The sequence below is a fragment of the Vigna umbellata genome, chromosome 4 (assembly GCF_029865625.1).
Source record: "Vigna umbellata cultivar VRB3 chromosome 4, Vumbellata_1.0, whole genome shotgun sequence".
Classification (NCBI taxonomy): Eukaryota; Viridiplantae; Streptophyta; class Magnoliopsida; order Fabales; family Fabaceae; genus Vigna; species Vigna umbellata.
Genome location: NC_142168.1, coordinates 72,258,835 through 72,330,923, shown reverse-complemented (window position 1 = coordinate 72,330,923; position 72,089 = coordinate 72,258,835). Strand labels below are relative to the sequence as shown.

The window sequence follows — 72,089 nt, the reverse complement described above, 5'->3', positions numbered from 1 at the left end:
CAGAGGTGTATGCAGGCAATTTTTGCAAATCTCTTAGAAAAATGGATTGAAGTATTCATGGATGATTTCTCAGTTTTTGGAGATTCTTTCCAAGGATGTTTGGCTAATTTGAACACTGTCCTCAAAAGATGTGTTCAGACAAATCTTGTTCTTAATTGGGAGAAATGTCATTTCATGGTAACTGAAGGAATTGTATTGGGGCATAAAATTTCTGCTAAAGGAATTGAGGTAGACAAAGCTAAAGTAGAAGTCATTGAGAAACTACCTCCACCAACAAATGTAAAGGGGATTAGAAGTTTTCTTGGTCATGTTGGGTTTTATAGAAGATTCATCAAAGATTTCTCAAAAATTGCTAAACCATTGAGTAATCTTTTGATGAAGGATGCGCCTTTTGTAATGAATGAAGAATGTCTGTAAGCTTTTGATATATTGAAGAAGAAGTTAGTGTCAGCTCTAGTAATTGTAGCGCCAGATTGGAATCAAAATTTTGAATTAATGTGTGATGCAAGTGATTATGCAATAGGAGTTGTCCTTGGCCAGCGGAAAGAACAAAAGTTTCATCCAATTTATTATGCTAGCAAGCTTCTGAATGATGCTCAATTGAATTATGCTACCACAGAGAAAGAATTTCTTGCTATTGTGTATGCTCTAGAGAAATTTAGACCTTATCTTATTGGGTCCAAGGTGACTGTCTATACAGATCATGCAGCTATCAAATATTTGTTGACAAAACCAGATTCTAAGCCACGTCTGATTAGATGGGTATTACTATTGCAAGAATTTGATGTAGACATCCGTGATAAGAAAGGAAGTGAAAACTTAATTGCTGATCATTTGTCACGGTTAGTCAACAATGAGGTAACTAGCAAGGAGTCTGAAATCTGGGAATCTTTTTCAGATGAATCACTCATGTATATTCAGCAGAGACCCTGGTTTGCTGATATGGCTAATTTCAAAGCAACAAGGGTCATGTCGGAAGACTTAACTTGGCAACAAAGAAAGAAATTTTTGCATGATGCCAAGCAGTTTGTTTGGGATGATCCTTATTTGTTCAAAATTGGAGCAGATAATCTTCTAAGGAGATGTGTTACAAATGAAGAAGCAGAAGGAATTCTCTGGCATTGTCATGATTCACCTTATGGAGGACATTTTAATGGAGAAAGAACAACAGCAAAAGTTCTCCAATCAGGATTTTATTGGCCAACTTTGTTTAAAGATGCCCATAATCATGCTAGAAATTGTGATAAATGTCAAAGAGCAGGGACAATCACTAAACGTCATGAGATGCCTTTACAAGGTATTTTAGAGGTTGAGGTTTTTGATTGTTGGGGTATTGATTTTGTTGGACCCTTCCCTCCATCTTTCAACAATGAATATATTCTGGTAGCAGTAGATTATGTGAGTAAATGGGTGGAAGCATTAGCTTGTCCTTAAAATGATGCTAGCACGGTAATTAAATTCTTGAAGAGGCAGATATTCTCACGTTTCGGCACTCCAAGAGTGTTGATCAGTGATGGAGGATCTCATTTTTGCAATTATCAGCTAGAGAAAGTACTCAAACACTATGGTGTAAAACATAAGGTAGCTGCACCTTATCATCCACAAACCAATGGACAAGCTGAGGTGTCTAACAGGGAGATAAAAAGGATCCTGGAAAAAACAGTGACTTCATCAAGAAAGGATTGGTCTCTCAAATTGGATGATGCTCTTTGGGCTTATAGGACAGCAATGAAGACGTCTATGGGATTATCACCATTTCAATTAGTCTATGGGAAAGCATGCCATTTGCTAGTAGAATTGGAGCATAGAGCATTATGGGCTTTGAAATTCTTGAATTTTGATCCTTATGAAACTCAATGCACACACAGACGGCAGATTTTGGAGCTTGAAGAAATGCGATTACATGCATATGATTCATCCAAGGCTTACAAAGACAAAATTAAATTTTATCATGACAGGAAGTTGGTGAATAGAGTTTTCAATCCAGGACAACAGGTACTATTGTTCAATTCAAGATTGAAGATATTTCCTGGGAAGCTGAAGTCAAAATGGTCAGGACCATTTGTGATAAAAGAAGTGCATCCGCATGGAGCAATTGAAATATTTAATCCAGCTGCTGATGATCCACAGAGAAGTTGGGTGGTGAATGGTCAACGTCTCAAACCCTATCTAGGGGGAGAGGTGCAACAATTTTCCACAATGATGTTGTTGGTTGATCCTTGAAAGTTTGGGTCAGGCTCGTGACGTTAAACAAGCGCTTATTGGGAGGCAACCCAGTATTCCGTAAGTATTTTATGTTTTTAGATTAGAGTTTGATGTACTCTATTGAACACCTGGTTTGTTATGATGGTTTGCTATTAACTGTGATTGTTGGATAAGTAATGCTGAATGATGCTTATTGATTGATTGATGTTGAGATGATGTGCACATTAAAATGCTTATACAGGTGATTCACAAGCTTTGTAAACAAATGCATGATATTATGATTGTGATTGTGAGATTAAGCAGGATGTGTATGTCAAATGTGGATGAGCTTATATGTGAGGTTTTGAGCTCCAGAGTTTTTGGTATGATTGAATGTTATTACTCTGGAAACATGAATGACTTTGCCCAGGTTTTCTATGATTGAATCAATTGCTTGTTTTGCATCATATGATCAAGGCCGTTTGTTGGAACCCTTTTTATTGGCCAAATTCATAAAGTTAGCCCACTAAAAGAGAACACTTTGTGTTCTATCCTTTGAACCCTTAGCCTTGAACATACACTGAAACCCTTGATTGAAAATCTTTACCTTGAGTTAAGTAGAATATCTTGTGTGGTATTGTTAAATGTTCAAGTTTGGGGTTGTTAGGAAAACATGAAAAAGGAAAAGCATTGAGCTAAGAGCTAAAAAGTAAGAATATGCAAAGAAAAAAAAAAGAAAAGAAAAACAAGCAAAGCTCAATGCAAATGCAAAGGCAAGTTGGAATGAATAAGAATAATTGTGTTGTTATGATTTTCTTAACTCAAGGATTTTGTGATCCAGAAAAACCAATTTTCTTGTTAGCCCATTCACATTTGACATACACATCCTGCTTAATCTCACAATCACAATCATAATATCCTGCATTTGCTCACAAAGCTTGTGAATCACCTGTTTAAGCATTTAATGTGCACATCTATCTCAACATCAATCAATCAATAATCATCATCAAGCATTACTTATCACACAATCACAGTCAATAGCAAACCATCATAACAAACCAGGTTTCCAATAGAGTACATCAACCCTAGTCTAAAAACAAAAATAAATAAGTGCAGAACACTGGGTTGCCTCCCACTAAGCGCTTGTTTAACGTCACGAGCCTGACCCAAACTTTCAAGGATCAACCAACAGCATCATTGTGGACAATTGTTGTACCTCTCCCCCTAAATAGGGCTTGAGACGTTGACCATTCACCACCCAACTTTTTTGTGGATCATCAGCAGCTGGATTAAATATTTCAATTGCTCCATGCGGATGCACTTCTTTTATCACAAATGGTCCTGACCATTTTGACTTCAGCTTCCCAGGAAATATCTTCAATCTTGAATTGAACAATAGTACCTGTTGTCCTGGATTCAAAACTCTATTCACCAACTTCCTATCATGATAAAATTTGATCTTGTCTTTGTAAGCCTTGGATGAATCATATGCATGTAATCGCATTTCTTCAAGCTCCAAAATCTGCCTTCTGCGTGTGCATTGAGTTTCATAAGGATCAAAATTCAAGAATTTCAAAGCCCATAACGCTCTATGCTCCAATTCTACTGGCAAATGACATGCTTTCCCATAGACTAATTGAAATGGTGATAATCCCATAGACGTCTTCATTGCCGTCCTATAAGCCCAAAGAGCATCATCCAATTTGAGAGACCAATCCTTTCTTGATGAAGTCACTGTTTTTTCCAGGATCCTTTTTATCTCTCTGTTAGACACTGATGAGAGGGTCGCGCCTCCCACAAAAGTTGTGCATAAAAGAATGCAGTATAGTACTAGGAAGTGACTCCTAGGTCGTCTCTCAAGGACCAAATTTGGTTCAGTCTCGGATCAACACGTAGTAGGGGGGTTTGAAAAATGTTTTTGGTTGCGGATAAATTAAAAATTGGAATTCAAGCATAATCGACTAAACATGAAAACATTAATTTGAACACTGTAACATATAACTATCCAAACGTAAATTACCAGCAAAAAGAAGAATTTCAATACATAAAAAAAAAAGAATTACTTCTGAAAGTCCTCTGCCGTGGCTCTTCAAGCTTCCCACACGTAACCCTACATACTACTTCACCTACATACATCCAACCAATTACCTCCAAGGTATTCTTCCCAATCAAACCAAAATGAATATTCTATCCTAATGCAAAAAGTTGATGTCACATCTACACGGCTTTTTCTTCCAGCCACCATCCTCCCATCACCTCTTGTTTTTGTTTATTTTGTTATGGAAAGCAAATAGAAATTTCTATCCACCTAAACCATCAACGTAGCTTAACACTCATGGGAGCCGTGCTTTCTTCATACTTCTCATTCTCAACCGAAAATAATAAAACTTGAAGCATTACATTCAATAAAAACGTGAAAACCAATCCTAATCCCTGTAAGAAAACCGAAAAGAAGAAACTAGTCTTCCTTCAATTACCCATCAAGTTGCAGCTGGTCTTCCACTAAGAAAGAATAAAAAAAAAAACAATTTAATATCTACCCCAAAACCAAAACCGTGACACCTACTCTAATTTGGTTTCCACCTTCATCACTTTTTAAATCCATCACGGCATGTGTCACACTTCTAGAGAAACTTTTTCTGAATTTTCAATACAATGATTTACTCTTCAATGACCACTCACTGCCACCGTTCAACACTTCATCATTTTAGCAAAACCGAACAAACTTATCCCTCCTAAAAGCAATTAAATAAATATACTACTCTTTCCATCACAACAAACATCGAGTACAGCCGTGTAAAAGTAACAAAGCTTATGGAATAAAATAAGATGCAACAAGTAAAATAAGCAATCAAATGCAATTCAATTTGGAAATGACACTACATAAACACATTAACAGCAAAGAGGGGAGGGTACGTTTACTTTCACATATTTAGAACAATAAATTCACTCTTTGTTCAAGCATTAAGAGTAAGACAATCAGAAGCTATTGAAGCTAAACTCCATTCTCTGCTGCGTGCCGTGCTCATCAAAACTCAACCAGAACTCTTCTCTTCCAACAGCCCACGACAGCTCCCCTTTTTCCTAATTGAAGTGTGCTTCCAGCTTGCAAAGAATAAATGTATCACTTTTCTGCTGCTACCCATATCCCTCCATGCTTGCTTTCTTTCTCCAGATCCACTCTCCTCTCGGTGGCGGCTCTCACTGCTATCCCGTAACAACCTCCCCTTTTTTTTTTCTTTTCTCCAACTTACCTCCCTCTAAAACCTCTCTCTGTAACCAAGCCAAGACGTAGACATGTGCTGGATGTCTCGGGCCGTAGACGTGCTGCTGGAAGCGTGAATCTGGATAGCTGGCCTGCTGCTCCTTCTTCGTGCACCCCTCCAAGCTCAAGACCGTGAGCTGCTTGGACGTTCAAAAGTTGCTGGAACGTGGTGAAGGCCTCTTCGTGCACCTCCTTTGCTGCCAGCGTGTGAATGAAGATGTTGGACTGCCCTCTGCTGGACCGTGGATCCAAGTGTTGATTGTTGGATGCCACCCGTCACGTGTTGCTTTTGTTGGAACACTTCTTTGCTGGACGCTGCTGGAAAAAATGAAGAAACGTGTTGGGCCGTGGCTTCTTTTAAAGCTGCTGCAGGACCGTGTGCTACCAATTGCTGGAGATTAAGTTGTCCGTGGGCCCCTATTTCGCTGGATGCACCTCCTAAAGCAAGCCAACATTCTCTCTTCACGTCTCATCCTATGTGCACCCCCAAAAAATGAAATCCACACCTCCTCTCATTTATTTTAAAACATAATTGATGTGGTATTTCTTTTCACCTCCAAATGTCCCAAATATTATCCAACAATTTTCCTACAATTAATAATGCAAATAGTTAGCTCAAATAATTCAAATTAATTAAAATAAGAATTTTTGGTCAAATTAAGTATAATTATCAAAAACGGGAAAATACCGGATAATTAAGCACAATTCCCCGATTAAATTCGGTACAATAAACTAAGTGAAGTGAATAAAATATTGACTCATCAGACACCTCAGCTTGTCCATTGGTTTGTGGATGATAAGGTGCAGCTACCTTATGTTTCACTCCATAGTGTTTGAGTACTTTTTCTAGTTGATAATTGCAAAAATGAGATCCTCCATCACTAATCAACACTCTTGGAGTGCCAAAACGTGAGAATATCTGCTTCTTCAAGAATTTAATTACCGTGCTAGCATCATTTTTAGGAAAAGCTAATGCTTCCACCCATTTACTCACATAATCCACTGCTACCAACATATATTCATTGTTGAAAGATGGAGGAAAGGGTCCAACAAAGTCAATACCCCATCAATCAAAAACCTCAACCTCTAAAATGCCTTGTAATGTCATCTCATGACGTTTAGTGATCGTCCCTGCTCTTTGACATTTATCACAATTTCTGGCATGATTATGGGCATCTCTAAATAAAGTTGGCCAATAAAATCTTGACTGAAGGACTTTTGCTGCTGTTCTTTCTCCATTAAAATGTCCTCCATAAGGTGAATCATGACAATGCCAGAGAATTCCTTCTGCTTCTTCATTTGTCACACATCTCCTCAAAAGATTATCTGCTCCAATCTTGAACAAATAAGGATCATCCCAAACAAACTGCTTGGCATCATGCAAAAATTTTTTTCTTTGTTGCCAAGTTAAGTCTTCTGGCATGACCCTTGCAGCTTTGAAATTAGCCATATCAGCAAACCAGGGCCTCTGCTGAATATACATGAGTGTTTCATCTGAAAAAGATTCCCAGATTTCGGATTCCTTGCTAGTGACCACATTGTTAACTAACCGTGACAAATGATCAGCAATCAAGTTCTCACTTCCTTTCTTATCACGAATTTCTACATCAAATTCTTGGAACAGTAGTACCCATCTAATCAAACGTGGCTTAGAATCTGGCTTTGTCAACAAATATTTGATAGCTGCATGATCTGTATAGACAGTCACCTTAGATCCAATAAGATAAGGTCGAAATTTTTCTAAAGCATACACAATAGCCAGGAATTCTTTTTCTGTGGTAGCATAATTCAGTTGAGCATCATTCAGAACCTTGCTAGCATAATAAATTGGATGAAACTTTTGTTCTTTTCGCTGGCCAAGAACAATTCCTATTGCATAATCACTTGCATCACACATTAATTCAAAATTTTGATTCCAATCTGGCTCTACAATTACTGGAGCTGACACTAATTTATTCTTCAATGTGTCAAAAGCTTTCAAACAGTCTTCATTCATCACAAAAGGAGCATCCTTCATCAAAAGATTACTCAATGGTTTAGCAATTTTTGAGAAATCTTTGATGAATCTTCTATAACACCCAGCATGACCGAGAAAACTCCTAATCCCCCTTACATTTGTTGGTGGAGGCAGTTTCTCAATGACTTCTACTTTAGCTTTATCTACCTCAATTCCTTTAGCAGAGATTTTATGCCCCAGCACAATTCCTTCAGTTACCATGAAATGACATTTCTCCCAATTAAGAACAAGATTTGTCTGAACACATCTTTTGAGAACAGTGTTCAAATTAGCCAAACATCTTTGGAAAGAATTTCCAAAAACTGAGAAATCATCCATGAACACTTCAATACATTTTTCTAAGAGATCTGCAAAAATTGCCTGCATACACCTTTGAAATGTGGCTGGAGCATTACATAATCCAAATGGCATCTTTCTATATGCAAAGATACCAATAGGACAAGTAAAAGTCGTCTTCTCTTGGTCTTTTGGATCTACCACAATTTGATTGTATCCAGAATATCCATCTAGAAAACAATAGAAAGCTTGACCTGATAATCTTTCTAACATCTGGTCCATGAAAGGAAGAGGAAAATGATCCTTTCTAGCAGCTTTATTCAGCTTCCTGTAATCAATGCACATACGCCAGCCAGTAACTGTACGAGTAGGAATAAGTTCATTTTTATCATTATGAATTACTGTCATCCCACCTTTCTTTGGAACCACCTGTACTGGACTCACCCATTCACTATCAGAGATTGGATAAATGATACCAGCTTCTAGCAGTTTCAACACTTCTTTTCTAACCACGTCCTTCATAACAGGATTTAACCTTCTCTGTGGTTGAGCACTTGGTTTATAATCTTCTTCCATAAAAATCTTGTGCATGCAATAATTTGGGCTAATACCTTTAAGATCTGATATTGACCACCCAATTGCTTCTTTGTTGGCTTTCAAAATTTCTATCAACTGCTCTTCTGCTTGTAGATATAAAGAGTTATTGATGATGACTGGCTTTGTTCCATCTTCTTCTAGAAAAACATATTTCAGATGTGATGGCAATCTTTTTAATTCTGGCGTCTTTGCTTTGACTTCTTCTTCCTTATCAATTATTTCAAAGATTGGATCTTCCACTGGACTCTTTTTCAATGTTTCCAAGTCCATAAGACATTCATCAATTAGTTTCTCTTCTTCTTCATCTAAATCTTCACAAGCATCAATGAGAGTTTTCTCTAATGGAGAAATATTTCGCACCATCCTTTCTTGCACCATACAAACTTCATCAAGTTCATCAAATTGAAAACATGCTTTGTCATCATTTGGATATGTCATGGCCTTGGATACGTCAAAAGTGACTTCTTCATCATCAATTCTCAATTTAAGCTTACCATTTTCTACATCAATTAAAACTCTAGCAGTCTTCATAAAAGGTTTCCCAAGAATAAGAGGAACATCACTATTTCCTTCCATCTCCATCACAATAAAATCCACTGGGAATACAAATTTATCAACCTTCACTAGAACATCTTCAACCACTCCATATGGATATTTAAGAGACCTGTCCGCCAGTTGAAGAGCCATTCTGGTCGGTTTGATTTCCAAACCCTGAATTGTTCTGCACATGGATATCGGCATTAAATTAATGCTAGCTCCTGAATCAATCAATGCTTTTCCAACTTTCAAATCTCCTATGGTGCATGGAATAGTGAAGCTTCCTGGATCTTTAAGTTTAGGAGGTAGTTTCTGTATGATTGCACTGCAATTACCCTGTACATTGATAGTTTCCTTTTCAATGTACTTGTTTTTCTTTGTAAGAAGTTCCTTCAAAAACTTTGCATATGCTGGCATCTGTTGCAATGCTTCAGAGAATGGTATAGTGATCTCTAGCTTCTTAAACAACTTCATGAATCTTTCCAACTGCTTTTCTTTCTCCTTCCTTGAATAACTCTTTGGATAAGGAAATGGCTTTTCACCCTCTTTTTCTTTTTGTCTCTCCTCTCTCTCTTCTCTCTCTTTTTTTTCTCTCCTCTCATCTTCTTCTTTTTTCTTTTTCTCTCTCTCAACCCTTTCTTTCCACTCACATGTTTCTTTTTCACTCTTACTCCCATTTTCTTTCTCCTCTTTTTCTTTTTTTCTCTCCTCTAACACTTTACCACTTCTGGTCACAACAGTTTTACACTCCTTTCTGAGATTATCATGTTTCATCTTGTCGACTATTCGCTCAACATAGATCTCCATATTTTTAAATGCAGCATCCACATTCTGACAATAAGATGTATTCGTCTTCAAGAATCTTTGGAAAGTCTCGTCAAGTTTTGTTGTCTTCTTAGATGGAATAGATTGCATTTGCCATTTTTGCTGTTGCCCTTGAACCATTGAGACCTGTTGTATTTCTTGTGGTATTTGAGAAAGCTTCATAATTACTTCTTCCAACTGTTGAGAGATAATTCTATTTTGAATAAGCAAAGCATCATTTGATTGTAACAACTCCTTCTGACTAAGATATCCTCTTTCAATATTAAGTTCGTTGTCACTAGTAGCCATATTTTCAATAATTTCTGTTGCTTCCTCTGGAGTTTTCCATTTAATGTTTCCTCCTGCTGAGGCATCAAGCATCATCTTGGTTTGTGAACCAAGACCTCCAAGGAAGGTAAGGACTACTTCCAATTCATCGAATCCATGCGTGGGTGTTTTTCGTAGCAAGCTTTTGTATCTATCCCATGCATGACCCAGTGATTCTTCCATGCCCTGCCTGAATGTAGAAATCTCTTGCTTGCCTTTGTTCACCTTTGATTGTGGGAAGTATTTATTTAGAAACTTAGTTACCACTGCTTCCCACTCTGTGAAACTTCCCTCTGGAAAAGAATTTAACCAAAGCTTAGCATTGCCTCCTAATGAGAAAGGAAACAAGCTAAGTTTGATCGCTTCATCTGGCACCCCATTGATTTTCACTGTGTTACAGATCTCATTAAATGTAGTGAGGTGCTCATATGGGCTTTCATGAGATAACCCATTGAATTGATTGCTCTTCACTAGTTGGATTAATGCTGGTTTGACCTCCATGTTAGCTGCATTGACTCTAGGTCTAGCTATACTGTTAAAGTGCTGAGGTCCAGCTGTATTGGTGTAATCAGCAAGAGTTCTTCTGATATTATTGTTCTCCATATTTTTTGTGCTATGATCAGAACCTTGTGGTGATGGTTGCAACAGAGTTTCCGGAGGAGGGAAAAGTTCTCTAGATGTTCGGATTCTTCTCCTCCGTCTACTCTCGTCTAAACCTTCAAGAAGAGGTTCTGCAGTTATCTTGCTCCTAGTTCGAATTGCCTTCTGCATACACAAGAACACAAAACCCTAGAATATTTGGTTAGCACAAAAAGATATAGGAGAATATATAAGATTCAGAGAATAAAATAAAACAAAAACAGAAAAAATAAAAACAGAAAAATAAAAACAGAAATTCAAAATTAAAGTCAAAGATAATCAATAATCACACAAATTAACCAGTTAAACCACGAGTCCCCGGCAACGACGCCAAAAACTTGATGACAAATTTCTCTTTGCACACACACTCCTATATACTTTTTCAAAGGTTCTCCACAACTTTTCCCTCATCCTTCTTGAGAAAATCTCTCTTTCACTCATTTTATCACTAATTCCATCTAAGTTTGGGGTAGGAAGAGAGAGCATCATAGCTTGGAAGCATTCTCAGTTCATCTAGTATCTCCACCCAAGTAAGTCAAGCATTTTTCATTCTAGGGTTCTTTTTCAAAGGTTCTCCACAACTTTTCCCTCATCCTTCTTGAGAAAATCTCTCTTTATCTCATTTTATCACTAATTCCATCTAAGTTTGGGGTAGGAAGAGAGAGCATCATAGCTTGAAAGCATTCTAAGTTCATCTAGTATCTCCACCCAAGTAAGTCAAGCATTTTTCATTCTAGGGTTCTTGAGTTTGAATTCAAGTAATAAACTCGGTAAGACCAAGTATCGTTCTCCCAAAGGACTCACGGCCTAGTTTAGTTATGTGATTCGTTGATTATTTAAGACTTAAGAACAAAATAAGTGGAGTTTAATATGCAAAACAGAAAATAAACATGTATGCATGAATGTGATCAATGGCTAAAACAAAATACAAACACTTCAATGGAATATATGGATGAGTATGTTGTTGGGGTTGTCAATTTCATCTTATCCACTCTCATATACTTTAAGAATTCAACATTCTTTTCATCATTGTTAATGCCACTCTCTAAATTACCTTGCAAGAAGGCATATCCCTAATTACGAGTTCATACGATTCCTAGCATTCCTAATAATTAGTTCTTTTAGTGCAGGAGCTTAACGGCAACCAATATACTATTGGGAGAAATTCCCTGGATCTAGACTTTCCCGTACGTTCCCGTATCAACAAAATCAATAATCATGCATTGAATGAGTTAAACAAAGCAAGCATTGAGCAAAGAGGAAAAACCCTAACTAATGATCAAAGAAAGCATGTATCTCAAATAAGATGTTTAAACACAAATTCCATATATCAGAGTTTCACAAGACTACATTGATTCCCCAACAACAATACAAGGTTTAGTTCACCATATTCATGGTGAAACTAGATGAATAATAATGAAAGAATGAAAGATAAAACCCTAGAAAGGTGAAGAGGTAGCCTGAGCATCCAAGATCCTCCTTCAAAGGGGTGGAAGAGAGAGTGTTTGCTTCGTTTCTGCCAAAGATACAAACCCTAGGACGTCCTAAAGCTTATATACTATTCTAAAATTACAGAAAATGTAGGCCCAAGCCCATAAGTGTGCCGCTCAGTGGTAAAGTACCGCTCAGTGGTAAGTGCGTGAGTTGGTTTCTTCCCCTCAGTGGCCATTTTGCCCCTCAGCGGATCCCTCGTGGGCTTCTGAGTGCCGCTTAGCGGTAAACTGCCGCTGAGCGGCAGTTGCGGCTTCTCCTTTTGCACTTTTTGATGTCTTTTCTGATTTCATCTCTTTCCTTCTTCACTTCTTTCACCAAATTCACCTTAAAACCTGCACAAAAACACTGAAATCAAGCATAAACCTGTCCAGCTCTCTTATTTCTGAAAATATGAATAAAAGCATGATTTCAAGCTAGTTTCTAAGTGTTAAAGATTGCTTTTAGTATCAATTTCAAGCATGAAAATAACAGTTTTTCAACTGTTATCAAGAGCATCATAGCTTGAAAGCATTCTTAGTTCATCTAGTATCTCCACCCAAGTAAGTCAAGCATTTTTCATTCTAGGGTTCTTGAGTTTGAATTCAATTGTCAAAGCATGAATCTTTAGGGGTTTTGATTTCTATGCATGATTTGATGATTTAATTGAAGTTTGAACCGATTAACTTGAATGATTTTGATTTGAAAGACTGAGAACTGCATAAGGGAGGAGTTAGGGCAAATAAAAATGAATTTTTCAAAAATCTGCAGAGTTACCGCTCAGCGGTAAACTGCCGCTGAGCGGCACTCTGACAGACAGGTTGTTTTTGCTGAGTTGTGATCTGGATTGTTGCACTGGTGGCGCTGAGGGGAAGAAAACAACTCACGCACTCACCGCTGATCGGTAGTTTACCGCTGAGCGGCACTATTTTGGGCATGGGCCTAATTTTCTGTAATTTTAGAATAGTATATAAGCTTTAGGACGTCCTAGGGTTTGTATCTTTGACAGAGACGAAGCAAACACTCTCTTTTCCACCCCTTTGAAGGAGGATTTTGGATGCTCAGGCTACCTCTTCACCTTTCTAGGGTTTTATCTTTCATTCTTTCATTCTTTCATTATTGTTCATCTAGTTTCACCATGAATATGGTGAACTAAACCTTGTATTGTTGTTGGGGAATCAATGTAGTCTTGTGAAACTCTCATATATGGAATTTGATTTAATGTCTTATATTAAGATATATGCTTTCTTTCATCTTTAGCTAGGGTTTTTCTTCTTTGCTTAATGCTTGCTTTGTTTAACTCATTCATTGCTATGATTATTGATTTTGTCGATATGGGAGCGTACGGGGAAGTCTAGATCCGGGGAATTTCTCCCAATAGCATATTGGTTGCCTTTAAGCTCCTGCACTTTAAGAACTAATTACTAGGAATGCGAGGAATTGTATGAACTCGTAATTAGGGATAGGCCTTCTTGCAAGGTAATTTAGAGAGTGGCATTAGCATTGATGATAAGAATGATGAATTCCTGAAAATATATGAGAGTGGATAAGATGAAATTGATAACCCCAACAACATACTCATCCATATAATTCATTGAAGTGTTTGTTTTGTTCTTTTCCATTGATCAAATTCATGCATACATGTTTAGTTATTGTCTTTTGCATTAAAACCTATAATCAATTTGTTCTTAAGTCTTAAATAATCAACAAATCACATAGCTAAACTAGGCCGTGAGTCCTTTGGGAAAACGATACTTAATCTTACCTTGTTTTATTGCTTGATACAATTCGGTCACACTTGCCGATTGTTAAACAAGTTTGTGGCGCCATTTTTCAGTGTTCATTAATTTGTCATCACATATCAATCAAGAATCATCAAAAAGAGTCAAGCCAAGACATATGTACAGGCAATCAAGAGACATATCACACACAAGAAAGAATATAAAGTGGCTCAAATCTCACACAGGGTATTTGTCACAATCAAATCAAGCTCTCAAACATCATAATCATCTTCCCAAGCAAAGAAAAGCAAAGATTCCAAGCCAAGTATCAATGAAGTGAAGGGAAAGACGAGTCTACAACTTAAATAAAGTCCAGAAAGCAAGAGAAACATGCAAACTATACACAAGACACGACAAAAATTCCCTAGAAAAGAAAAAATTTAACACGGAAAACAAAAACTAACAAAGAAAAATAAAAATCTCCCCCAATAGACCACACTTAAACTACACAGTGTCCTCAATGTGTCATAAGTATAAGATCAGAAATCAGAACAGTGAACAGATAATGGATAAGTGCAATAAAAGTAGGGAAAGGGGGAGAAGGGAAAAAGAAAACTCCCCTGGTCATGGTGGCAGTTGCCAATCTTGGACTTGTAGGGAGATGTCTTCCACCATTGGATGCAGCAAGGAAGTTTTGAGGAAGAATTGCTTCATCCTCCATATTTGATCAAGCAGGGAAATGTCTTCCATAGCTGGATTTAAGAAGAAGTGATTATTGATGAGTGGGTTCAGCAGGTGTGTACTGATGTTGAAGCTTTTGTGAGTGTTAGCACCTTTGTTTTCCACTGTGGGTGCATGTTGGTCAAATTCTTGTGTACCTCCTGCAATAGGGTTAGTGCAATGTGGCTCCAAAGAAATGACATGCAGAGGTATAACACCCAATCCTAATTTATCAAACTGAACCTCAAATATACTCTCAGAACATGAATCACTTTCAAATTTAGAAACAATATCAACAACATGCTCATATTCATGTTCAATGCATGGATAAGAAGTATTCAGATAGGATGACAAAAGTTGTTTCTCATCATGCAAAGAGTGGAAATGAAAAGCATGCTCATCAACAATATAATCATCAACATACCCCTCAACAACATAATCATCAACATAATCACATTGAGGTATGTTTACCTCCACTTACCTGAAGATTGGAAGAGTGGTGGAAGATGATGACGGTCTACCTTTCTAAAAAATGTTGCTCATATCTGCCTGTTCCTTAAAATCTTCATCAGTCTCCTCAAATGAAAGAGTAGGTTCATAGGGCGGTAGGAAAGTAGGTGGCACAGTAGTAAGCTCATAACTCTGCTCCCCATCTTCTATGTGGATGACACTAACATCATCAAGAATCAGAACAGTCTGAAATGGTGATTCCTCTAAATCTTGAGACTGTTCCTGATTGAGTTGAGTGGTCATCTGCCCTATCTGATTGCTCAAACATTGAAGGTGTGCTCTGTTCTCTTGCTGAAACTGAAGGTTCTGCATGGTCATCTGCTTCAACAACTCCTGCAATGTAAGCTCAGAAGTAGAAGGTTGAGGAGCTATCTGGGCAGACTCATAAAGTTGCAGCTGTTGTTGTTATTGACTAGCGGAGGCATACAAGCATTCTGAGATGGTGCTTCCTGATATTGCTGTGGAGCATCATACCATCCCAAACTAGGGTCATTCCATCTAGGATCGTTGCTGTAACCATACTGAGCAGGGAAGAATTCATTCAAGAACATATGCTCAAGATTTTCCCAAGAAGTGATGGATCCTAGAGGAAGACAATACAGCCAATCTCTAGCTGCTCCTTGTAATGAATGCGGAAATGCCCTAAGAAAATGTGATCATCAGGGACATGTGAAGGTTTCACTGAAGAGCACATGATGTGGAACTCCTCCAAATGTCTATGTGGGCATTCTTCTGCAAAACCATGAAACTTAGGGAGCAAATATATCAGTCCAGAGGTGAGAACGCAATGAACATCATCCTCAGTAGGTGGAACCGGTTCCCAAAGAGAACTCTCAAAAGTTGGAGGATGAGCCATATTGTTCTCAGCATAAAAATCAGCATAATATGAATTACAATCAGAGTAACATGCAGAAGGAGAATCATAATCAGAGGCACTGTTAGAATAAGCAGTATTCACAAAATCAAAATGGGTAGACATGGAAAGAGAAAAAAGGAAGGTAGAAAGGAAATCCTAAAAATTACGAAACAAAAAAAATACAACACAAATAAAAATGCGACACGTATACACAATAACGCATACACAAAATAGAACATCACACTCACACTCATAACACAAGACAAAACACAACACACACTAGCACAACAAAAGACCTAAGACCGAACCGTTGGTCCCCGGCAACGACACCAAAATTTGATGCGGGCTATCGTAGCCCATCATTGATGTGCAAATAAAGAATGCAGTATAGTGCTAGGAAGTGACTCCTAGGTCGTCTCTCAAGGACCAAATGTGGTTCGAGAATCAGGTCAAACACATAGTGGGGGGTTTGGTGAAAGTGTTTTGTGAATGCAATTAAACTAAATTGACACCGGAAATTAAACAAAATCGAATATAATTGAAAGCATTAAAGTGCATGAAAATAGTGAACCGAACAGTCCTAAACCGAACATTGCACACTAGTGAGATAATTAAAATTGGCTTGAAAACTAAATGCGTGACCCACTTGAAATTGCTAAATCATAAATCGCATAAGTTGGACATGAAATTGCTAAATGGAAATGAAATTGCTAAGTTTGAAAAATTATCATTGCAGCGGGAATAAAAAGAAAAATGCAACAGTCAAGATAATAATTGGAATACAATGTGTTAGCAATTTAATCACGATGCAGTGGGATAACAAAATGCAACTCTTTAGCTAATGAATAAAATGCAATGTGGCTGGAAAGCACCATGTGTACCCTTTAGACGTGACACCCATGTGCCCTCCTCCAAAAATAAATCATCATGCTTTTTCCTAAAAATGAATTAGTGCCTCCCATGTGCCATGAATCACCGCTTCTCATTCTGCTTTCGCGCTTCTTTCTTCTCTAAAGTTAATCACTGTATCCTATTCTCTAAAAGAAAGAAATGAAAATCGAGAGCTCCTTCATTGATAGACTAAAAACCTCAATAAAAAAAATGCATGAACCAAATGAAATCGGCAACGTGTAAAATCAGCAACATAAAATTAAAGTAGATGCTTTTCATTCAACCGTAACAACGTTCACATTTTCTTTTGCTCAAAATCCCAACGTTCCCAGCCAAAGAAAAACTAAGTAAATGTGGCAGCTGGAGCACATCTTCTACTTGCCCCCATCCCCTGGACCTCTCTACTGTGTGCTTTTACTTAAAATGAAAGATAAAAACCACCTCAAATCCCACGTGTTGCTGCCCTAATGAACCAGCCCCCTTTTCTCCTTGGAGGTGTGCTGGACGCTGCTGTCCGTGTGTAGCCACTTCTGCTGAACTCTGCAGGCCGGACACTGGACCGCTTCTTCTATGGCTTCTTCGTGCACCTCCATCTCTGTGGCTGTGTGTAGGCTGGATGTTGGACCAGGCCCGAGAACTTTCTTCAAAGTTGCTGGGTGCACCCTGCCTTCTTGGTCATCAAACCTGCTGGACTTCACGTTGCTGGATCTACAACCAAGCTACCGAATGCGTCTTAATGTGGGTGTTGGACTGCCGCAACTGCTTCTGCTGCTAAGCCGTGGAGCTTGCTGGATGCGTGAATGAAGCCCCATGTTGCTGGACATACTTCCTTCTCATCCTCCATGGGTCTCTAAGCTGCTGGATTGTGACCAAGTGTTGATTGTTGGATGTCACCCGTGTCTCAAGTGTGGACGTGGAAGCTGTTCTCCAAGGATGCTCTCCTCCTTTGCTCATGCGTGCTCGAAGGCTTCTTGGACGCGTGAATTGTACTGGAAAAATGAAGATGTGGGCTGCGTGTGCTGCTGGAACCGTTGCTGGACCGTGAATTGTGTGCTGCACCTCCTTCAAAAATGTTGGGCCATGGAATGTTTCTAATTGAAGCCAACTTGATGCTACCTTCCTCCACGCCAGGTGGACCTTCTTGCTGGACGCGTGACGGACTCTTGGATGCTGCTGCCCGTGCACTCTTTCATCCAAGCTGGACAGCGTGGAGTCATTTCCGTGTGCACCCCTCCACTTTGCTGGATGCTGAAGCTGCTTATTGGACCAATGCTGGACGTGTTGCTGGAAGCGTGAATGAAGATAGTTGGGCCTGCTCCCCCTTCTTTGTGCACCTCCTTCTTCTCCCAAGCACCACGTCTTCATCCCAACGTTCCAGCTCATCTGTTTGCACTACCTTAATTGAAATTCACACCTCCTCAATCATTTTAACTTAAATTATAATTGATGTGGCATTTTCTTTTCACTTCCAAATGTTCCAAATGTTCCAAAATTTTCCCTGCAATTAATAATGCAATTAACAATGCAAATAATTTGCTCAGATAATGCAAATTAATTAAAATAAGAATTTCTGATGAAATTAAGCATAATAAGCAAAAACGGAAAAATACCAAACATTTAAGCACAATTCCCTGATTAAATTCGGTACAATAAGCTAAGTGAAGTCAAGAAAATATTGACTCATCCGCGGTTGATCCTGATATTCCATGATTACTCGTTCTCACGTAGAGAAGGGTAAGTCATGAGTGGGAATGGCAGGAGGTCCCAGTTACTACATCACCCGGGTGGCAGCTGTTGAGGGTATCCCAGTTACTACATCACCCGGGTGCACGAACGTCGTAGCTACACAAAATTCATACAGTTCGGACAGTCAAAGTAGTATTAGGCTTTGCATGTAAAAGTGAATGAAATTATCTTGTTTAATTGCATTGTGTGAAGTACATGTTGATGATTGAATTGAATTACATAAGCTTACCCTATGTTTCCTGTCTTGTCTGTTTTGTACATTCGTTTGTCTTTCTGTTGCAATGATCATCCATGCGGATGTGAGCAGAAGGAGACGAGCTGCTGGAAGAAGCACTGGAAGAAGAAAATTTAGTTGAGGTAGAAGTTAAGACCGAAGAGTAGAACCGTTTGGTCAGTATATTAGTTTAGTTGTAAGATGATCGTTCGATCATCTTTTCCCTTTTCTTTTGTATGATCGTCCGGTATAGACCTTTTGTAAACTGTTCGGTCGGAGTTTGCTTATTTTGTACAGTTTTAACTTTCTTATCATTCTGTAAGTCCGTTCGGCCACAAGTGTAGGTTCTTTATTTTGTAAGACTGGTCTGTGATATTATTCGATGTGATTATTCTATTATATAGTTTTGCACTGTATTTTTGGGATGTTACATTAGTGGTATCAGAGTAGTTTTGTTCCTAACGAACACTGTAGGTTATGGGTATACTATGCTTTTGCTGTGTGTGATGAGAGGGTCGCACCTCCCACAAAAATTGTGCATAAAAGAATGCAGTATAGACTAGGAAGTGACTCCTAGGTCGTCTCTCAAGGACCAAATAGGTTCAGTCTAAGATCAACACGTAGTGGGGGGGGTTTGATTGTTGTTTTGAAACGCAAAATAAATTAAAACTGAAAATTAAATGAAATAGAATTAAAAACTTTGAAGTAAAAACGTTGAAATGAATTTTAAGGAAAGTAAAACCACACGGTAAAAGACATTAGACAATAAAAACAAAAACACTTAATTGAAAATGAAATTCATGAAGGATTCAACAATTGAAATAAAATTCTTGAACAGTAAGGGTAAAAATAAAACGTACAAGAAATTAAATTTGAAATTAAAATTTCCTTTAAAACTTTTCATATGCGTCGTGACATGTTTCATTGAAAACAAAAACTGGAATAGGTTCCTTCATCCAACACCGTGCCTTCCTACATCCATACCACTTGATTTTACAAAGAAAACATTACTTCCACTTCAATTAATATTTCTTAATGAAAAGCAAATTAATTTGTATGCACACCATTCTACCCACGGCAATCTTCTTCCAAAAATACTAAAAGAGACAAATTCAAATGTAAGAAAAGGTCCTACATGTTGACTAAATGCTAATAGATTTTTAGGAAAAAGATGTTTGATTTTTACAAGGAGAAGAAAGCTTTTACGTAACACACACCTAATCTACTTCTTCATTCTCAAACAAAATAAATTTACTGCAGTATTCCAGCCGTGACACATGTCCATAAATCACCGTGAGTTTCTCAAAGAAAAGAAAAAAAAAAGATAAGTCCTGGATAAAATCAGCAACTACAACTATCTAAAAGCAAATTTGGATTTGACATGGTTGCCTTGTGCATATACCAATTGCAAAGTAAATCTGCATTTTCAACAAGAAAAATGAATTGTCTGTATGTGTGTGCACCGCTTCCCGCTAACAATGCATCTCTGCTACCGAATTTCTAAAGGCAAGTTAAATGATAAATGAAAAAAAAATTCTTCCTGGACCGTGTGCAGCTTGCAGGACTTGACAGCACCTACTCCAACCTTCCCAAGCTCACGGCCTCCACCTAATAAAATGAACTCCTCTGGCAGCTGGACCACCCACCTCTAGCATCGTTGCACCATGACACTACTACTTTCTCTCTCAATCCGCTACATACTTCAGCCCAAAAAGAAAATCTCCCTTCCTCCCCCAAAAGTGGCGGCTGGATGCCACCTCTTTTTACTACCAAATCTGGACGTGGTTTTTTTTTTCTTCCTGCACCCCTCCTTTCTTAAACAATGTTCCAATTAATCCCCCGTGGCAGCTAGAAATCTCTGGGCCGCTTCTCTCCTGCCACCACGTGCTTACCACTCCAAACTCTTACCACTTCTTGTCTTTTTCCCAAAAAGCAATTGGCATTTACTTCTCCAGCAAACCCCTTCCAATTGAACATATAATAAAATATTCCAAAGTTGATCTATCATTCCCGTAACTCATGCAGAAAATGAATTTGGAATTTCTTCTACCATGTAAACCGTGTCTCCTTCTTTTAGGTGTCTAATCCAAAGAAAAATGGGTAGCTTTCTACGTGGCCTTCCCTTTGTCAATCAATACACCTCCTTTCCTTACTTCACTAAAACAAATCCACCTTCTCCACTTTTTTTTATTCCAGTCGTGGCTTCTCTATGGTGCTGGATGTGCATGTGGCTGCTTTTTTTTTTTTTCTTTGCTATCCAATAAAGCCAAGCTGTTGTATGCCTTGTTTAAGAGTGTTGGGAGGTTTTAGCACTGTCCAATTATCAATTCCTAGCCACCACAAGTACCCAACAGCGAGCAAATGCAAACAGATTAGAAATCACTCAAACAGTAAGCATTGGACTGACATAGGGGAGTAAAAAAAATACTGGGAACAGAACAGAACGAATTTGAACAAAATAAAAACTATACGTGAAAATAGACATCCATACGAAACTATGAAAAAAAATTGCATGGAAAACGGATAAGAATTGAACTCAAACGAGGACACACAAGTTGACACAACTTTCACGCAGCACTGTGCGAAAATTGAAATAACTGAGATGCATTGGGCTCAATTGTCATTTCTCATTTAACCTTCAAATGTCCCAAATTGTATCTCCAAATTTTCCTTGTAAAATAATTAGCTCAGATAATTCAAATTAGTTAAAATAAGAGATTCCGATCAAATTTAGCACAATTAGGAAAAATAGGATAATACCGGACGTTTTAGCACAATTCCCTGATTAAATTCGGTACAATAAGCTAAGTGAAATTGAGAAAATATTGATTCATCAAAATAGACCACACTTAGTCTTTTGCACTCCTAGGCAAAACCAAGACGAAAACCAGGGAACTACTCAAATATCAGGGAGCTAACACAGACTCGACAGACAGACAACAAAAACTCAACAAGGACAGAAACAAAATTACACAGTTCTCCAGGAATCTGGACCAAGAAAAGAAGTAGACAATATCCAACACAGAATCAATCAGAGAAAGCAGATACTCATGAAATCATCCAAGCAATTCAATACATGGCAAAATGATCAATCAGCTCAAGAGGTGAATCAAAAGCAACAGAACCTCACAGATGCACTATCACTGTATCTCTCAAGTGTCTCGGGTAAAGAATTTCAACTCAATGCACTCAAGAAAGCAAGCAACAATAGACTTGGCAAGCCTCTAATATCAACACTCAAAACATATGCATGTTCAAATCAAAAGGTCTTTTATGGATGTAATGGGGCCAAGGACATGGGAGGATAACATATGGATGAGAAGCTATAAACCAAAAGAAATAGAGGAGCAATGGGGAACAAGTGTAAACACAATCAAATCACACCCAAAACCTCTAATTCAATCCTCTTCTTGACTCCATTATTCACACAATTTTTTTTTAACCTCTAATTCAATCCTCTTCTTGACTCCATTATTCACACAATTTTTTTTTTCATTTTTTTCATATTTTTTTTTCATCCTGTCTCTTTTCTTTTCTCTCTTTTCAAAACAAAACTGTAAAAGACAAGATTTACAAAAACAAAACAGTAAGAGGAACCAACTAGCCAACTCATAAGAATCCCTAAGGAGACCACACTTGTTTCCAAAACACTTCCAAAGCTCCAAAATTCCCTAAGGTTAAGGTAATCATAGTTTTTCACTTAGGGCTAGTGTATGAGCTTCAAAACAAAGAAATGAGGAAAGTATAGGCTCAAAAGGGGTTATCAAAGGAAAGGTAAGCTTATTTGGCTAGAGAGGCTCAAGAACAAAACTGCCTTTATCACTTCCAAACATGCATATCAATCAAGAATTATCAACAAGAGTCAAGCCAAGGCATATGTGCAAGCAATCAAGAGACATATCACACACAAGAAAGAACATAAAGTGGCTCAAATCTCACACAGGGTAATTATGTCGCAATCAATTCAACTCTCAAAAATCATAATCATCTTCCAAGCAGAGAAAAGCAAGGATTTCAAACATATAAGTATCAATCAAGTGAAGGAAATGATAAGTCTATAACCCAAACAAAGTCTAAAAATCAAGAGAAACATGTAAAACTGTACACAAAACAAAACCAAAAACTACCTAGAAAAGAAAAAATTTAACACGGAAAACAAAAACTAACAAAGAAAAATCAGAATCTCCCCCAATAGACCACACTTAAACTACACGGTGTCCTCAATGTGTCATAAGCATAAGACCAGAAATCAAAACAGTCAACAGATCATGGACAAGTGCAATAAAAGTAGGGAAAGGGGGAGAAGAGAGAAAGAAAACTCCCCTGGTCATGGTGACAGTTGCCAATTTTGGACTTTCAGGGAGATGTTTTCCGCCATAGTATCCAGCAAGGAGGTTTTGAGGGCGAACTGCTTCATCCTCCAAATCTGATCTAGCAGTGAAATGTTTTCCACAGCTGGATCTATGCAGTGATTGTTGATGAGCAGGTTCAACAGGTGCCTGCTGATCTTCAAACTATTGTGTATGTAAGCACCCTTGTCTTCCACTGGGGGTGCATGTTGGTCAAATTCATATGTACCTCCTGCAGCATGGTTAGTACATTGTGGTTCCAAAGAATTGACACACAGGGGAATAACACCCAATCCCAGTGTAACAGGCTGAACAACAGATAAACTCACAGAACACGAATCAATTTCAAATTCAGAAACAATATCAACCACAGATTCAGATTCATGTTCAGTGCATGGAGAATAAACATACGAATTTGATATCAAAAATTGATTCTCATCGTGCAGAGAGGAAGAATTAAAAATAGACTCATCAACAATACAATCACCAACATACCTATCAACAGCATAATCATCGACAACATAGTCAAAATTAGGTATGTTTTCCTCCACTTCCCTAAAGATTGGAAAAGTGGTGGAAGATGAAAATTGTCTACCTGATTCAAAATTACTGCTTATACCTGCCTGGTCCTCAAGATCTTCAGCAGTCTCCTTAGGTGCAAGAGTAGGGCCATAGGGCGATGGGAAAGTAGGTGGCGCAACAATAAGCTCATGACTCTTCTCCCCATCTTCTATGTTGATGCCACTATCATCATCAGGAATTAGAACAGTCTGAAATGGTGATTCCTCTAAATCTTGAGACTGTTCCTGATTGAGTTGAGTGGTCATCTGCCCTATCTGATTGCTCAAACATTGAAGGTGTGCTCTGTTCTCTTGCTGAAACTGAAGGTTCTGCATGGTCATCTGCTCCAACAATTCCTGCAATGTAAGCTCAGAAGTAGAAGGTTGAGGAGCTATCTGGGCAGACTCATAAAGTTGCAGCTGTTGTTGTTGCTGGACTAGCGGAGGCATACAAGCATTCTGAGATGGTGCTTCCTGATATTGCTGTGGAGAATCATACCATCCCAAACTAGGGTCATTCCATCCAAGATCGTTGCTGTAACCATACTGAGCGGGAAGAATTCATCCAAGAACATATGCTTAAGATCTTCCCAAGAAGTGATAGATCCTGGAGGAAGACAATACAGCCAATCCATTGCTGCTTCTTGTAATGAATGTGGGAATGCCCTTACGAACATGTGATCAACCGGTACATGTGGAGGCTTCATTGAAGAGCAAATGTTGTGGAATTCCTCCAAATGTCTGAGTGGGCATTCACCTGCAAAACCATGAAACTTAGGCAGCAAATGTATCAGTCCAGTCTTGAGAACGCAATGAACATCATACTCAGAAGGTGGAACCGGTTCCCAAAGAGAACTCTCAGAAGTCGGAGGATGAGCCATATTGCTCTCAACATACAAATCAGCAGAATATGAATCACAATCAAAGTAACATGCAGAAGGAGAATCATAATCAGAGGCACTGGCAGAATAAGCAGTATTCACAAAATCAAAATAGGTAGACATGAAAAGAGAAGGGGAAAGGTAGAAAGGGAATGCTAAAAATTACGAAACAAACAAAACACAACACAATTGAACATGCGACACGTACACACAAAACAAAACATCACATCACAAGACAAGACAAAACACAACACACATTAACACAACAAAAGACCTAAGACCGAACCGTTGGTCCCCGGCAACGACACCATTTTGATGAGAGGGTCGCACCTCCCACAAAAATTGTGCATAAAAGAATGCAGTATAGACTAGGAAGTGACTCCTAGGTCGTCTCTCAAGGACCAAATGGGTTCAGTCTAAGATCAACACGTAGTGGGGGGGTTTGATTGTTGTTTTGAAACGCAAAATAAATTAAAACTGAAAATTAAATGAAATAGAATTAAAAACTTTGAAGTAAAAACGTTGAAATGAATTTTAAGGAAAGTAAAACCACACGGTAAAAGACATTAGACAATACAAACAAAAACACTTAATTGAAAATGAAATTCATGAAGGATTCAACAATTGAAATAAAATTCTTGAACAGTAAGGGTAAAAATAAAACGTACAAGAAATTAAATTTGAAATTAAAATTTCCTTTAAAACTTTTCATATGCGTCGTGACATGTTTCATTGAAAACAAAAACTGGAATAGGTTCCTTCATCCAACACCATGCCTTCCTACATCCATACCACTTGATTTTACAAAGAAAACATTACTTCCACTTCAATTAATATTTCTTAATGAAAAGCAAATTAATTTGTATGCACACCATTCTACCCACGGCAATCTTCTTCCAAAAATACTAAAAGAGACAAATTCAAATGTAAGAAAAGGTCCTACATGTTGACTAAATGCTAATAGATTTTTAGGAAAAAGATGTTTGATTTTTACAAGGAGAAGAAAGCTTTTACGTAACACACACCTAATCTACTTCTTCATTCTCAAACAAAATAAATTTACTGCAGTATTCCAGCCGTGACACATGTCCATAAATCACCGTGAGTTTCTCAAAGAAAAGAAAAAAAAAAAGATAAGTCCTGGATGAAATCAGCAACTACAACTATCTAAAAGCAAATTTGGATTTGACATGGTTGCCTTGTGCATATACCAATTGCAAAGTAAATCTGCATTTTCAACAAGAAAAATGAATTGTCTGTATGTGTGTGCACCACTTCCCGCTAACAATGCATCTCTGCTACCGAATTTCTAAAGGCAAGTTAAATGATAAATGAAAAAAAAATTCTTCCTGGACCGTGTGCAGCTTGCAGGACTTGACAGCACCTACTCCAACCTTCCCAAGCTCACGGCCTCCACCTAATAAAATGAACTCCTCTGGCAGCTGGACCACCCACCTCTAGCACCGTTGCACCATGACACTACTACTTTCTCTCTCAATCCGCTACATACTTCAGCCCAAAAAGAAAATCTCCCTTCCTCCCCCAAAAGTGGCGGCTGGATGCCACCTCTTTTTACTACCAAATCTGGACGTGGTTTTTTTTTTCTTCCTGCACCCCTCCTTTCTTAAACAATGTTCCAATTAATCCCCCGTGGCAGCTAGAAATCTCTGGGCCGCTTCTCTCCTGCCACCACGTGCTTACCACTCCAAACTCTTACCACTTCTTGTCTTTTTCCCAAAAAGCAATTGGCATTTACTTCTCCTGCAAACCCCTTCCAATTGAACATATAATAAAATATTCCAAAGTTGATCTATCATTCCCGTATCTCATGCAGAAAATGAATTTGGAATTTCTTCTACCATGTAAACTGTGTCTCCTTCTTTTAGGTGTCTAATCCAAAGAAAAATGGGTAGCTTTCTACGTGGCCTTCCCTTTGTCAATCAATACACCTCCTTTCCTTACTTCACTAAAACAAATCCACCTTCTCCACTTTTTTTTATTCCAGCCGTGGCTTCTCTATGGTGCTGGATGTGCATGTGGCTGCTTTTTTTTTTTCTTTGCTATCCAATAAAGCTGATAACAGTTGAAAAACTGTTATTTTCATGATTAAAATTGACACTAAAAGCAGCCTTTACACTTAGAAACTAGCTTGAAATCATGCTTTTCTTTATATTTTTGGAAATAAGAGAGCTGGACAGGTTTATGCTTGATTTAAGTGTTTTTGTGCAGGTTTTAAGGTGAATTTGGTAAAAGAAGTGAAGAAGGAGAGAGATGAAATCAGAAAAGACAACAAAAAGTGCAAAAGGAGAAGCCGAAGTCACCGCTTAGCGGCAGTTTACCGCTGAGCGGCACTCAGGAGTTTGCGGGAGGTCCGCTGAGGGGCAAAATGGCCGCTGAGGGGAGAAAACAAGTCACGCACTCACCGCTGAGCGGCAGTTTACCGCTGAGCGGTACTCTGGAAGTCACGGGAGATCCGCTGAGGGGCAAAATGGTCGCTGAGGGGAGAAAACAAGTCACGCAATCACCGTTGAGCGGCAGTTTACCGCTGAGCGGCACTTTAATGGGCTTGGACTTGACTTTTTTGTAATTTACGAATGATACATAAGTTTTAGGGTTTCCTAGGGTTAGGTATCTTTTGCTGGAAGGAAGTAGAAACACACTTTTCCACCCCTTGGGGTAGATTGGGAGATGGTGACAGCTCTCCTCTTCTCTTTCACGGGTTTTTCTATCTCTTTCATTCTTTCATTATAATTCATCTAGGTTCACCATGAATATGGTGAACTAACCTCTTTATGTTTGTTGGGGAATCAATGTAGTCTTGTGAAACTCTCATATATGGAATCTGTTTTTACATCTTTTAATTAAGACTTATGCTTTCTTTCATCATTAGTTAGGGTTTTTCCTCTTTGTTTAATGCTTGCATGGTTTAACTCATTCGATGCATGATTATTGGTTTTGTCGATACGGGAACGTACGGGGAAGTCTAGATCCGGGGAATTTCTCCCAATTTTATATTGGTTGTCGTTAAGCTCCTGTACTTATGAACTAATCATTAGGAATGCTAGGAATTGTATGAACTCGTGATTAGGGAGAAGCCTTCTGGAAAGGTACATTAGAGAGTGGCATTAACAATGGTGATTTGATCGTTGAATTCCTAAAATATATGAGAGTGGATAAGATGAAATTGAACCCCAACAACATATCCATACATAAATTTCATTGAAAGTGTTTATCTTTTGCTTTTTGCCATTGATCTCAATTCATGCATACATGTTTATTTTCTGTCTTGCATTTTAAACCCCAATTAATTCGTTTGTAAGTCTTAGTTAATTAAGAAATCACATAACTAAACTAGGCCGTGAGTCCTTTGGGAAGAACGATACTTGGTCTTACCAAGTTTTATTACTTGAACGATTCGGTCATACTTGCCGATTGAAAACAAGTTTGTGACATCATAATTTGGTGTTCATAAATTTGTCCATCAAGTTTTTGGCGCCGTTGCCGGGGACTCGTGGTTTAACTGGTTAATTGGTGTGATTATTAATTATTTTTGACTTATTTTTTTTATTTTATTTTTAAATTTCGAATTTTTATTTTATTTTATTTCTTTTTGTGCTAACCAAATCTTCTAGGGTTTTGTGTTCTTGTGTATGCAGGAGGCAATTCGAACTAGGAGCAAGAAAACAACAGAACCGTTGCTTGAAGGATTAGAAGACAGTAGACGGAGGAGAAGAATCAGAACATCTAGAGAACTTTTCCCTCCTCCGGAAACTCTGTTGCAACCATCACCACAAGGTTCTGACAATAGCACAGAAAATATGGAGAATAATCATATCAGAAGAACTCTTGCTGATTACACTAATGTAGCTGGACCTCAACATTTTAACAGCATAGCTAGACCTAGAGTCAATGCAGCCAATATGGAGGTCAAACCAGCATTGATCCAACTGGTGAAGAGTAATCAATTCAATGGGTTATCTCATGAAAGCCCATATGAGCACCTGACTACATTTAATGAAATTTGCAACACAGTGAAAATCAATGGGGTGCCAGACGAAGCAATCAAACTTAGTTTGTTTCCTTTTTCATTGGGAGGCAATGCTAAGCTTTGGTTGAACTCTTTTCCAGAAGGAAGTTTCACAGAGTGGGAAGCAGTGGTAACAAAGTTTTTGAACAAGTACTTTCCACAATCAAAGGTGACAAAAGGCAAGCAAGAGATATCTTCATTTAAGCAGGGCATGGAAGAATCACTAGGGCATGCATGGGATAGATACAAAAGTCTGCTAAGAAAAACACCCACGCATGGCTTTGAAGAACAGGAAGTAGTCTTAACTTTCCTTGGAGGGCTTGGTTCACAAACCAAGATGATGCTTGATGCCTCAGCAGGAGGCAATATTAAATGGAAAACTCCAGAGGAAGCTATAGAAATTATTGACAACATGGCTACTAGTGATAATGAGCTTAACAGCGAAAGAGGAGTTTCTATGCAACAAAAAGGGGTTCTCCAATTACAGACACATGATGCCTTGCTAGCTCAAAATAAAATTCTAACTCAACAGCTGGAGACTCTGACTAAAACTCTTGCACAATTACCTAAAGAGTTGAAAACTGCTGCACAGGTGCAAACTCAGTTGTGCGAATTATGTGGAGGTGATCATATCAATGGTCAATGTGCTTTTCCAGTGGAGGCCTTGGAGGATGTTAATTTCATGGCTAATCAATTTCCATACCGTCAAGGGAATTACAATCAAGGGTGGAAACCACATCCAAGCATTGGTCAAGGACAAACTGGGCAGGCAAATCAATATAATAAGCAGCAACAACCAACCTTTTGGCAACAGTTATCTATGCTTAATGAAAAATCAACAAGGTTGGAAGAAACTCTTCAGCAATTCATACAGAAAACCGAATCTTCTCAAAAGAGCACTGAAGCTGCTATAAAGAATTTGGAGATTCAAATGGGTCAGATTACCAAGCAATTGGAAGAAAGGCCAAATAGAAATTTTGGGGCTAATACTGAGGTTAACCCTAGAGAAGAGTGCAAAGTGGTAAAGAGTTTGAATGAAGAGATAATTGAGTTAGAAGAAGGAGAAACAGAAGAAAGAAGAGAAATAGAGAGCAAAAATAATTTTCCTTTTCCAATAAATCAAGAGAAACAAATGGATTTCACAGAATTATTCAGAATGGTGGATAATAAAGCACCTTGGGAACAGATTTTACAGAAAATTGCAGTTTACACAAAATCTGATGAAGAAATTTCTACAAAGAAGAGACGTAGAGATGATGAGGCAAAAGAGTGTATAACTGTTAAGAAAGAGTCATTCCCTCCTAAAGCGTCAGATCCAGGTAGTTTTTCTATCCCTTGTACTATAGGGAAGAAAAAGGTAAAGAAAGCTCTCCTTGATTTAGGTTCAAGTGTTAACTTGATACCTTATTCTTTACTGGAGCAAATCGGCAAAGTTAAAATGAAACATGCAAAGATTAAAATAGTAATGGCCGATGGATCTTCAAAGGAGCCATGTGGGATTGTAGAGGACATTATAGTTTGTGTTGGCAAACTTCAGTTCTTGGCAGACTTTGTGGTGATGAAGATGGAGACTGAGAAGATACCTATCATACTTGGAAGACCGTTTATGAAAACGGCCAGGGCTATCATAGATGTAAATGAAGGTATAGTGGTGCTCCAGGATAGAGAGGAGAGAGTGGTGGTAGATGTTTTCAAAGATGAGATGCAAGCAAAGGAGGAAGAAGCTAGTTATAAAGCTGCATTTCGAGATGCACCCATGACTAGCCGTAAAGATGAAAATCTTGAGGTGTCAGGTAACCATTGTTTGTTGTTTCAGGTACCCAAGGTAGAAGAGATTGGAAGAGGAGAAGAAATTTCTAGAGACTGGAAGAAAAGAAGACTCCAACTTGGCACACCTGTTAGAATCAAGAACAAGTTGTGGGTTGTGAAGGGCTTTAAAGAGAAGGAGATGATAGAGATAAAGTCTCCATGTTCTAGAAGAACCAAAACAGTTCAAAGGAAACAGCTGAGGAGTTGGTGGAATAACAACATCAATTACAAAGAAGAAGGAACTTGAGCTTTATTGGGTCAAGCTAATGACGTTAAAAGAGCGCTTGCTGGGAGGCAACCCAGTGAATTTAAAAACTTTTGATTTGGTTTTGTAATTTGTAATTTGTGAACATTATTTCTGTATTTATTTTGTTGGATATAGCATCTACTGAAGGATGCTAGGTGGTTAAGTATCTACTGAAGGATACAATGGCTGTAACACCTACTGATGGGTGTTGGTGGATTTTGGGTCAGGCTCGTGACGTTAAACAAGCGCTACCTGGGAGGCAACCCAGTTGATTGAATATTTCTGTTTGTTTGTTTTAGTTAGGGTTTGCATAAGCATTTTGAACATTGAATTGCAGGGAGCCAGTGAGGGGCATGTCTAGGAGGCACGTAGGTTAAGAAAAGAAGGAGAAGAGCACTTCACGAAAGTGCCGCTGAGCGGTACTTTACCGCTGAGCGGTACTCTCGCAGAATAGGGTTTTTGTTCCCCTTAGCGGGACCCGAGCCCATTAGGGTATTTTTAAACCCTAAGCTGCGCATTCTCTCACACTTTCAGACTTTTCTTTGCACAAACACTCCCACATACCTTCTCCAAGGTTTTCCACATCTTTTCACTCTTCCCTCTTAAGAAAATTTCTCTTCCACTCACTTTTTCACTAGTGTGCCATCAAAGTTTGGGGTTGGGAGAGAGCATTCTAGCTTAGAAGCATTCTCATTGCATCTAGTATCTCCACCCAAGTAAGTAAAATGCATTTTGTTCATTCTAGGGTTTTGATTTTGAATACGATGGTCAAAGCATGAATATTTAGGGGTTTTGATTTCTTGGCATGATTTGATGATATATTTGATGTTTGAACCGATTAAACTGCATGATTATGAACTGGAAAACTGAAAATTGCATTTGGGTGGAGTTAGGAAAGCTTTAAAACAGGTTTTTCAAAAATCTGCAGAGTTACCGCTGAGGGGTAAACTGCCGCTGAGCGGCACTCTGCCAGATTTGATTTTTCTGGTTTTGTGTGATTTGGAATGTGGTACTGGTGGCGCTGAGGGGAAATTCTGGCCCTCAGCGGTGGTTTAGCTTCGAAAGGAGTTGTGTTCTGTGTTTTACTAATGATTAACATCATGTTCTGTGGTTTGGTTTTGTGTTTTGAATGTAGGAATGGCATCCTCATCCGGAAAAAGATTGAAAACCATGGCAAACAAGAGAAAGGAAAAGGAACCAGAGCAACCCCACTCTAGTAGGTTCCTCTCTAGGAAACATGAGAAGCACTTTAAAGTGGTTCAGGACAGGAGACTTCTGATGGAGAGAAAGGTTGGAATGATACCTAACCTTGCTCCTCAATTTGGAGAGCAAGTTTTAGGGAATGACTGGGGAAAGCTAGCCACTTATCCTGCACCTGCCAACATAGCTGTGGTTAAGGAATTTTACACCAATGCAAAGAAGATTGGTGATTATCCAGCTGAGAATTATTTGGGCTATGTTAGAGGCCATGCTATCAGGTATGATCCTGATTCAATTAATAATTTTCTGGACACTGTATGGGCTGGTGAGCAGTGCCAGTTTGCTCTTTGCATGGAGGAAGGTGCTGATTATGAGGATGTGGAGAGAGTACTGTGTATACCTGGAGGACACTTCCAAAGGAATAGATCTGGCTCAGTGGTTAACATTAGGAGGACGGATTTGACTCCTCTTGCAAAGTATTGGATGGCGTTTTCTCATGCCAACATTCAACCATGTTCACATGTGTCAGATATTACTCTCAGCAGGGCATTCTTCATCTACTATGCTATCAGAAACTTGAATGTTAATATTGGGCAGGTGATAGCTGATGAGATTAGTGTGTGCGCCAATACTTCAAACAACAAAGCACCACTAGGACATCCTTCTTTGATCACGCACCTTTGCAAGATAGCTGGGGTGGACACTTCTGCTCCACCTTTTGAGAGGCCAAGAAAAGCTATTGATGAGGCCTACTATAGACAGTACTGTGGAGGTGATGATGCAGCTCAGCCAGTTCCACCACGCCGTGCTCGCAGAGAGAGAGGGCCAGCACAGAGCCAGACATCTGCTGAGACACATGAAGCAGAGCCATTCCAGATGAGGGACATGTATATGTCTCTTATAGGAGCTCAGTTGCAGTCCATTCACAGAGGGCAGGTGGCCACTGCTGAGATGATTGTGGGGATGTATGATACACCTCCAGCCCACAGGTGGACTATGGATGAATTCCATAATGTGGTAGCTTGGCCAGAGGAGCCAGTGCATGGAGGAGGAGCTGGAGCAGCTGAAGCTTCAGCTAGAGATATGGAAGAAGATGAAGCTGATGAGGATGATGCATTTGAAGATGATGCAGATGAGGAGGAAGAGGAAGATACAGAGGACAGCTCAGATTGATGAGGAGCTGAGATAGCATTTACTGATGAATGCTATCATGTGCTTATGCTTTGTGGTTTAAGTTTTCTGAACTTATTTGTTTTTGTTTTTAGATTAGGGTTTGATGTACTCTATTTTGAAACTTGGTTTCTTGTGATGGTTTGCTATTAACTATGATGTTGTGATAAGTAATTCTGAATGATGCTTATGATTAACTGATGTTGAGATGATGTGCACATTAAAATGCTTATACAAGTGATTCACAAGCTTTGTGAACAAATGCATGATATTATGATTGTGATTGTGAAATTAAGCAGGATGTGTATGTCAAATGTGAATGAGCTTATATGTGAGATTTTGAGCTCCAGAGTTATTATTGTTAAATGCTATTACTTTGAAAGCATGAATGGTTTTGCCCAGGTTTTCTACGATTGAATCAATTGCTTGTTTTGCATCATGTGATCAAGGCCATTTGTTGAAAACCTTTTTATTGGCCAAATTCATAAAATTAGCCCACTAAAAGAGAACACTGTGTGTTCTATCCTTTGAACCCTTAGCCTTGAATATACACTGAAAACCCTTAGTTGAAAATCTTTACCTTGAGTTAAGTAGAAGATCTTGTGTGGTATTGTTAAATGTTCAAGTTTGGGGTTGTTGGGAAAACATGAAAAGCATTAAGCTAAGAGCTAAAAAAAGTAAGAATATGCAAAGAAAAAGAAAAAAAAAAAAAAAAAAAAAAGAGAAGTAAAGCTCAATGCAAAGGCAAAAAGAAAGTTGGGAATGAATAAGATGATTGTGTTGTTATGATTCTCTTAACTCAAGGGTTTTGTGATCTAGAAAAACCAATTTTCTTGTTAGCCCAGCCACATTATAAGCCATAGAAAAGTCCTTGTGATGATGCATGCTTGTGAATGTTTTTGATTGTGGTAAAATGAAAGGCAAAGCTAATTCATGTAACATTGTGATAGTAGAGTGAATGAGTGATCATCTCGTATACACTTGAGTGTGAGTGGAACACTTGACTGAGTGAGGAAATATCACATGAACACATGAACATCCATGTTTAATTGATTGATCATTCATGAAAATAGCATTTGTTGGAATTTAAATGACTTGGTGAACACTAAAGCATGTGCACATCTTGATTGAACTCTTGGTCATAAGTTTGAGTGAAGTTTTTGCTTATCTTGAAAAGAAGATTGTTGAATGAAGTGAATCATCATATGAATTGGTTGAAGATAGAGTTACATCTTATTTGCTTGAGGACAAGCAAAGTTTTAAGTTTGGGGTTGTGATAACAGTTGAAAAACTGTTATTTTCATGATTAAAATTGACACTAAAAGCAACCTTTACACTTAGAAACTAGCTTGAAATCATGCTTTTTTTATATTTTTGGAAATAAGAGAGCTGGACAGGTTTATGCTTGATTTAAGTGTTTTTGTGCAGGTTTTAAGGTGAATTTGGTAAAAGAAGTGAAGAAGGAGAGAGATGAAATCAGAAAAGACAACAAAAAGTGCAAAAGGAGAAGCCGAAGTCACCGCTCAGCGGCAGTTTACCGCTGAGCGGCACTCAGGAGTTTGCGGGAGGTCCGCTGAGGGGCAAAATGGCCGCTGAGGGGAGAAAACAAGTCACGCACTCACCACTGAGCGGCAGTTTACCGCTGAGCGGTACTCTGGAAGTCACGGGAGATTCGCTGAGGGGCAAAATGGCCGCTGAGGGGAGAAAACAAGTCACGCAATCACCGCTGAGCGGCAGTTTACCGCTGAGCGGCACTTTAATGGGCTTGGACTTGACCTTTTTGTAATTTACGAATGATACATAAGTTTTAGGGTTTCCTATAGGGTTAGGTATCTTTTGCTGGAAGAAAGTAGAAACACACTTTTTCACCCCTTGGGGTAGATTGGGAGATGGTGACAGCTCTCCTCTTCTCTTTCACGGGTTTTTCTATCTCTTTCATTCTTTCATTGTAATTCATCTAGGTTCACCATGAATATGGTGAACTAACCTCTTTATGTTTGTTGGGGAATCAATGTAGTCTTGTGAAACTCTCATATATGGAATCTATTTTTACATCTTTTAATTAAGACTTATGCTTTCTTTCATCATTAGTTAGGGTTTTTCCTCTTTGTTTAATGCTTGCATGGTTTAACTCATTCGATGCATGATTATTGGTTTTGTCGATACGGGAACGTACGGGGAAGTCTAGATCCGGGGAATTTCTCCCAATTTTATATTGGTTGTCGTTAAGCTCCTGTACTTATGAACTAATCATTAGGAATGCTAGGAATTGTATGAACTCGTGATTAGGGAGAAGCGTTCTGGAAAGGTACATTAGAGAGTGGCATTAACAATGGTGATTTGATCGTTGAATTCCTAAAATATATGAGAGTGGATAAGATGAAATTGAACCCCAACAACATATCCATACATAAATTTCATTGAAAGTGTTTATCTTTTGCTTTTTGCCATTGATCACAATTCATGCATACATGTTTATTTTCTGTCTTGCATTTTAAACCCCAATTAATTCGTTTGTAAGTCTTAGTTAATTAAGAAATCACATAACTAAACTAGGCCGTGAGTCCTTTGGGAAGAACGATACTTGGTCTTACCAAGTTTTATTACTTGAACGATTCGGTCATACTTGCCGATTGAAAACAAGTTTGTGACATCATAATTTGGTGTTCATAAATTTGTCCATCAAAAGCCAAGCTGTTGTATGCCTTGTTTAAGAGTGTTGGGAGGTTTTAGCACTGTCCAATTATCAATTCCTAGCCACCACAAGTACCCAACAGTGAGCAAATGCAAACAGATTAGAAATCACTCAAACAGTAAGCATTGGACTGACATAGGGGAGTAAAAAAAATACTGGGAACAGAACAGAACGAATTTGAACAAAATAAAAACTATACGTGAAAATAGACATCCATACGAAACTATGAAAAAAAATTGCATGGAAAACGGATAAGAATTGAACTCAAACGAGGACACACAAGTTGACACAACTTTCACGCAGCACTGTGCGAAAATTGAAATGACTGAGATGCATTGGGCTCAATTGTCATTTCTCATTTAACCTTCAAATGTCCCAAATTGTAAAATAATTAGCTCAGATAATTCAAATTAGTTAAAATAAGAATTTCCGATCAAATTTAGCACAATTAGGAAAAATAGGATAATACCGGACGTTTTAGCACAATTCCCTGATTAAATTCGGTACAATAAGCTAAGTGAAATTGAGAAAATATTGATTCATCAGTGTGTCCAACGTTCGGTTTTGTAGTTTCCAACTATTTGAATTAATCTAATGGTTTTCTTTTTCTCTGCTTCTCAGAGAAGAGATGACTCCTAGACCTCCTCCTCAACTTGTCGATCGGGATGCATTAGATAACACTAGGTTGCTAGAGTCAATGATAGAGACTCTACAACAACAGAACGCTGCTCTAGTACAACAAAACACGGTCACTCTACAAAGAGTGGAGGTTGCTAGAGCGAACGCTGAAGGGACCCAAAGACAATTGATGGAGATAGTAGCAGCAACTAGGAATACAGAGAGCTTTCTCGAACATCATCCTGCTAAGTTCAATGGGAAGTGCCTCAATGATGAGGCCGATCAGTGGCTACGTGATATGGAGCGGATCCACAATGCAAAGGGGTGTCTGGATGACAAGAGGCTGGCCTTCACAGAGTATCTGTTGATTGGAGAGGCTAGTTATTGGTGGACGAGCATGAAAATGATTCTTGCGGACACCCAAAGTCCCATCTCATGGGAAGTATTCAGAAGCAAGTTTTATGAAGAATACTTCCCAGATAGCGTTCATTTTGCCAAGGAAGTGGAATTCCTTCAGTTGGTGCAAGGAGGGATGTCAGTTTCAGAATACACCAGCAAGTTCAAACATTTGGTTCATTTCAATGCCATGGCTACGAACGAGGAGTGACAATCCAGGAAGTTTGAGAATGGACTAAGAAGTGATTTGAAGTTGTTGATTTCCAGCTTGTGCATCAAATCTTTTCCTGCCATGGTGGAGAGAGCCAAAGTTTTAGAGAAAAATATTTTAGAAGTGGAACAACAGAAGAAGCAACAACAGCAGACGGCTCGAGGACCCATTCTTTTAAGGAGCAATTTGAATCAAAGGAGGACTCCTTACGCTCGTTCAGCACTACCCTCTAATTCTAGAGGGTCGTCTCCTTCCCAATCTTTGGTTGTTGTCGGACAGTTTGGACAGCAAGGAACGATGACTTGTTTCCAATGTGGAGGACCCCACTACCGTTTGTCATGTCCTCAGATGGTGGGAGGAAAGTTTTGCACTCGCTGTAGAAAGAACGGTCATTTGGAGAGTGAGTGTAACATGGAGAGATGAGTTGTGATAAGGCCACCGAACGTTGGAAGATTTCAACAAGGAAGGGGTGGTCGAGCGCAAGCGGCTAGTCGCGTATATGCTATAACGGGTGCTGAAGCAGCAAGCTCAGGTACACTTATCACTAGTACTTGCTTGCTGTATGGAAAGTCTTGCTGTGTATTATTTGACTCGGGTGCAACACATTTCTTCATCTCGAAGGTGTGTGTTGAGAAACTGGGTTTGACTAAGAGTGAGATGCATTTCGACTTGGTGGTGTCAACCCCAGCGGCTGGTGAGGTTAGGACGTCTACGGTTTGCGTTAGATGTCCTATTGAGGTGGAAGGGCGTAGATATAAGGTAAATCTTACCTGTTTACCTCTAAAAGAATTAGAGGTGATTTTAGGAATGGATTGATTGGCTGCCAATCGCATTCTCATAGATTGTGGTGAGAAGGAGTTAGTATTCCCTAATGAAGAAGAAGAGTATTCGTTAACGCTCGGCCAAATAAGGGAAGATATCATGGAAGGCGCCAGTTGTTTTCTGATAATGACGCATGCGGACGTAGTATCCGAGGAATTTAGTCATGACCGAGCGGTTAGTCAAGAGTAAAGTGAAGAACGTTCGGTTGTGAATGAATTTTTGGGCGTCTTTCCAGACGAAGTACCAGGACTACCTCCCCCTCGTGAGGTAGAATTCACAATCAATTTGGTGTCAGGAGCAGGACTCGTCTCTATAGCGCCATATCAGATGTCTTCAGCCGAACTGGCCGAGCTGAAGAAGCAAATTGAAGACCTATTGGACAAACAGTTCATTAGGTCGAGCGCATCACCTTGGGGAGCGCCAGTTCTCTTAGTGAAGAAGAAGGATGGCAGCTCTTGGCTTTGTATTGACTACAGACAGTTAAACAAGCTGACCATCAAGAACAAGTATCCCTTGCCTAGGATTGATGACCTGTTGGATCAACTACATGGGGCTAAAATATTTTCGAAGATTGATTTGAGGTCCGGGTATCATCAGATTCGGGTTAAGGAAGGGGACGTTCAGAAGATTGCATTCAGGTCTCGATATGGTCACTACGAGTACGTAGTAATGTCGTTCGATGTTACTAATGCTCCTACCATATTCATGGACTACATGAATCACATTTTTAAGCCGTTCCTAGACAAGTTCGTGGTCATTTTCATTGATGATATCCTCATCTACTCCAAGAGTTGTGAAGAGCATGAAGGACACTTGAGGATGGTACTTGGTGTATTGAGGGAAAAAGAGTTGTATGCCAAGTTATCCAAGTGTGAGTTTTGGATGAATGAAGTACAGTTCTTGGGACACGTAGTCTCTGCTAGAGGTATCTCAGTGGATCTGGCTAAGGTACGAGCGGTATTGGAAAGGGAAAACCCACGCTCGGTCACTGAAGTTAGGAGTTTCATGGGGCTGGCGGGCTACTATAGGCGTTTTATTGAAGGATTCTCTAAGATAGTAGCACCGTTGACGCAGTTGACCATAAAGGATCACCCGTTCGCTTGGACCGATCGGTGTGAATCCAGCTTCCAAGAACTGAAGCAGAAGTTAACGAGCGCTCTAGTCTTGGTTATTCCTGACACGGCCAAACCATTCGAAGTCTACTGTGATGCTTCTCAACAAGGTTTGGCCTGTATGCTTAAACAAGAGAGGAGAGTGGTCGCGTACGCTTCACGACAGTTGAAAGTACATGAAAAGAACCACCCTACTCATGATCTGGAGTTGGCAGCTGTGGTCTTTGCATTGAAGATATGGAGGCATTACCTGTATGTGGCTACGTTTCAAGTATTCAGCGATCACAAGAGTCTCAAATACCTCTTTGATCAGAAAGAATTGAATATGAGGCAAAGGAGGTGGCTTGAGTTTCTGAAGGATTATGATTTTGAACTGCTTTACCATCCGGGAAAGGCGAACGTAGTTGCGGATGCTTTGAGCAGAAAGGTAGTTCATGTCTCGTCAATGATGGTCAGAGAATTAAGTTTGGTTGAGAGTTTTAGAGACTTAAGGGTGCAGTTCGTGTTAGAACCAAGCAGTATAAGGTGTTGTACTCTTAGGATATCTAGTGATGTCTTTGATCAAATCAGAGAGAAACAGTCGACTGATGAAAGATCTGCAAAAGATCTTAAGCCTGATCGGTACGGACCAAGCCAAGTACTTTAATACTGGAACGGACGGTCTCCTACGATACAGAGGTAGGACGTGCGTTCCGAATGATGGCGAGTTGAAGAGGATCATTTTTGAGGAAGGACATTAAAGTCGTCTTAGCATGCATCCTGGCATGACTAAGATGTATCAAGATCTCAGGAAGTCTTTTTGGTGGTCAGGTATGAAGAGTGAAGTCGCTCGGTTTGTGGCATCTTGTTTAACTTGTCAATGAGCAAAGGCAGAGCATCAAAGACCGGACGGTCTACTTCAGCAACTGGAGATTCCTGAGTGGAAGTAGGACAACATTTCTATGGACTTCGTGACTCAATTACCCCGTACGCTCAAGAATCACGACTCCATCTGGGTTATACTAGATCGACTGACGAAGAACACACACTTCTTGGCTGTCAACTTGAAGATGTCTATGGCAAAGCTTGCACAACTCTACATCAACGAGGTCGTTCGTTTGCATGGAGTACCATTCAGCATCATCTCTGACCGAGATACAAGGTTTACGTCTCGGTTTTGGCAGTCCCTACAAAGCGAATTGGGTAGAAAATTGCAGATGAGATCAACGTATCATCCCCAGACGAACGGTCAATCTGATAGAACCATCCAGACGCTTGAAGACTTACTAAGGACGTGCGTACTGGATCACTTGGGCGTTTGGGATGAAATTCTTCCTTTGGTTGAATTCACATACAACAACAACTTTCAGTCCAGCATTAGAATAACACCTTTTGAAGCTCTTTATGGGAGGAAGTGTCAAATGCCACTCTGTTGGTTTCAGGAAGGAGAAAAGGTGTTGACTGGACCTGAGCTTATTTAGCAGACAACCGAGAAGGTGAAGTTAATTCAAGATAGTTTGAAAACGTCACGGAGCAGGCAGAAGTCCTACGCTGACAAGAGAAGAAGGCCTTTGGAGTTCGCTGCAAGAGAGCATGTTTTTCTTAGACTGAATCCAACTACTGGAATGGGCAGAGTCGTTCGTCCTAAGAAGCTGTCTCCCAAATTCATTGGGCCATACCAGATTTTGAGGCGCATCGAGCCAATGGCGTACGAGATATCCTTGCCTCCTCAACTATCCAATCTTCATCCAGTCTTCCACGTCTCTCAACTTCGGAAATACATAGCAGACCCTTCTCATATAATAGAGTTAGAAGACGTTCGTATTCGTCAAGACCGAACTGTGGAAATGCAACCAGTACGCATTGAAGATAGCCAAACCAAGTATTACAAGAGAAAAGCCATCAGATTGGTGAGAGTGGTTTGGGACGAGAAGACAGGCGACTCTACATGGGAAGTGGAAGATGCCATGAGAGATTTGTACTCTCGCCTGCTTTGTAGTTAGGGAGAATGTCAGAACCATTAAAATCCACTCAAGGTTTGTCTTAGTGGATTACATGTGTCAAGAAAGGGGTCCGACACTCAGATGGTGGAAGGCAAGTGTGAGCAGCTGAGTGGCCGTTCATTTTGACGTTGGGAGGAAAACTCTAAGTTTCAGAATTTCACGCCACTCTCTGCATGCACCCTTCTTCCCCAGAGTTCTGAAAATTTCCATTCTCTCCTCCTTCTCTCTAAAAAGCTCTTACTTCTCTCTAAGAAATTATCACCTTTTATTCCTCCGATCACCAATCAGGCACCGCTTTTACTCCTCTGGTGTCAAGAGCTTCAGTTTGAGCCGATCGGTTTTGGGTTATGAATTGGTAAGTTCTTCTCTTCACTTAGTCGTGCGTTTTCTTTTACATGCAAACCAAGTTTTGGTTTCATGTGTTGATCGCTCCTCTAAAATGAGAGGTTCTAATAGTGTTTTGGTTTTACTTGGTTTCGTTTGGAAAATTGTTGAGCGTTGAGGGTAGAAGGACTTGTAGTGGTGAAAATGTACTCGGTCTCTGTGAACGTTCGGTCACGCTCAGAGGTAAGGGAAGCTTATATAATTTGATTGTATGTTAGTTTATACGTTCGTTTTTAATGGATGCATGTTTGTTGAGTTTCGGAATGAATACGAAGTATGATGGTTGATATGTTTTGACTATATGATGTATGAATATTTATTTTGATATTGATGTTTGATTTTGTGAAGATAGATGTGGAGAAATGAATTGCTATAAAGAATTATAAGTATGAAATTCCTTATGAAAGTGTACGTTCGTCACTGAATGGTCTTTGACCGTTCGGTTTTTCTAGTGGACTTGGTTGGAATTGGAGTCTTTCATTTGGGAAGAATCCTAGTTGAGGACGAGCGTCTTTGTTTTGTAATACTTGTACATGAGCGTTTGGCCAAGGGTAGTCGTCCCTTGGTATTTGGTTATAAACCCAAGTATATCTATATGTATTTGTATAATTCGTTTGTTTTGAAACACTACTAAAAATGGTATCCAATATATTTATCAAGCCTTTTCTCTATAAGTTAGTAGTGCTTGGTCTTACACTAAGTGCTCGTGTTGAGTAAGTGCTCATTCTTACACCAGGCACTCTTTTTCCTTTCTGTAAAATATATATATATATATATATATATATATATATATATATATATATATATATATATATATATATATATATATATAATAAGAACGTTTGCCCAAAACTCAATAGGGTTCGCCCTTTTCGGTGCTCGGTCTTTGACTGACATTCTGATTGTTCTTGATGTTTAACTCATTCAAAAGCTAAGTATATATTGACGTTCGGTTTATTCACCGGATCCAGTTAAGTACCGTTATTTGATGTCCCTCAGTGTATGTCTAAATGGATTCCAGCCTAGAGTTTTAGTATTCGGCTTAGGCTTGTTGGTGTTCGGTCTAACTCGTGAGTTAGTTCATCCAATTGGCTCACTTAGTATATAAACGTTTGGTTCTAGTCGTTCTCGAGAAATATTATGTTAATCACTCCCTTTCTTAAACTAATGATTCACTCTCTCTCGGTTTTGATCCGCTTGGAACTGGAGACCTTTGGTCTCACTCCAAGCGTTCGGTCTTGTTCAGAGTCGAAGTTAACGTTCGACATTTGGTATCTTCAGAGACGTTTGTTCAAATTGATCTCATTGAGGTCTTATTAATGAAAGATGATGAAATATGATATAAACGAAATGAATTGGATTATGAACGAGCGTTTCGGGGAGGAATAACTCATGAATGTATATTGGAAATTGGTAAAGTATGAATGTGGGCATGCTAAGCTGGCGGTTCATCCTAATATTCCGTGATTACTCGTTCTCACGTAGAGAAGGGTAAGTCATGAGTGGGAATGACCGGAGGTCCTAGTCCTTATGGTTAATTTGGACAGATATGTCTAACCTCGGGTGGCAACTATTGAGGGTATCCTAGTTACTACATCACCCATGTGCACGAACGTCGTAGCTACACAGAATTCATACTGTCCGGACAGTCAGAGTGTAGTATTAGGCTTTGCATGTAAAAGTGAATGAAATTATCTTGTTTAATTGCATTGTGTGAAGTACATGTTGATGATTGAATTGAATTACATAAGCTTACCCTATGTTTCCTGTCTTGTCTGTTTTGTACGTTCGTTTGTCTTTCTGTTGCAATGATCATCCATGCGGATGTGAGCAGAAGGAGACGAGCTGCTGGAAGAAGCGCTGGAAGAAGAAAATTTAGTTGAGGTAGAAGTTAAGATCGAACAGTAGAATCGTTCGGTCAATATATTAGTTTAGTTGTAAGATGATTGTTCGATCATCTTTTCCCTTTTCTTTTTTATGACTGTCCGGTATAGACCTTTTGTAAACCGTTCGGTCGGGGTTTGCTTATTTTGTACAGTTTTAACTTTCTTGTCATTCTGTAAGTCCGTTCGGTCCGTACGCTCTTCATTTTGTAAGACTGATCTATAATATTATTCGATGTGATTATTCTATTATATAATTTTGCACTGTATTTTTGGAATGTTACGTATATTCTCGTAATTTTATTTTAATAATTTATAAAATATAATTTTTTAAATATTTATCTGTATTTGTGAATTTTAAAATATTTATAGATATTTTTGAAATGATTAACAAATAGTAGGTGTTTTTTTTTTTTCGGATCAGATTGAATGCCTATCCAACCCGTTGTCATCTTAGTTGAGCATCTAGGACTTTAGGAAATATTAGAAAATTAATAACTACAAATTTACTTCCTAAATGAATAATTAAGAATTTTAGAAAGCTCATTTATCCTACGTACATATTTAGTTTTTAATAGTTAGGTAATTAAGTAAGAGAATATGTCGTGTATAATTCTTGAAATATCGAATTAAATGAAAAAGCTAGTTTCATAAATATTCTTTATTGTGCTTCATTATTTTCTTTCTCGAAGTTCGTATTTCACCCCCTTTTCCTTTTTGGGTTCTTGAGCAAACCATTTCCGAAGCAGCGTCTTCAGCTTGAGTGTTTAATGACCCCTCTGCACCAAAAGGTTAGACTTTTCTTGTTGATTAATAGTTTGATTTGTAAAGGGAGAGCTATGTTAAGTGTTGGCGTGGTTCAAATTTGAAGGTTAGAAAGAAAACAAAAATCTGTAAATTACGTTGAGCTTGTGAATCTTTATTTTGTGTTCTTTGTGTTAAAGTGTGTAATGGAAGAAGGGTTGTGCGAAAACTCAGTTCCTGGTTCTGGTTCTGGTTTGGTTGATAAAACTAGGATTGTAGAGGTTAAACCCCTGCGTAGTTTGGCACCTGTGTTGCCAAAATCCCTTCAACTTTCTATCTCTGGAAGGTACCCATCTGGGTTTCCTCCATTTGTTTTGTTCGGGGAACCCGTAGAGTCTCAGCCATCACCTACTCCTATTCCAGCTCCAATAAGGTCCTATAGGAAGCCACCAGATGAAGAAGAAACCCCTCATGAAGTCAATGGAGACACTTCTTCACCTATTGAGGGTGTCAATGGTGAGAGTGTCGACGATAGCCCAAACCGTCCTTCGCAGCCTATGAAGAGCTGCAAAACATCCCAAAAAAGGCGCAAGAAAACTCAGGATTTTGGTGGCAGTTCTTCGGTTGGTGTTATTAGCATGGCCCAAAGGGATGATGGTGATCGGGAAGTGGTTAATCTAGTGCTCATGAATTTTGATTCTCTTCGGAGAAGGTTCTGCCAACTTGAAGATTCCAAGGAGTTGAACACATTGATGGGAACCAAGCGCCCGGATTTAAGAGCAAGCAATGTGATGACAAGCAAAGTGTTTCGCACAAATATGGGGAGGAGAGTAGGAGCAGTGCCTGGGGTTGAGATTGGGGATATTTTCTTTTTGCGGATGGAAATGTGTCATGTGGGTTTGCATGCGCAGTCAATGAGTGGAATTGACTACATGAGCGTCAGGGATGAGCTTCAGGAGGAAACAGTGGCTTTAAGCATTGTATCGTCAGGAGTATACGATGATGATGCAGAGGAGGACGATATTTTAGTTTATACTGGCCAAGGTGAGAACTTCAACAAGAAAGACAAGCATGTGGTTGATCAGAAGCTTCAAAGGGGTAATCTTGCTTTAGATAGAAGTACACACCGACAGAATGAAGTAAGAGTCATCCGGGGCTTGAGAGATGCGGTGAATAAACATGCAAAATTCTATGTCTATGATGGTCTGTATAAAATCCAGGGTTCTTGGATAGAAAAAGGGAAGTATGGTGGTGGTGTATTCAAGTACAAGTTTGTTAGATTACCTGGGCAACCTAGTGCTTTTGCTGTTTGGAAATCAATTCAGAAGTGGAAGAGAGGTTCATCTTCAAGGACTGGTCTTATTCTTGCAGATCTCACCACAGGAGTTGAGACTATTCCTGTATCACTTGTCAATGATGTTGACAACGAGAAGGGGCCTTCTTTTTTCACCTATTCCAATTCTCTCAGAGATTCAAAACCATTCAGTATGGTGCAATCTTCATATGGCTGCAACTGTAACAAAACATGTGTCCCTGGAGATTTGAGCTGCTCTTGCATTCAAAGAAATGAAGGTGACTTCCCATATATTGCAAATGGTGTTCTAGTCAGTCGGAGACCATTGGTTCATGAGTGTGGCCCAATGTGTAAGTGCTTTCCTAACTGCAAGAATCGAGTATCGCAGACAGGTTTGAAGCACCAAATGGAAATTTTCAAAACCAAAGATAGAGGGTGGGGACTTCGATCACTTGATCCTATACGTGCTGGTACTTTTATTTGTGAGTATGCAGGAGAAGTAATTGATAGAGCCAAGGTAAATAAGAATGGGGGATATAATGATGAGTATGTTTTTGATACTAGTCGTATTTACAATCCATTCAAATGGAATTATGAGCCTAGCTTATTGGACGAAATAAGCTCCTCTACTGAAGATTATACTATACCCTCTCCTCTAATTATCAGTTCTAAAAATTTTGGAAATGTGGCTAGATACATGAATCATAGTTGCTCCCCAAATGTTTTCTGGCAGCCAGTCTTGTACGCAGAAAATAATCAATACTTTCTTCACATTGCATTTTTTGCCCTTAGACACATTCGTCCAATGGCAGAGTTAACATATGATTATGGATGTTCTGGTCATGCTGATGGTAGTAGTGCACCCCAAGGGAGAAAGAAATGCTTGTGTGAATCAGCAAAATGCGGTGGTTCTTTTGGTTGATGTTTTGTTGCAGTTGCTCATTCGCCGGCATGGTGTTGACAAATGTATTCATGGCTAAAAGAGGTTGGTTTGAAAAAGCCTTGGTTATTTATATCTATGCTTCATAACAAACAAATATTTTAGTTTGTTTAATAATGATCTCCATCTTTTGAGTTTCTTTTAACATCGTGTTGTATCAAATTTTATAATTGGACAGTTTATCTTATACACTTTCCGTAAAATATTTTTACAAACACCCTGTGAGAATTTTCTGTTCCCTACATTTTTATGAATAGGATGATGTGGTAAAATGGTAAAATTTTATTGGATGCTTTTTAGCAAGAGATGACATAAAAAAGGAAATAAAGATTTTGGACTTGTTACCAAATTTTATTAAGTTGGAAAATCCATTTTATTAAGATAAAAAAAGTCATTTTCATGATGCTTTTGTAAAAAGTTTTATATTAATAGTGTATATAAATTTAACTCTTATAGCTAAGGCATATAACATTTTGGATTGCTGACTGCTTTGTGCTATTTCACAGAAATATTGAGCTTTGTTCTGGATATAGAAGTGCGGAGGAAACAAAATTATTTATGGGTGAAAGGAATGTAAGAAGTTTGCCTTTTAGTTTTTAATTTCTCCCATTTTCCCTATACTGATTGACTATAACACTCTTTTCTTACGCAGTCTTCCATGTCAGGCTTGTCAATGATGTTAGATTTCTCATATTCTAAATTTTTATTAGATGTTCTGCATGTGGACCAATTTTTGTCATTCCATTGAGTAATGTAAAATTAAGTTTCTGCATTGCAGGTTTTGTTTTTAATTTCCTTATCTTTTTCACGTGTTTTGTTTTTAATTTCCTTCTCTTTTTCACGTGTGGGGATTTCTCGTTTGGGGGTGGGGGTTGCCTAAGGAGGATCAAGCAAACCATGACTTTTAGAAGATCGCTAACACTTACGTTGTTGTGTGGCTATACTAGAGTGAGGAAGCAAGTTCTGCTGCTTTATTGCTTGAGTACAATGCAAATTAAGCAAGGAATTCTTGATGTACTTGTTGGGACGAGGGTAATAAGTGGTTGCCACAAAGAAGCCTAATGATTTAAATGGTGCCAATTGAAGGATTGAAAGTAAATGACTTCTTTAGATGAATATTTTCAAAGAGATTTGGTATGCATTGTTGGAATTTAAGAGTATTAGAGACCCTTCACTATTATAAGAGATGAAATATTGCTTTTAGGAAAATTGTTCCAAGAGTCTAAAAGCAATATATTCTCTAAGATGACAACAATTCGTGAGATGTCTGCAAACTTTCACAAATTAGACAAGTTTGAAGGTGTTGGTTTCCAACAATGGCAAAAGAAGATGCATTTCCTTCTCTCGGCTCTAAATATGGCATATGTTCTAAGTTCTCCCGAACCCAAAGAAAGCGAAACTGAGACATTCGAGGAACAACAAAAAAGGAACAAATGGGAGAATGATGATTATGTCTGTTGTGGTCACATTCTGAACGGTATGTCTAATCCTTTATTTGACATATATCAATATGTGGATTCTGCAAAAGAACTTTGGGATCAACTTGAAAGCAAATACATTTCTGAAGATGCATCAAGCTAAAAATTTTAGGTTAATAATTTTAATAATTACAAAATGATTGATGCTAGACTAATAATTTTAATAACTCAGACAAGTGTGTGTATAGTAAATTTGATGACAACGGTAATGGTGTCATAATCTGCTTATATGTTGATGATATGCTAATTTTTGGAACAAATTTAGATCAAGTTAATTTGACCAAAACATTTCCATCATCTTGTTTCTCTATGAAGGATATGTGAGAAGCATATGTTATACTAGATATAAAGATTGAGAGAGAAAATGAAAAATTAATTTTGTCTAAATCTCATTTAGAAAGTACTCAAGAAATTCAACAATTATGAATGTTTTCTTGCTTCAACACTTATGGACCCTAGTTTAAAGATATTACCTAATGGTGGTAAAGTAGTTTCACAACTGGAATATGCAAAGGTAATAGGATGTTTAATGTATTCAATGAAAACTACAAGGCCAAATATTGCTTTTGCAGTAAGCAAATTGAGTAGATATACTAGTAACCCTAGTCTATCACATTGACAAGCAATACGTCGAGTACTTATGTATTTAAAGAAAACTATTAATTATGGATTAACATATAGTGGTTATCCTTCAGTTTTGAAAGGATATTCTGATGCAAGTTGAATTACAAATGTAAAAGATCACTCTTCAACTAGTGGTTGAATTTTCCTCCTTGTGGGAGGTGCAATTTCTTGGTCGTCCAAGAAACAAATTTGCATTACAGATTCCACTATGGCTTCAGAGTTTATAGCTTTAGCCTCGGCAGGAAAGAAAGCCGAATGGTTGAGGAATCTCATGTTCGAGATATCATTGTTACCAAAACCAATATCACCAATAGTAATACATTGTGACAATGCTACAACATTGGCAAAAGCTTATAGTCAAGTATACAATGGCAAATCAAGACATATTGGTGTGAGACATAATTATGTCCAAGGACTTATCAAAGATAGAATTATTACAATAGATTTCGTACGAAAAATGTTTAATTTGGCTGATGGATTTACTAAAGCATTGACTAAAGATTCCATTTCCAGAATGACAATTGGAATAAGAATGGAGCCCACGATTAATCACAAGTAAGGGAATCTTAACTTAACACTTAATATGACATTAAGTCTTAAGTTCAATAAGATTAAATCTCTTATTTGATGATTGAAAACACAAATAATTATTTAAAGAGTGCTTCAGATATATGATGCTTAGGAGGTTGACTAATTCTTAATTGATTTCTTGAATTTATGTTTTGTCACAGAAACATGTTTACCTAAGAAATCAACCTATGTAAGTGCGAAGTTTGGCTGCTTCAAGAAGTCAAGGGGGCATGACTTTGTTGCACTTATGAATAGATATGGATGCATGACCCTGTTGTGTCAAGTATAACAAAAATATGTAATTTATCTTACATGTAGAGTATCTTCAAGACTTCATTATGTACTATGTTGGTTCAATCGTTTCGACACTAATAAAATATGAATTCTTGAAATGTGTATTCTACTAAGTGAAAGTTCAAGTCTATGTACATTTTCATTTATGTGTAAGATTACAATTATTAAATTGATTTTTGTGTTAGTAATTATACAATACTCTCAAATGGTGGAGGATTGTTGGAATTTAAGAGTATTAGAGACCGTTTTCAGATTCATAAAGAGTTACATTTATACATGAAAAATTATAACCTATGAAGAGTTACAATTGTTCATGAAGAGTTACGACCATGCATGAAAAAGTTAAAGTCATTTATGAAGAAATGTAACTAATCAGAATATGATATCTCTTGGATTTGAAACATGCTTGATCAACATCTATATAAAGGGATCCTGTGCTCTATTGATGCACAGATAGATAGACTATTTTCTATATTCGGTCATTCACTTAACACACAAATCAATTCGTGAGAATTTTATTCTTGTTTGACGTTAATACTAAGAGTGAGTATTATCGTTATATTTCTTCTTTGTATCTCAAGCGGATTTCGTGATCCCTTTCACTCTTATAAGGGACGAAATATTGCTTTTAAGAAAGTATGTATTAATGCATAGAAGATTATATCAAGTCTACATTGTTGTCCATCTTGTTTCCTTAAGTTCTTGGGAAATTGTTCCAACATGCATAAGGGAGTGATAATGGTTTGTGGAATTAGAAAAAAATGATGGATTCAAAGGGTAGCTGATGACGCACTTGGCACATCAAGATGCTTTGAACTTAATGGAAGAAAGATATCATGCATATAGGGTTGCCCTATCTATGTGAAAATTTTAATGGTTATACCATCACCAAAAATGTGGGTGTAATTTGGCTTGCCTCTGTGGAAAAATGAAAAATGCTATGCTCAAATCAAGTCTTAGCTTTTGAATGAGATATTCGCATACGATGGAAGAGTTATTTTCACAATTATTTTTTGAAGGACATACATGGTGAAGGTATTTAGAATATTATATGCAATATAGTGAAGAAGATGACCAATATTATTCTTTGTACAATTTGAAGTTGTTGGCAAAAGATGAACGAAAGAGGCTGTGAAATGGTAAAGCAGTTTGCGCAAACAGAATATCTATTGAAATTTGGAAATTTCTAAATGAGGAATGAGAATGATATAACTAGGCTTTTGAAGTTGTTTAGAGATGATGAAGTTGAAGAAAATGAGAACCAAGGAGAAACTTTTGATCTTTATTACAATATCAAGGTCAAAATACATAATTGTCTTAGTTTTTAAGGGATTTGCATTTTAATGCATGTCATGTGGATTATGAAAAAGAGTACTAATGGATAGGTTAAGAAAAAAGAGTTACATTTCAAAGAACCAATTTAGTTTTGCTGCAATATGTTTTGTTAAGTTATTGGATGAAACAAAAATATCTACGTATGTGTTTTAGGATCCCAGAAAAGGCTTATGATTGTGTACCACAAAACATATTGTAGTAGTCTTAAAAAATTAGTTCATGTTACACATAAGCTGTGGAGTGCTTTGGAATAATAAGGTTTTAAACTGAATAGAATTAACATGAAGGAAGAGGTGTTAGCTTTGACTTGGAGGTGAAAATTGCATATCATACTGTACCATAAGTCACCCTTTTGGGACTTTGGATTGTTCCTTGGATGTTATAGGAAAATAATGTGAATCCAACTAATGATGGTGATGTGTCACTTTGTTGCAGCTTTTTAAATAATTAGTTTGTTTAAATAATGATCAAATCCTTTGTAAGATTGGTTGACCAAATTATGTTTTGGGTTAATCAATTAAATGGGCTTTATTTTTTTGGTTTTATTTCAAGTTGTAATAAAGGCTCATTTGGCCATTTATTCATAAGCCTTTGGGATACCAAAAGGATGCAAAACTGAATGTTTTTGGGTGACTTTTGGCTACCACAGTTGTAGTTACAATCAATCATTAGTTTAGTGGATCATATTAGCTTAACTCGAATATAATTACAATTAATGATTTTTTGTAATTTTAATGGTTTAAGCTTTTACATAAGCTGAACCATTTTGATCAAATGAATATGAATTGAGTTGTATTAAAATAATATTAGAGTTTTATCTCTTTTATCTTAGTGAGAGTGATTCTCCTAAGTTCTTGAGTGATTCAAGAATTTTTTGGCTGTATCAAAGGATTTTCCCATTCTTTGTGTGTTGTCTCACTTTGAAAGAGTGATTATTTCCTTCCTCCTTTCATATTCACCTCTTGTCTTTTCTTCACTAGAATTAAAAAAAAAAACTAATTTTACCTAATTTTTTTTGCTTATTACCATTCCAACCTAGATTTATCCGTAAACAAATGAATCCACCTCTCTGGATTTTCATCATTTGGGTTTTTTTTTTTTTACTTTTTTAGGTAAAAATTAAATTGTTATTATGGATCTAGGCAATTTTTTATTTATTTACGTAAATGGGCAAGTCGTGCAGCCCCCACACGACTTAAATGAAGAATTCGTGTAGGGGGTGCACGACTTCTGCACTGCCACAACAAAAAAAGTGAAGTCGTGCACCCTCCACACGTTTTTAGACACTAGTAATCAATTACGAGCACCTACAATCAATTACACTACTATTGTAATCGATTACCAATGTTGAAATTCAAATATAAGGGTATGGTAATCGATTACAATATTGTTGTAATCGATTACTAGAGGAAAAAATGATTAAAACTAAGTTAAAATATGAATTACATTAATTACATTTATGGAAATTCAAATTATCAAATGGATTTGTGCATAAAAAAATGTTCATATTTCCTTTACACTTATCATAAATTGGATCAATTAAATATGAGTGTAAATTATTTAAATATAGTATAAATTATTTAATTCAATATAAAGGAAACAATTAATCTTATCTATGATGAGTATTGATGGGGCTGTCGCGGCCCATACAAATTTGATGTGTATTAAAAATGCAGTATAGTGCTAGGAAGTGACTCTTAGGTTGTCTCTAAGGACCAAACTGCGGTTCAAGAATTAGGTATAATACAAAGTGGGGTGTGTGCGTGTGGGGGGGGGGGTGTGAAAGATTTTGTGAATGCAAATGACGAAATTAAAAATGAAAATTAAACACAACCGAATACAATTGAAGGCATTAAAGTGCATGAAAATATTAAACTGAACACTACAATAGATAAATATCCAAACACAATTCAAGCTATAAAAATGCAACGCTTAAGCTAAAACATTAAATGCACAATGTTGTCATCTATCTCACACATTCACCACCAAAAAAAAGAAAGGCATTTCAACATATAATATAAAATATTCTAAGGCAAAAGAAATAAAAGAAAATAAAACTTTTCTACCATTAACCGTGACCCATGTGCATCTACCAAAACAAATTGAAATTGCAAATGCTTCTAAAAGTCCTCTTTAGTCGTGACATGTTGAGCTTCCATGTGTTTCATTCAAAGAAAGATAAAAATGGAAATGTTTCCCACTTCCAGCAACGTGCTCTTTCTTTTCTCCATTATCAATCACCGTGCCTTTCTCCATTAAAAAAAATGATTTCTCCTCTTCCAATGTACAACTGCCCCTCCGTGCTCTCTCAAATTGAATTAGTATGCGCTTGTGTAAAAGAGATTGAATGTGCTTCTCCATCTACCATCCCGAGGCTGTAGCAACATGTGCACACTTCTTTCAAATGAAATCAGCACTCCATTAATCACCGCTTATGCATCCTAGTCACCGTCCTCTTCTTAAAGAAAGGAAGAAAATGAATCTCGTGCTGCACCACTTCTTCACCCTGCAGCGTGTGCTTTAAGCCAAATAAAATGCCTCCCAATAAATTCACCATCCAAGTTGGACCATCATTCTCCAATCACCGAGTGCACACCAACACTGGAAGCTACATTCTCCCGTCCAGGCCGTGCACCACTAAATCCATCACATTTCTTCACTCTAATAGGAAAGTAAATGCACCGTGTGCTGCTTGCTACTGGACGAACATGAGGTCTCTTTTAAAAGCCAAAAAATCACAAAATGGTGTATCGAAAATGAAAAGGGGCGGAACAAAAAAATGCAGCCAACAAAAGGAATTAACGTTGAGCTCTCATTTCTCTCCTCTCCGTAACAACATTCACATTTTTCTCCTAAAGAAAAAAATAAAACGTTCCAGCCAAAAGAGGACTAAGTGAGGGTGGCGGCTGGTTCCAGCTCTCAAGGCCGTGTGTCACTATTTTATGAGGGTGGAGGCCTCACAAAAACCTAGGGTGCCAAGTCACCCACCCCCACTTTTGGGCTTAGTCAATTTTGTCAAAAAAAAATAGTCCAATCTATAAAAGTTAATCCAAAAACATTCTACACTACTAAATTACAATTTAATTAATTCTTAAATGTCTATGTGGAGAGTTTTGAATTTTAGCATTCTTCCTGATGTCCCAAAATGTATCTCCAAAATTTTTCCTGCAATCAATGATGAAAATAATTAGCTCAGATAATTCAAATGAATTAAAATAAGAATTTCTGGTCAAATTAAGCACAGTTAGCAAAAACGGAAAAAATACCGGACATTTAAGCACAATTCCCTGATTAATTCTAGCACAATAAACTAAGTGAAGTCAAGAAAATATTGACTCCTCAAGTATAAAGGATATAAATTCAGTATAAAGGAAACAATTGATTCAATTTATGATTAGTATAAAGGAAACATAAGTATAAATTATTTAAATTAAGTATAAATTATTTAATTGAGCATAAAGGAAACAATTGATCTAATTTATGATGAGTATAAAAGAAATATGAGTATCTAATATTAAACATGAGTATTTAAATTAAGTATAAATTATTTAATTTAGTATAAAGGAAACAATTGATCTAATTTATGATGAGTATAAAGGATTTAAATTCAGTATAAAGGAAACAATTGATCTAATTTATGATGAGTATAAATGAAACATAGGTGTAAATTATTTAAATTAAGTATAAATTTTATTAATTGAGTATAAAAGAAATAATTGTTCTAATTTATGATGAGTATAAAAGAAATATGAGAATCTAATATTAAACATGAGTGTAAATTATTTAAATTAAGTATAAATTATTTAATTCAGTATAAAGGAAATAATCGATCCAATTTATGATGAGTATAAAGGAAACATGAAGTACAAAGAAAAGAATTAATCCAATTTATGATGAGTATAAAGGAAATATGAATAATTTTTTATGCATAAATCCCTTTGGTAATTTGAATTTCCATGAATGTAATTCATATTTTAACTTAGTTTTAAACCTTTTTTCCATTGGTAATCGATTATAACAATAGTGTAATTGATTACTAGACCTTTTTATTCAAATTTCAACACTGGTAATCGATTATAATAGTAGTGTAATCAACTACTAGTGAAGTCGTGACCCTGCTACACAACTCTAACATTGTGCAATCGATTACAGGTGCTTGTAATCGATTACCACTAGTGCAGAAAGGGCTTTAGACGTCTGTTCTTTTGGCTTTTTGACGTCCGACCTGCCCCCGACGTCTTTGTGGGTGATGTTAGTCAAACGTCGGGGGTACACATCAGACGTGTATGTAGATGTCCGATGTGTCAGCCCCGACGTCTATGTGGACGTCCGAGGGGTACACATCAGACGTCTACATACAAGTCCGATGTGTCACCCCCCACGTCTATCTAGACGTTCGCTGTACCAGCCCCGACGTCTACACAGACGTCCAAGGTGTATCCCCCCGACGGCCATATGCCTGAACGGTTTTGTTCTAGGGATAGGGTGTTGGACGTCGGTTTGTGCACTGCCAGACGTTTATAGACGTCCGTTAGTGCACTAACCGACGTCTATTGGGTATTTTTTTTTTAAAATTAATTTGTTTTCTCAATAAAACCACACCTGAAAAGTAGAAAATTGTCCCAGAATAATAATATATATATATATATATATATATATATATATATATATATATATATATATATATATATATATATATATATATGCGTTTCATATAAAGAAAGTTCTACTTAATGTACAAAATAATCCACTACCAAAAATATCAAGATATAAACTTAAACTAAAACTAAGCAATGTTCAACAACAAATAAAACTATTCCTAACTTCATCTTTGCAGAAGATAAGCTGCCCACTCTTGCCTTATCTACTTAATTGTGTCCTGTGTTATAGGAGATGTACTCTTGAAGCGCTGCAAAATTGAAGAAAGATTCATTATGGTTTCATATATGTTTGAAGATGAATTTGATTTGTAATGTATTCAAGGTATACATCATTACCTCATTCTAGTCATCTGTAATGACAGCTCGAATGATGGTCTTAATCCAACACATCACATAGAAGCCCCATTCCCATGAATCTAGCTGGTGGTTACACAAAAATGACAAACTAAATAGTTAAGAATTTAGATCATTCAATAACATAGGAAATGAATTAGAACTATAAATGACTTACAACCTTTGGATACAAAATTTGAACCAATTGACCTCGAGATTTACCAATAACTCTGTACAGATTGAAAACACAAAGTAAAATTAATATAACTATATTTATCATAAAAGTTTAAGGTGAACATCAGATTCAAAGTCATTTTTTGAGAAACACTTACCCTTGAAGCATTGTTCTCAAGTCATTTTTCATCTTCCTATGCAACGAACAAAACCATATAATTTTACATTGTTTGGGAATGATGACCATCAGCTGCCAGTGCGACCTATCACGAAGGACAAATAGTTATTTAACTAATTAAGGAAACTTTAATAATGAACTTTTACATATAACAACACCTACCCATCAATGTATGGCATAAGGTATACGTCTCTTTTTGACTCATCCATCCATGTTTGCAAATAATGTTGTCTGTTTTCAAGTGTGTTACCAGAAGGTTGAATGGTCTGAGGTTCAACAAATCCGTACATGGAAGATCGACCTTGGTCTATAACGATTGTGTCCATGTACCTAAAACAACAAAGTTAAGTTGTTAGAAACTATAAGAATCTAAATAAAAGTAATATAAAAGACAAAATTAACTATCTTACATGCAGTTGAATGATGGAAATATTCAACATCCTGTCTCCTCCAATCACCTCCAATGCATCAGGCAATGTGATATATACTGGTACAAGGGGGGAAGACCAAATACTCTCAAATCCCAGTATAGTTCTAATGGTTCTTTATTCAACCTGGGTAATCTTGTCATTAGCTTTGATAGAGAATCATCCTCCGCTTCAGCCATGTCATCATCTTCATATATGACTGTATCATGAATCGACTACTTTTGAGGACGTGTGAACTGAAGATAAGAATTTCATCAAAGAGTTATCAACAAATATTTGAAGAATAAACATAGAAATACTAATAAAAAAGACATTATACCTGTGGAGTAGCGATGTGTGACATGATCAATGCTCTTGGCCAGGCTATAAATGATCCTATGGCCTCCCCCAAAAAATTAATTTCTAGAGTGGGTACAGGCACCTGAGCCTGGGGATCCCGAATCTTGTCAATCGTCACACGCACGTGGTGGGGTAATATGGGAACACCATGAATAGTCTGCCCTCCCTCAAGCACTCGTCCGACAGCCACAATGCGTGGGGGATCCCCATCAACCAACAGCTCATATTGACCGTTATACTTAGTAGGTTCTACAATAGATCATGATCCTCTAGTGCTGACACGAGGTGGTGTGGGAGTTTCAACGGTCCCCATGTTGCCTTGCGTCATGGAATGTAGCTTCTCTTCAAACGCTTTTTGCATTTCTTTTTGTTCTTTTAGCTGCTCCATGAATCGTTGCTCCATTGATCTCATGCTTTGGTTGAGTCTTTCCTCCCAGTGAAGATCCATCTGCCTTAGTGTCTCCTGACTCATTGATGTTGTGGTTTTCTATGTAGGGCCAAAGTAGTCATGAAGACCAATCGCCCCAAGAACTCCACGTACACGTCCTGGGTGCTCGGGCTTTCCAATGACCGTTGTTAGAATGTCGTCCCTACCTTGGCCAACAAATGTTCTGTGAGTCTGCTGCTCAACTAACTCATCCTACACATAAAAAAACCAAGTTACTTAGAAGACATGCTGTGATAGATACACAATCAAACAATGTTTAGAATTTGAACTTACAATTCTTTGTGAGATCAAGGCAGCTGAGGAAGATGTCATGTTCCCATCAGATTTAGTTCGAGCAGCCTTCCACAGCTCGTACCTAGCAGGTGCAAGTGCAAGGTCCGACGACTCAAGTCCCAAGGCATCCGCTCTAGACTTTCTAATTTTTTTTCCAGTTTTGCATAACAACCTCGTGATAACAAGTGTTGTGCATCGTTTAGCCTTTGTCTTTCTTGGGCGGCTAACCTTTTACCTTGTGAAACCATGTATATAAATAAGTGTAAAATCATAAAAATCAATGAAAGACTTTTCAGATGTTAAGAAACATACCTTCCATTCGTCAGACTCTCTAGATGCACGAAACTGTATTCAGTCCTCCTTTGTGAAGGTATATTGGTGACATGGATTTTCATGTTGCCTGTCTCCAAAGACATATAGTCGTGTCAGCCTTGTCTTGAAATCCCTCCATCTTATCGCTATATGCGATATCACTTTCTTTCTAATTTGTACTGTGTTTGGAATATCATAATGTTGCTGTTTAAAACAAAAAACATGTTATTCATAAGAAAACATGAAAGAAATAAGTATATAAAAAATCTTTTAAGTAAACATACCTGAATATCTTGCCATAAGAGGTTCTTGTTGACCTCTGGGACGTCATCCCAAGTTGCATGAAGGATAGAGACATGGCTTTTTGCTAACTTAACCAGATAACTCCTAAACCTATCAGCATTTGGCCCTGATGGATGACCTATCTGGGGTCGATGTCAACATGTCTCCTTTGCCCATCCACGCTTTCGGATGTCACATCTGTCAATCGTGTGATGCCTCGACCACGTCTGGTCTGTCCCGATCCTGAGTCTGAGGCCGACATACCTAAAAAATTATACAAGGTTAGTAATAATTCAATTATGATGAACATACATATAAAGTCAATACAAAAAATATCACAACCTATTAAGATATTGTTTTTTCCCATCATTGTGATCACTACGAATTGCCTGGATGACATCGACAACGTCATCAACTGGGTCTTCAATGGGTCTAGATGCAACAGATGTTGTCTCAAGTATATCAAGAGAATCGTCATCATCATGTCCATGCATGTTTTTTCCTTCTAAAACCATGATGAGAGGGTTGCACCTCCCACAAAAGTTGTGCATAAAAGAATGCAGTATAGTGCTAGGAATTGACTCCTAGGTCGTCTCTCAAGGACCAAATTGCGGTTCAGTCTCAGATCAACACGTAGTGGGGGGGGGTTTTGTGAAAGGTTTGTGAATGCAAATGAAGAAATTAAAAATGAAAATTAAACACAACCGAATATACGTGAAAGCATTAAAATGCATGAAGACATTAAACCAAACACTGTAACAGATAAATATCCAAACGCAATTCAAACTATTCAAATGACAATGTTGAGCTAACAAATTAAATGCACATTGGAATAAAGCTTGGAAATTGTAAAATAAAAATTACCATCGATTCAAACATCAACACAATGTAAATAGACCTTTTTAGAACTAAAAGAGAATAAAAGACAATTCAAAGAAAATGTTTTTCTATACGTAACAGCATCCGTGTGCACTTCTCCATGCCGTGACAACACTTCTTTCTTTTCTCCCTCACTACATTGCTTTTCCCAAATAAAAATCCCACACCTCTGCATCGTTTTCATTCAATGATTAACTAAGAAAAATAAATAAAACTCTCTAGCCTTGACCGTGTTCCATCACCGTGCACACCCCTGTATCCATAAACCACTGCATCCTATTCTCTAGAAAAATGAATCATCCCCCTTTTCCTCCAGCCAGACCGTGACACCTCAAACACCTAACACATAACCACTTCACTTCTTTCAACACGTAACGGTGCATGCCCCACTTCACCTACTATGGTCAAACATTCTCCTCCAATTCACTCTAGAAACCAAATTAAATATTCTATTCTAATGCAAAAATCAAAGTCACATCTACACGGCTTTTTCTTCCAGCCACCATCCTCCCATGCCATTGACTAAAATTTCTTCTCTCCAAATTATCACCGAGATTACAGAATACTAGAAGAAATTATATAAAGGTGCAGAAAACCAAATGGAAGATGCCATCAGAATTCAACATAAACATTAGCTATTCATTCAACATGAAATATGTTTCCAGTTCTCTTAAAGAAAAACATTCAAAGTAAAAAGAAACAAACAGGTGGTGATTTATGTCTATTATCCGTGTGCCTCTCCAGAACGTGACACCAGTGTTCTTCAACAATCACACCAGAAGCTCCTTGTACACTATATTTCTCTCTGCCCTTCTTGAACCAGCACCACTGCTGCATCCAGCTCACCCATTCTCCATTCTCTCCCCCCCTGCTCTACTGTGGCGGCTGGTCACTTAAAACCCCATGTGCCCTCTTTTCCTGACCCATGTTGCTGCTGTCCGCGTGGTGGATTTCCGTGTGCACCTCTCCATGTCTTGCTGGATGGTACCTTCCATTGCTGGACACACCCCTGCTGGACCGCCAAAGCCTTTACTGGATGTTGGACCGTGGACGTGTGGATCTTCATTGCTCACGGTGGCTGTTGCACGTGTTGTTCTCTTCATTCTCGTGCTTCCAAGTGTTGCTGGATGCACCCCCTTTCATTCCCAAGCTGCTGCCCGCGTGCGTTGATGTGTGAAGGCTGGACCAAGGAGGCTGCTGGACCGTCTATCTCTGTGTGCACCCCTTCGCTGCTTCCCATTCTCCATCCCGTGACAGCTGGACTGCTGGACACACCCCTGTTGGACCGAGAAAATGAGCGTGGACGTGTGCTTCTTTCTTTTCCTTCCTACATTGGGCCGTGTGCTCTTCATCCGCGTGGTGTTGCTGGACAGTGAAGGCCACCTCCTGCCACCACGTGCTGCTTTGCTACTGGACCATGCCTTAATCTCCAAGCTGTTGGACTGAGCTGTGCGTGTGAGTGTGCTTCTCTTCTTTTTGTAGACCCTTCCAACGCTGGACAGCGTGTGTGCAGGTTGTGAGCTCTTTCTCCGCGTGGCTTCTTTCTTGTGGGCCGTGTGGCGTGTGCACCCCATGCTTGCTTGAGTGCTTCTTCTTTTTACTCATCAAATTATCAATTGAAATAGCGTCACCTTCCCAAGCTTACTGGACGCTCCAAGTGTGCTCATGGGCTGCACCTCCTGATCTCTCTCGGTACCTTTTTTTTTCTTCCAGCACCTCCCTTTCCATCCAACAACACATGGCCGTGGGATAGCCAAGAGCTTTGCTTCCTTTTGAATGCTACTGGACAATTCTGGACACACCCCTGTTGATGGAACATTCTCATGGACCACCGCATGCTCTCTTTCTTCAAGAATAAATTACCGCATGCACCTCCAAAAACTAAATCCACACCTCCTCAATCATTTTACTTAAATTATAATTGATGTGGCATTTTCTTTTCACCTCCAAATGTCTCAAATATTGTATTTTCAAAATTTTCCTACAATCCAAAATGAAAATAATAAGCTCAAATATTCCAAATTAATTAAAATAAAAATTTCCGATCAAATTGAGCACAATTAGGAAAAATGGGAAAATACTAGACATTTAAGTACAATTCCCTGATTAATTCTAGCACACTAAACTAAGTGAAGTGAATAAAATATTGACTCATCAAAATAGATCACACTTAGTCTTTTGCACTCCTGGGCAAAATCAAGACGCAACTCAAGGAATAGTTCAAAGGACATCAGGGAGCTGACACAGACTCGACAGACAGACAACAAAGACTCCAAAACAGAAACACAGTTGCACAATTCTCACAAAATCTGGACGGTAAAAGGTATAGGCAGAATCCCACACAGAGTCAATGAAAGCAAATACTCAAGGAATCATCCAAACAGTTCAGTACAAGGAAAACATTCAATCAGTTCAAGAGATGAATCAAAAGCAACAGAGCCTCACAGATGCACACAATCAGTGTTTCTCTCAAGTGTTTAAGGTAAATCAATGTCACTCAATGCACTCAAGAAAGCAATCACAAACAGACTTGGCAAGCCTCTAATATCAACACTCAAGCACATATGCATGTTCAAATCAAAAGGTCTTTTCATGGTTGTAATGGGGCCAAGGACAAGGGAGGATATATCTGGATAAGAAGCTACAAACCATAAGGAACAGAGGAGCAATGGGGAACAAGTGTAAACACATTCAAACACACCCACAATCTCTAATTCCATCCTCTTCTTGACTCCCTTATTCACAATTATTCACATTTTTTTTCACTATTTTTCTGCTCTTTTTTTTTTTTCATCCTGTCTCTTTTCTTTTCTCTCTTTTCAAAACAAAACTGTAAAAGACAAGATACACATATATTTACCAAAACAAAACAAGAAGAGGGACCAACTAGCCAACTCATCAGAAACCCCCAAGAGACCACACTTGTTCCCAAAACACTTCCAAAGCTCCAAAATTCCCTAAGGTTAAGGTAATCATGGTTTTTCACTTAGGGCTAGTGTATGAGCATTCAAAACAAAGAAATGGGGGAAAGTATAGGCTCAAAAAGGGTTTTCAAAGGATTAGAACCAGGTAAGCTTAATTGGCTAGAGAGGCTCAAGAACAAAACTGCCTTTATCACTTCCAAACATGCATATCAATCAAGAATTATCAACAAGAGTCAAGCCAAGGCATATGTGCAAGCAATCAAGAGACATATCACACACAAGAAAGAACATAAAGTGGCTCAAATTCTCACACAGGGCATTTGTGTCACAATCAATTCAACTCTCAAACATCATGATCATCTTCCAAGCAAAGAAAAGCAAGGAATCCAACATCTCAGAGTATCAATGAAGTGAAGGAAAACTGACAACCTGACCACAATCCAGAATTCACGAAAAGCATGCAAAACTGTACACAAGACACAACAAAAACTACCTAGAAAAGAAAAAAATTTAACAAAGAAAACAAAAGCTATCAAAGTAAAATCAGAATCTCCCCCAATAGACCACACTTAAACTACACATTGTCCTCAATGTGTCATAAGCATAAGATCACAAATCATAACAGTCAACAAATCATGGACAAGTGCAATAAAAGTAGGGAAAGGGGGAGAAGAGAGAAAGAAAACTCCCCTGATCATGGTGGCAGTTGCCAATTTTGGACTTTCAGGGAGATGTCTTCCACCACAGGATCCAGCAAGGAAATTTTGAGGAAGAATTGCTTCATCCTCCAGATTTGATCTAGTAGGGAGATATCATCCACAGCTGGATCTAAGAAGCAAAGATTGTTGATGAGCAGGTTCAGCTGGTGCCTATTGATCTTGAAGCTTTTGTCAGTGTTAGCACCTTTATTTTCCACTGTGGGTGTTTGTCTATCAAATTCATGTGTACCTCTTGCAACATGGTTCTCCAAAGAAATGATACGCAGGGGTATAACACCCAATCCCAGTGTAACAGGCTGAACAACAGATATACTCTCAGAACATGAATCAATTTCAAATTCAAAAGCAATATCAACAACAGACTCAGATTCATGTCCAGTGCATGGAGAATAAACATTTGGATGTGATAGCAAAAAGTGGTTCTCATCATGCAGAGAAGGACAATTAAGAACAGACTCATCAACAATATAATCATCAACACACCTATCAACATCATAATCATGCATAGCACAATCAGCAACAGAATAATCAATTTGAGGTATGTTTACCTCCACTTCCCTAAAGATTGGAAGAGTGGAGGAAGATGATGATGGTCTACCTCTCTAAAAAATGTTGCTCATATCTGCCTGGTCCTCAAAATCTTTCTCGGTCTCCTCAGGTGCAAGAGTGGGACCATCTGAAGGTAGGAAGGTATGTGGCGCAGTAGTAAGCTCATAACTCTGCTTCCCATCTTCTATGTGGATGACACTAACATCATCAGGAATCAGCACAGTCTGAAATGGTAACTCTGAATCTTGAGACTGTTCCTGATTTAATTGAGTAGCCATCTGCCCTATCTGGTCATTCAAGATCTGAATGGACGCTCTGGTCTCTTGCTGAAACTGCAGGTTCTGCATGGTCAACTGCTCCAACAACTCCTGCAATGTAGGCTCAGAAATAGAAGGCTGAGGAGCTGTTTCGGCAGAAGCATCATATTGCTGACTCTGATATTGCTGGACTAGTGGAGGCATGAAAGTACTCTGGAATGGTGGTTCTTGATATTGATGCTGTGGAGCATTATACCATCCCAAAGTAGGGTCATTCCATCCAAGACCGTTGCTGTAAGCATATTGCACAAGGGAAAATTTGCTCAGAAACTGATGCTCAAGATATCCCCAATCGGTAACGGATCTCAGAGGAAGAGAGTCTTTCCAATCCTTAGCTGCTCCTTGTAATGAATGCGGAAATGCGCTCAAGAAAATGTAATCAAGAGGGACATCTGGAGGCTTCATTGAAGAGCACATGATGTGGAGCTCCTCCAAATGTTTGTGTGGGCATTCTCCTGCAAAACCATGAAACTTAGGCAGCAAATGTATCAGTCCAGAGGTGAGATCGCAATGTAAATCATCCTCCTTAAGTGAAACCGGCTCACAAAGAGCACTCTCAGAAATTAGAGGATGAGTCATATTGTTCTCAACATAGAAATCAGCAGAATATGAATTACAATCAGAGTAACATGCAGAAGGAGAATCATAATCAGAGGCACTAGCAAAACAAGCAGTATTCACGAAATCAAAATAGGTAGACATGGAAAAAGAAGAATACTAAAAATCACGAAACAAATAAAACACAACACATTTATACATGCAACACGCACACACAAAACAGAACATCACATCACATCACAACACAAGACAAAACACAACACACACAAACACAACAAAAACCTAAGACCGAACCATTGGTCCCCGGCAACGGCGCCATTTTGATGAGAGGGTCGCACCTCCCACAAAAGTTGTGCATAAAAGAATGCAGTATAGTGCTAGGAATTGACTCCTAGGTCGTCTCTCAAGGACCAAATTGCGGTTCAGTCTCAGATCAACACGTAGTGGGGGGGGTTTTGTGAAAGGTTTGTGAATGCAAATGAAGAAATTAAAAATGAAAATTAAACACAACCGAATATACGTGAAATCATTAAAATGCATGAAGACATTAAACCAAACACTGTAACAGATAAATATCCAAACGCAACTCAAACTATTCAAATGACAATGTTGAGCTAACAAATTAAATGCACATTGGAATAAAGCTTGGAAATTGTAAAATAAAAATTACCACCGATTCAAACATCAACACAATGTAAATAGACCTTTTTAGAACTAAAAGAGAATAAAAGACAATTCAAAGAAAATGTTTTTCTATACGTAACAGCATCCGTGTGCACTTCTCCATGCCGTGACAACACTTCTTTCTTTTCTCCCTCACTACATTGCTTTTCCCAAATAAAAATCCCACACCTCTGCATCGTTTTCATTCAATGATTAACTAAAAAAAATAAATAAAACTCTCTAGCCTTGACCGTGTTCCATCACCGTGCACACCCCTGTATCCATAAACCACTGCATCCTATTCTCTAGAAAAATGAATCATCCCCCTTTTCCTCCAGCCAGACCGTGACACCTCAAACACCTAACACATAACCACTTCACTTCTTTCAACACGTAACGGTGCATGCCCCACTTCACCTACTATGGTCAAACATTCTCCTCCAATTCACTCTAGAAACCAAATTAAATATTCTATTCTAATGCAAAAATCAAAGTCACATCTACACGGCTTTTTCTTCCAGCCACCATCCTCCCATGCCATTGACTAAAATTTCTTCTCTCCAAATTATCACCGAGATTACAGAATACTAGAAGAAATTATATAAAGGTTCAGAAAACCAAATGGAAGATGCCATCAGAATTCAACATAAACATTAGCTATTCATTCAACATGAAATATGTTTCCAGTTCTCTTAAAGAAAAACATTCAAAGTAAAAAGAAACAAACAGGTGGTGATTTATGTCTATTATCCGTGTGCCTCTCCAGAACGTGACACCAGTGTTCTTCAACAATCACACCAGAAGCTCCTTGTACACTATATTTCTCTCTGCCCTTCTTGAACCAGCACCACTGCTGCATCCAGCTCACCCATTCTCCATTCTCTCCCCCCTGCTCTACTGTGGTGGCTGGTCACTTAAAACCCCATGTGCCCTCTTTTCCTGACCCGTGTTGCTGCTATCCGCGTGGTGGATTTTCGTGTGCACCTCTCCATGTCTTGCTGGATGGTACCTTCCATTGCTGGACACACCCCTGTTGGACCGCCAAAGCCTTTACTGGATGTTGGACCGTGGACGTGTGGATCTTCATTGCTCACGGTGGCTGTTGCACGTGTTGTTCTCTTCATTCTCGTGTTTCCAAGTGTTGCTGGATGCACCCCCTTTCATTCCCAAGCTGCTGCCCGCGTGCGTTGATGTGTGAAGGCTGGACCAAGGAGGCTGCTGGACCGTCTATCTCTGTGTGCACCCCTTCGCTGCTTCCCATTCTCCATCCCGTGACAGCTGGACTGCTGGACACACCCCTGTTGGACCGAGAAAATGAGCGTGGACGTGTGCTTCTTTCTTTTCCTTCCTGCATTGGGCCGTGTGCTCTTCATCCGCGTGGTGTTGCTGGACAGTGAAGGCCACCTCCTGCCACCACGTGCTGCTTTGCTACTGGACCATGCCTTAATCTCCAAGCTGCTGGACTGAGCTGTGCGTGTGAGTGTGCTTCTCTTCTTTTTGTAGACCCTTCCAACGCTGGACAGCGTGTGTGCAGGTTGTGAGCTCTTTCTCCGCGTGGCTTCTTTCTTGTGGGCCGTGTGGCGTGTGCACCCCATGCTTGCTTGAGTGCTTCTTCTTTTTACTCATCAAATTATCAATTGAAAATAGCGTCACCTTCCCAAGCTTGCTGGACGCTCCAAGTGTGCTCATGGGCTGCACCTCCTGATCTCTCTCGGTACCTTTTTTTTTCTTCCAGCACCTCCCTTTCCATCCAACAACACATGGCCGTGGGATAGCCAAGAGCTTTGCTTCCTTTTGAATGCTACTGGACAATTCTGGACACACACCTGTTGATGGAACATTCTCATGGACCACCGCATGCTCTCTTTCTTCAAGAATAAATTACCGCATGCACCTCCAAAAACTAAATCCACACCTCCTCAATCATTTTACTTAAATTATAATTGATGTGGCATTTTCTTTTCACCTCCAAATGTCTCAAATATTGTATTTTCAAAATTTTCCTACAATCCAAAATGAAAATAATAAGCTCAAATATTCCAAATTAATTAAAATAAAAATTTCCGATCAAATTGAGCACAATTAGGAAAAATGGGAAAATACTAGACATTTAAGTACAATTCCCTGATTAATTCTAGCACACTAAACTAAGTGAAGTGAATAAAATATTGACTCATCAAACCACTGACCATTTTTTATTCGCTGGATCATTTACGTAGAATATGTGTCTTGCTTGACTAGCCATGATAAATGGTTCATCAGTGTAATTCATCTTGTTCAAGTCTACCAATGTGAAACCAAAGTCATCTGTCATGACACCAAAATTTATATCAACCCATTTACACTTGAAAACTAGGACTCTAAAAGTGACGTAATCAACTTCCCATATTTCTTGTATTATTCCAAAATAACTCATGGATGTTGTGATTGGATTTTTGTCTTTAGAACTAACAAAGTGCACAGCCTCAGCTTGTAGTGTGACACCACTATTTTGAACTCTACTTTTGTCATCTTCTACCTTTGTCTGAAAAGAAATATTGTTTATATAGTACCCACCATATGTAATGACATCTGTGTTCGGCTCACGAGATAACCTCAATAAACTTTCAGAAACATGTGGAGTCGCATAAATCTTTTTCTTAAACCATTGTAAGAAGGTTTTCACATGTTCATTAAGATGCCATTTTTCACTCATTCTTGGGTTTGCTGCCTTTATTTCATTAACGTGGTCAGAAATGTAAGGAATCACATCAACAGTGTTGTTTAAGACGTACAAACGAGCTTGGTCAACTTCTTTTCTGCTAACACTTTGAATTCTCACACCTCGAACACCCTTACCTTCAAATTTTCCTTCATGTCTGCTCTTGGGAAGACCCACGGGTTCACAAGATGGCATATAACTTGAACACAATTTAATGGCTTCTTCTGCAACGTATCGCTATATGATTGAAGCTTCTGGTCTATACTGATTCTTGACATATCCCTTTAAGATCTTCATGTATCTTTCAACTAGGTACATCCACCTTAAGAAGACCGACCCACATATTCGAATTTCTCTGACTAGATGAACAATCAAATGTACCATGATGTCAAAAAAGGAAGGTGGAAAATACATCTCCAATTGACATAGTAGTCTTATTCCTTCATTTTCCAATTCATCTAAACCTCGAGGGTCATCAACTTTCTTACAAATGGCATTAAAGAACAAACTCAGACGTGTCAGAATACCCCTAACAGAAGGAGGTAATATGCCTCGAATAACAACAGGTAACAATTGTTGCATCAATACATGACAATCGTGAGACTTTAAACCAACTAACTTTAACTCTTGCATAGAAAAAAGGTTACTAGTATTTGAAGAATAACCTTGTGGAACCATCACACTTCTTAAACAGTTACAAAATCTTTATTTTTCTTTTTTAGAAAGTGTGTGACAGGCTGGGGGCAGATAGGTGAGTCTTCCTATTATCTGTTGATGTAACTCAGATCGGATTCCCATGTCAGCCAAATCTTGTCTTGCTTTTATTCCGTCTTTGTTCTTCCCTTTGACGTTTAATAAAGTTCCGATGACACTGTCACAAACATTTTTTCAATGTGCATCACATCAATACAATGTCTAACATCAAGTTCACACCAATATGGAAGCTTAAAAAATATTGATCGTTTCTTCCAGATGTTTTTTGCAAAGGTACTTTTATGATGTTTTCCAAACACAATGTCAATGTTTTTGACTTCGTTGTACACCTCTTCACCATTCCGGGGTCTGCACACAACCTCATCCTCAGCACTTCCATTAAATGCTTTTTTCAATCTACGATAAGGATGATTACGAGGAAGGAATTTTTGATGTTTTGTATATATCGTCTTCTGACCATGCTTCATATGAAGGTAACTAGTGTTTTCTTCACATATGGGACATGCAAAATGACGTTTACCACTATAACACTATAACCTTCACATATGGGAAATCATTTATAGTGCAAAACAACATTGCATGCAAACGGAATTGTTCCTCAACATGTGAATCAAACACGTCGACCCCTTCTTCCCACAACAAATTCAAATCATCAATTAAAGGTTTTAAGTAAACATCAATGTCATTTCCAGGTTGTCTAGGACCCGATATCATCATGGACAACATCACATTTTTCTCTTCATGCACAACAAAGGAGAAAGATTGTAAATCATTAGTTGCAAGTGCAAGTCTTAAGTTTCTTGGATCTGCACCAAATTCTGGAAATTTTTCATCAATCTTTTTCCATTGTGGTGAATCATCAAGGTGTCGAAGAAGATTATCGCACTTTCTTTCGTCAAAGTGCCATTTAAGGTTCTTTGCATCTTCTTTAACAGAGAACATACGTTTGAACCTAGGTATTATCTATCGCACTTTCTTTCGTCAAAGTGTCATTTAAGGTTCTTTGCATCTTCTTTAACAGAGAACATACGTTTGAACCTAGGTATTATAGGCAAATACCACATCACCTTAGCAGGTGCACCATCATTACCTTCATTAGCAGTGTTTCTTTCAGATTTCTTTTTAAAACGGGATAAACCACATGTTGGACAATACTTTAGCGAAGCAAACTCCTTTGTGTACAAAACACAATCATTAGGACAAGCATGTATCTTTTAATATTCAAGACCCATTGGACATAAAATTTTTTTTGCCTCGTAATTACAAATAGGTAAAGTATTATTTTCTGGAAGCATCTCCTTCAACAACTCCAACAACTCGGTGAAATTTTTATCGCTCCATCCATTCCTTGCTTTTAAACTAAACAATTTAAAGTTGCAGACAGACGTGTAAAGTTCGAGCATCCTGGGAACAACGGTTGCTCTGAATCATTTATAAGAGAATCATACAAATTAGCTCTTCCAAAATTATCTTCACCGACATCTCGTATCATGTCCTCTAAATGATCACTCATCCATTCTTCAACATAATCCGTTCCTCGTGACGTGGTAGGCTGGTCTAGTACTTCTCCATGCCAAGTCCAAACGGTATAAGTCCTCATTATGCCGAACATGAATAGATGGTCACGCACATTGCCTAAGACAATGAACACAAGCACAAAAATATCTCCCGTTCACAGACTTAGCATTTTGTTCAACATATTGCAAGAACTCCGAAACACCCTTATCATATTCTTCACTTATGCGACATTCATTCATCCAGCTTCGATCCATACTATGTTCGTAAAATCATCAATATAAGTTTTTTAACTCTTACAAGGTTAGGCCCTACCCATTAAAAAAAAATAATTTTCATAATTTGCTAAGTCACGTGCAAAGAAGTCTACATCATAAAATTGATAAGATTTCGGCAGCATTTCGCATTGGTCTCCAAAATACACGAAATGAGAGTAGTCAACGATGACCACAATCAAATATGCATCCGGAGAACAACATAAATACTGAACCAAAATTTTGTCAATCTTATCCATAAACTCTAACTTACATGTTATTGCAAATTATGAAAATTAATTTTCTCAAACTGTCCAATCGGACAATTCAAAATTTAACACAAACGATTAAAAGATTAATTTTGTGTTAAATTTCAAACGGGAACTAAGTGTCACTCAATGATTTGATACTTATATCTAACATGACAATTATAATAACACAACTAATACATGCATATTCAAAAGCCAATAACACATGCAGACCTTAAAGTAAAAAACATGCATACACAAAACCCAATAACATGCATACAAAAAAATTATCAACGAAGAAGCTAACCTGAAAAGCAGATTCCAAATGAAACGGAGGGAAATTGAGGAGGGCACGACCTAAAACGTAGGCCAAAAACAGTCTAAAACGCCGCCCAAGAACACGCAAGAAACTGCACCAAAACGCAGCGAAAACGATTTTTAATCGGTTCAAATCAAAGATATTTCATCACAGAACAATTTAATCGGATTAAAAGTAAGTTTAAATGGTCCAAAAGAGAGAAAACGAACCTGGAAATGCAATGCCGCAGAGTGAAATCGAGGGGAAGACGATGAACAGTGAGCATAACTCCTCGCGGGTTCGCCGGTTTAGTATAAATGCCACTAACGTCTGGTATTGGGTGGCCCCGACGTTTATAATATTATGGACGTAAGGGCCATAACTAATATGACGTGTTTTGGATTTAAAAATTGATATTCGCGGGGTGTTATAGAATTCCGTTGGAGGGGCCCGACGTTTATAATATTATAGACGTCCGGCCCCTGCCAGAACAGACATTTAAGAGGCTGAACACAATTAACTCTTCAACTACCCTGTCAGCACCTTAAACGTCCATTGCGGCGGGGGCCGAACGTCTATAATATTATACACGTCGGGGCCCCTCCAATGGACGTTTAAGAGGCTGAAACAATTAACTCTTCAACTTCCCTGTCAGTCGCTTAAACGTCCGTTTTGGGGGGGCCGGACGTCTATAATATTATAAACGTCGGGGCCCCTCCAACGGACGTTTAAGAGGCTGAAACAATTAATTCTTCAACTACCTTGTCAGCAACTTAAACGACCGTTGTGGGGGACCCGAACGGACGTTTAAGAGGCCTCTAAGTGGAATTTCTTCTTGCACACACTCCCATATGTTTTCATACACTAGTACACTAGTGCAGAATTGGCCTTTAACGTCACCCAATAGACGTTCGTCCACAAAAACACCAACGTAAATAATTGACCGGTGGCATATCCGTTAATAAGTGGGACAGTAGACGTCCGTTGTGGGGGGGCCGGACGTCTATAATATTATACACGTCGAGGCCCCTCCAACGGACGTTTAAGAGGCTGAAACAATTAATTCTTCAACTACCCTGTTTAGTTGCATACAATTATGGAAGTGCAAACAATGTTGTGAGTCAAAGGTTGGTGGAGAAACTCCACTTACCAACAAGCTCTTATCCGAATCAAGCATGGATCAAATTCACTACGAGGCAGTGTGTGCAAGAAGTATGTTAGGTTTCTAAATGAGAAACCTAGCCAAGAACTCCCTCACACTCTCTCAAAATAATAGATAGGAAAAATGAAATGAATCTGTATTATTCACAGTAAGAAATTGTCTATACAATCACAATCCAGGGGCATAATCCCCTTCACAGGTCTAATGAACTTGTCTACAATCAATATCCCAAAACTCCTCTCTCTACCAGACTTCCCTTGCCTTCTTATAAAGGCAACCCACTTCTACCTACCTAACAACAATTAATTCCTAAACTGAACAATTAATTCCTAAACTATTTTCTCTCTCCTACACACCTATCACTGATGAACAAATCTTCAATCCCTGAAAACGGAGTCAAAAACATGTTAACCCTCAGCAAGTGTAACCGAATCGTATCAAGTAATAAACCTGGTAAGACCAAGTATCGTTCTCCCAAAGGACTTACGGCCTAGACAATTGTGTGGTTTTTTGATTAGCTAAGACTTGCAAAACCAATTGATTAAGATTTTAATGAAATACTCAAAAGTAAATATGTATGATGTATTGATCAATGGGCAAGAAGAAACAAAACACGTGATTTGAATTATATGGATGAATATGTTGTTGGGGTTTCTCAATTTCATCATATCTACTCTCTTGTATTTAGGAATTCATCAATCTTTTCATTAATGTTAATGTCACTTTCTAAATTACTTAAAACCTGATGTCTCGGCGAAGAA

At 38.3% G+C, this 72,089-nt stretch overlaps 1 pseudogene across 4 annotated transcripts; it reads left to right on the top strand.

Annotated features, from left to right (window-relative positions):
* Positions 1-43,822: 43,822 nt before the first annotated feature.
* On the top strand, positions 43,823-49,086 carry LOC148201147 (histone-lysine N-methyltransferase, H3 lysine-9 specific SUVH1 pseudogene; annotated as a pseudogene). Of its 4 annotated transcripts, XR_015786252.1 has the most exons (4): positions 43,823-46,143; positions 46,605-46,671; positions 47,046-47,575; positions 48,932-49,086. The product of XR_015786252.1 is annotated as a histone-lysine N-methyltransferase, H3 lysine-9 specific SUVH1 pseudogene, transcript variant X2 (transcript). The 4 variants fall into 4 exon arrangements; XR_015786254.1 differs by lacking the exon at positions 47,046-47,575 and having other exon boundaries at positions 48,932-49,049; XR_015786253.1 differs by lacking the exons at positions 47,046-47,575; positions 48,932-49,086 and adding an exon at positions 46,751-46,889.
* Positions 49,087-72,089: the final 23,003 nt, after the last annotated feature.